Genomic DNA, 70,155 nt, shown 5'->3' with positions numbered 1-70,155 from the left:
ACCGAAGCATGGGAAGGTCATAGAGACAAACCACGATGAAGAAGCATCGATCCGGAGTGCAACGAAAGATGACCCGGAAAAGAAAGGAAGAACCATAGGCACCGCCAAATCGCTAAGGGAATTCGAGCAAATGGATTGGATACCAATTGACTTCGGAAGATTGTTCGACAAAGCAAGACCGCATCCAAATCAGCGAGGAATGGCGAAGGTGATAGCGGAAGACTTCCCGCCAGATAATCACACGGGATATACATTTGGCAAGGAATCGGCCGGTGATATTATTCGGAAACTTTTTGAAGAAAAAGAGGAAGATATTGACTTGGACGAAGTCCTGGAGATCAAAAGGACCCTGGGAGTAAACTCAGAATCATCACCCTACGCACACATAGCCCAAGTATATGTGATTGGAAGCGATCAAGGCGAAGGTAACCCATCACCCACACCTCGTGTTGATTGCATAATAGAAGGAATAAAATGTTGCAATGTTTTATGTGACGTTGGCGCCCATGTTAGTGTGATGAGTTCCAAGGTTTATGTTGAGCTTTTCAACGAAACAGCAAACCTAGATGCCACAATCATTAAATTGATCATGAGAGATGGTAGATTAATCAAACCGCTAGGAGTGCTTAGAAATCTAAATATTGCTATAGCGGGTAAAAAAATTCCTACCGACTTTTTTGTGATTAATGCTAGTGATGATGAGCATGAAGGCATAATCCTTGGAAAACCCTTTCTCAAATTAGTAAATGCTGTTCTAGATGTTGGAAAAGGGATTGTCACTTTTGATCTAGATGGGAAGAAGCGCTCATTCGAATTTCATTCAAAACCGTCTTTTGCTTCACCTCTACCCCTTGATAACGAAGAGGTAGAGAGCATTCGTTCCATTTCTTTCAGGGATCCTCTCCAACGCACTTTGGAGAATGAAGACGCTCAAGATGATCAAGACGGAGAACTAGTGGAAACAATGGAAGAGTTGAAGCCGCAACACAGGAATTTGGAGGAAGAAAAATTTGAAGATATTGGAGAGTTAGATCAAGAAGATGATGGTGCGCCCGATGTTGAGATGAAGCCACTCCCCAAGGGATTGAAATATGAATTTTTGGGAGATGGCAAGACTTTTCCGGTGATTATTAGCGACGAATTGAGCCCAGAAGAGACGGAGAAGTTGCTGAATTTATTGAAGAAGCACAAGAAGGTGATCGGCTACTCGATCAACGACTTGAAAGGTATTAGCCCCGCTTTTTGCACACATCATATACAACTCGAGGAGCAATACAAGCCAGTCGTAGAGCATCAAAGAAGGTTGAGCCATGCTATGCGTGATGTGGTGAAGAAGGAGGTTATCAAATTGTTGAATGCCGGAATAATATACCCCGTGCCACATAGTGAATGGGTAAGCCCCGTGCATTGCGTTCCGAAGAAAGGAGGACTCACGGTTGTGAAAAATGAGAAGGAGCAATTGATACCGCAAAGAACCATCACGGGATGGAGGATGTGCATCGATTATAGAAAATTGAATAAGGCAACGAGGAAAGATCATTTTCCACTACCGTTCATCGATGAGATGCTAGAAAGGTTGGCAAAGCATTCACACTTTTGTTACCTTGATGGATACTCGGGATTCTTCCAAATACCTATTCATCCAGATGATCAACGTAAGACCACATTTACTTGCCCGTATGGAACCTTTGCGTATCGGAGGATGCCTTTTGGATTGTGCAATGCGCCAGCTTCTTTTCAAAGGTGCATGATGGCTATATTTTCAGATTTCATAGAAGAGATTATGGAGGTATTCATGGATGATTTCTCGGTGCATGGTACTAGTTTTGATAATTGCTTGGGAAATTTGGAGAAAGTTCTTAAAAGATGTGGAGAGGTTGATCTTGTGCTTAATTGGGAGAAGTGTCATTTCATGGTGAAAGAAGGAATTGTTCCCGGTCATGTTATCTCCGAGAGAGGGATAGAGGTGGACAGAGCTAAAATAGAAACTGTGGAGAAGTTGCCACCACCTACGAATATCAAATCTTTGAGGAGCTTCCTCGGTCATGCCGGATTCTATAGGAGGTTCATAAAGGATTTTTCAAAAATCACCAAGCCATTGACACAACTTCTCCAAAAAGATGTGGAATACATCTTCGATAGTGATTGTCTTCACGCATTTCGAACACTCAAGCAATCCCTCATAAGTGCTCCTATCATGCAACCTCCGGATTGGAATCTACCTTTTGAAATCATGTGTGATGCAAGCGACTACGCCGTAGGAGCCGTTCTTGGACAAAGGAAAGAGGGAAAGGTAAATGCTATCTACTACGCAAGCAAGACTCTCAATGAAGCCCAATTTAATTATGCAACAATGGAGAAAGAATTGCTTGCCATGGTATTCGCCTTCGAAAAATTCAGATCATACATAGTAAATTCAAAGGTGATAGTTTATACCGACCACGCGGCAATCAAATATCTCTTGTCCAAGAAAGATGCTAAACCACGCTTGATTCGATGGATCCTATTGCTACAAGAATTCGATGTGGAGATAAGGGACAAGAAAGGGGCAGAAAATGTTGTGGCCGACCACCTATCAAGGATGAACCATGGAGATGATGGAAAAGAACCAATCGAGGATCAAATGAGAGATGATCACCTATATAGAATTCTCGACAAAGATAGTTGGATGAATGAAATAATAAGGGCAATAAAAGGGATGCCCTTGGATCACTTGGATAAGAATGTAAAGAAAAGAGTGATCGCAGAAAGAAGAAAATACTATTGGGATCCACCATACTTATATAGATATGGAGAAGATGGGGTCCTAAGAAGATGCATACCGAGGGAGGAACGTGAAGAAGTTCTAATAAAGTGTCACTCGTCGGGATATGGAGGACATTATGGGGACTTTAGAACTCAAGCTAAGGTATGTGCTAGTGGATTCTATTGGCCCGAGATGCATGAAGACGCAAAAAGATTTGTTTCGACTTGTCCGGAATGTCAAAGAACGGGGAATATCTCGCAAAGAAATGCCATGCCATTGAACTACAATTTGCAAATAGATCTATTTGATGTCTGGGGAATCGATTTCATGGGACCATTCGTGAACTCACATGGATTTGAGCATATATTGGTGATAGTGGACTATGTTTCAAAGTGGGTTGAAGCTATGCCATGTCGGAAGGCATCAACGGAGGAGTCCATAAACATGATTAAATCGGTAATCTTCCCTCGATATGGCGTCCCGAGAATCTTGATAAGCGATGGAGGAACACACTTCACGGGCAAAGACTTTGGTAAATGTTTGAAGAAATTGGAAATTGAACATAGAGTCTCCACGGGTTATCACCCCCAAACAAACGGACAAGCGGAAACTTCGAACAAGCAATTGAAGGATATCTTAAAGAAAACCGTGGTAAAAGGAGGAAAAGATTGGTCGAAGAGACTAGATGATGCACTATGAGCATATCGTACGGCACACAAAACCCCGATTGGTATGACTCCTTATCAATTTGTTTATGGAAAAACATGCCACTTGCCGGTTGACCTAGAACCCAAGGCGTATTGGGTGATGAAGGAGATGAACTTTGATGCGGAAGCCGCTGGAATTAAATGGAGAATCCAAATAAGCGAATTGGAGGAGCTAAGATTGAAAGCGTACAATAGTGCATCAATTTCAAAGAAAGGATGAATAGACGGTACGACAAATGATTACAAAACAAGGAATTCAAAGAAGGAGACAAGGTCCTACTCTACAATTCAAGATTCAAACTCTTTGGTAAAGGAAAATTACAAAACAAATGGGATGGACCATACGTCGTACACTCAGTTTCACCCACGGGAGCGGTGACAATCATGGATGCGAAAGGCGACCAATATGTGGTGAACGGACAGCGACTAAAGGTATTCTTGGAGCCCGACATCGTGCCCCTTCATTACATCGACATATACACCATGGATGTGGAACCAGAACATCAAGTCTAACGACGTTAAGCAAGGTAAGTTTGTAAATATTCTCTTTTAGATTTTATTTTCATAGTTTTATTTCTATTCTGGATGAACTTTGAGTAAAACATAGGCTTCTAATTTATTGGTGTGCACCTCGGAAAAAGTTGGAGTCCAGGGGGCTGAAAAAACCCCTGGACCGGCCGGCCCAACACCCCTAGGCCGGCCGGCCTAAGCCTTCTCGTGTGCGAATCGGTCTCGATTTTTGGTAGGTGTGAGATAAGGAAATTTCAAACCTGTGCCTTATAGATTTCGTATGCCAAAACCAAAGAGATTTTGGACTTCTTGTCCAAGTCTTTTCGGGATATAAATAGAGGCGCGGGGTAGATCTATTTTCTCATACTTTTCAATCTACACCACCACCTCGTGAGAGACATCAACAATGGCCGGTCCAGCAAGCGCAAGAGCTATGATTGAAGCAATGGAGATCAATGAGAGGGGCTTGACGCCCGACACCCCCATGACAAGGATGCCTAGCCCCATCTCGGCAACCGGTGCGCAGCCCCTCCTTGTCGAAGCAAAGAGATGTGAAGCGAAGGTCCCTCCGAAGAAATTCAATACTCAAGCAAGGATGAGCGTCGGAGGGAAGGGCCTTCAATGGTGCAACGAGAGGCTAGTTCAAGCCCAAAGGGTGGTCGTCGTCATCAGCAGCGACGAAGATGAAGGCGAGAAGCGACAAGACAAAAAGCCACCCGCGCCTAGGCGTTCCTTGTGCCTCCTCGGAGTTAAAAGAAAGAACTACATCGAGCACACCCCAGAGCCGAAGGACTATGCTGGAGACAGCAATTGGGAGAGTATCATGAGCCCCGGTTCATGGGGTGCCACCGGTCGTGACTACGATGATGATTGGCCGGGGTGGCCCGAAGAGGAGAGAAGGGAAGAAGAAGAGCCCTCCGGAGGTGATAGCGGCAAGAAGAAGAAGGATGACGACGAGCCCGAGGATGACAGCCCCAACCGCAGCGGGCATCACTCCGGGTGCTGTTTCAAGTGCCGCAATGAAATCGCGGATCTCCGCGCCACCATTGATAGTTGCCACGATCGAATCGTGGCAATGGATCGAAGGATGGACGACATCGAGAGCTTGGCTGAAAGAGATTACAACTTCCTTCTCCGCAACATAAGGAAGTTATTCGGGATGGTCAGAGATCTACAAAAGCAAGGAGGAGGAGGGCGTCCAAGATGTAATTGCTCGAGGTGCCGTTGAGAACACCGACGAGCGTCACACCCATCTTTTATATCATTGCGACGAGGACGCCGCATAATCTAAGCATGGGGGGAGGTGTGACGGCTCATATATCGATTTTGTTAGTCTTTGTTTACTCGAAAGTTCGTCGTGTGCGTGTCTTTAATTTCGCATGTGTGAGAGTCATAGTCTAGTGTTGTGTGCTTTATTTTTCGCATGTGTGAGAGTGAGTCTTAAATTAGTGTTGAGTCATGAAAACAAAATAAAAAGAGTCTTTGTTTTTATTGGATCGTGCAATTTTATTTATGCATTCAGTTTTACTTTATTTTCTTTAAAAGCAATTGTTCACGAGCGTTGTCATGAAATTTAAATCTTATTTGTGGAGCTTAGTAAATTATTCGTCCATGATAATACCCACACTTGAGCTTTGATCTAGCGCTTGGTTTTGATTATGCTTGCGAGTTAGGCATGATTTGGAGGACTTTAATTTCATAAAAATAATAAAACCCCTACAAACATAAGGTTGATCAAGTTCTTGACAAGTCGAGAGTAAAATCCTATCACCCACAAGCTATATTCATTCCACCATAAGCATTGGGTGTGCATTGAGTTGAGTTAGGATTTCTTTCTCTTGGGAGTTTTAATTTCGAGCAATGATCATGTCCGTATTTTTCATCTCTGAATTGCTAGCCACGTCAATATTCGATAATGAGAATTCCTCATTGGAACAACTCATGAGATCTACCGGATTCCAAAACCCGAACCCGAGATTATCTTGTTTATAATCGTCTTCCTTGACCACAACCCAATTATGAGGATACGTTCTGTTTCTGCGCATGATTTGTATAAAACATAATTTTGGGATAAAGAAAGGAATGAGTATTCGAAAGATGGACCGAATCCGACCCGGGAAAGCCCCAGGCCGGCCGGCCTACACCTCCTGAGCCGGCCGGCCTAGGCCTCTCTGGTCTCGGTTCGGGCTCTAAAAATTTAGGGAGACACTTTGGAGATTTTCCTATCTATGTTTTATAGAAAGTGTCCTATGAAAAGGGTCGGAACAGAGAGAGAGAAATAAGAAAGAAAAAAATGTATGAGAAGATAAGAAAAAATATATATATATAAATGAAGGGATTCTATGATTAGAGAAGTGCAAAGAGATATCAGCTTGTTGTTTGAGAACAATATCCTCAATTCCAACCATGTGTAATCCGACAACGAGGACGATGCTTGTGCCTTGAAGTCAATCTTTTTGTATGCCTTTGCACATGTCCACCATTCTAAATCTTTTTACCCTTGAACCCTTTACATTATGGAGAAACTCTCATGATCATTGGCTCGGAAGGTAAGCAATCATTAGAAGGTTTTCTTAATTTGACAATAAATGTATATACTTTGCTAAGCCTCACCTATAGCCCCACTTTATACTTGAGAGACTTCGGGAAACGAGAGTTTGCAAATAAAAATAGGATAGCCACTTATATTGAGAGACATGAAAGGACTTGTGCAAGAATTTTTTGTCTAACCTTTGTTGCAGGGTATTTTGTTTCTTAAATAAAAAAGAGAGAGAAAAAAAAACCTCCAAGGATGGCAAGAAAAGCAAGTGTTGTCGATACTCGAGTTGCCGGCTAAAGGTAATTGTCGTGGAGTAATATAGGATGAGTTTTTAAATGCCCATGATATGATTATCCTCGCTGCTCCTCTGACCTTTGTTTGAAGAAATATTGTTAGACTTGTTTGCATGAGTAAATTTTGCAGTTCGAGAACTCTTGAGCAACCCTAGGAAGGATTTGATGATTTGATTTGCTCGAGACGAGCAAAAGCTAAGCATGGGGGGAATGTTGGCGCTCCTTAAGTACCCATTTTACTATATGATTAGGAGTTGTTTTGGTAAATTCTTCGGGATGATTCATGTACTAACCCGCCACTTGGCACCCGAACTTGACCGTTTTTTATTTTGTCCTGGATTTTGGAGCATGTTGCATTTTGACAGGAAATTGGACAATTTCGGAGATGTTTTGATGCATAGTTACAACTGGGCTAAGATGAGGAATAAGAGGAAGATTCAACACGCGAAAGATGGGACCGAAAGGGGCCAGAAAAGGCCCAGGCCGGCCGGCCTAGAGTCCTTGGGCTGGCCGGCCTAGCCCTTTTCGGAGTCCAATCGATCTCGGTTTTCTTCAGCGCGAAGTATGCGTCAACCCTAATCTGTGTTTTACCAAAACCGCCGACTATATCTGCCTATAAATACCCCGAAGCCGCCGTCAAAGGGGGGATCATCGCGGAAGGATCGCGGAAGGGCAGTAGAAAAGACCGAGAGAATCCAGAGAAGAGCATCTAGAGATACATTCGAGTTAGACACAAGAGAAAGGCGACACCAGAGGCCTCATCATCCCTCGGCGCCGCTGCAAGTTGGAGGACAGCAAGGGATCCATCCCTTGCCGGAGATTTCACCACCATGATCGACTACGCTTCGCTTAGCTTCATGGGGTAAAGTCCTTGTTTGTTCATGGGGTTGTAAGGAGATCTTGAGTTGTAATTGCCGAATCCTTTATGAGATTGATCTATCACGATTCTTGTTGATGATGCTTTGATGCCTAATAGTTCGCGACTTGGCTTTGGGTTTGCTTTGCTCTTGCATGGTTTACTTAGATTACATCAACTATCGTGTTCTTGTTGATTCGTTACCGATTATCCTCGTGTAGTGACAGTATGCGGGAGGGAAATGTTTTGATCTTGGAACACACCTTTGGTAGATTAGATCCGTTCTTCGTTGCTTGGCGATTACATCTCTAGTGATCCTAGACCCTATGGACAAATGCTCTTCATATCTTGTGCACACATCTATCTTTGCTCACTAGTCTTGATTAGATTAGATTGGTTAGATTAGATCTATTTCACACTCATACACTCAATATAGATCTTTTACCAACATCATTAGTGCTTAGTTAAGCATAGTAATACACTTGTTCCGTGGATTGATAAACCTTGGGGGAATACTCTAAGGGAAAAGCTACATGATCCGTGCGCTTGCGGTACGTGAATTGGCGCTTTAAGAAGCGTCAACTTAATCCAAATCCTTTTGATTTTTTCAATCAAATTTATTCCAACTAAAATTTAGGGGAATGATGCTTGCAACTACAACTCGCTCAACAACAGTACCAAGCATCCACAAATGATTAAGTACATGAGTAGACTAGGAAATGTAGTTTGAGCCATCACTTACAAGCGACTAATACTTATTGATGTTTCTCATTCTGGTATTAATATTGTTGAACTCATTGAATCTGTTGTTTTTAAATTTTGTTTGAAGGACAAGATCTTTTCTGTCACACTTGATAATGCCTCTTCTAACACTAGTGCCTTGTCAAATCTCATTCAAAAATTTGCTGCTTACCTTGGTCCAGATCCCGAACCACTTGACAATGGTCCTGATAGAGACATTGGCAGAGCACTACGTGATTTGTTACATAGTTGGTGTGATTATCATATTATAAATCTCAATGTTAAGTCTGGTTTGAAGAGGATTAAGGTTTATCATGAGGCTTTTAGGACTGCATTATCTTTTTTTGAACTCTTCCCACCAACGTATTGCAGCCTTCCATAACTTTTGCACTGCTAAGGGGTACACCCTCATAAATCTTGTTTGGATATAGATGTGAGATGGAATTCTACTTATATCATGCTCAATCATCTCATACCATATAAGAACACCTATTCTGTCTTCATTACATCTCATTATGGTTTGGTTGATGATGAGCCTCTACTGAGTGATGTGATGGCCATTGGACTGTTGCTGAGAAAATTTTTGAGTTCCTTTAGTTATTTTACGAATCAACTATTGTTTTATCTGGTGTTTGCTATCCAACAAGTCCTTTGATTTGCATCATATTCTTAAGATAGCTGGACATTTGCATTCCAATGACACTGATCCATTGCTCATACCTATTTTTGTTCCTATGAGATTGAAGTTTCTGAAGTATTGGCAGAAAATCCCACTGTTGTATTCCTTTGCATTTATTTTGGATCCATAGCTATGATGAGAGATTTTCATAATGTTCTTTAACTTCTTTCTCAAGCTATTGGTGTTGACTACTCCTCTTACTTCACTTCGGTGAGGAATGAATTATATAAACTGTTTAACAAGTATGAAAATAAGTTTGGTGCAGCTAGACAACAAAGGCCCTCACAGCCTACAGGACTTACTGGTAAGAAAAAATAGCATGGGGTAAGATCTATGATGCTCCTGCTCCCATCGGTTTAGGTGTCTCTTCTTCACCTGTTCTTGCATCTGCACCACCTCATGCTATACCTGTTGTTTCTGAATTGTCTGCTTACTTGGACAACGACACTCTCACCTACTTTGATGATGACTTCAACATACTATCATGGTGGCATGAGCACAAACTAACATATTCCATTCTATCCATTTTAGCTAAAGATGTGATGCCTGTTCTAGTTTCAACTGTTTCTTCAAAGTCTTGCTTTAGTCTTACTGGTAGGGTGATCGAGGAGCAGCAACAGTGATTGTTGCTGACAACAGTGGAGATGTTGACCTGCATCAAGGAGTGGGAGTTGCGGGATGCAAGGGCACAACATGATGTTAAGAAGGAGAACCTTGAACTGGAGGAAATATTCGGCAACTCTCAGTTGGATCAGGAAGAAGGGCAAGCTACTGGATAAGAATAAGTGTTTCACTGTTTTGTTGCTTTCAATTTTCAATTCAACAAGTGCTATACTAACTTGCCTCATTACTGAATATGCTTCCTAGGCCTGCCCCTGCCAATCACAAGTGATCAAGTACAACTGGTGAACTGTAGGCTGCAAGCTACTAGACTTTATTATGAATTTGTGATCAACTTATCATGAGATGTCATGGTGAACATTGAACTATTTGTGATGTAATGTTGAACCGTTTAATGAGCTAGGTTGTACTCTTTTTTCTTTCCTAGGGTTTTCTCATGATGTATGAGTTTTTACCTATAAAGGTTTTTAATGAGACAACCAATGCTTGGTCACATAAATCAAGTGTTTTGAACACTAGCTCAAATTAATTCTAAGACTATGTTATGTCAATGTGTGTTGCCGAGTTGCTATTCTTCTGTTGGCTTGTGTAATTGTGATTATGTGATGGCCTAAGTTAGATTATTAGAATTCTGTATGTATTCAAAATTTTATGTCCATCTCTATGTTTTATCCTATTCGGTGTCTTGTTTGTATAATTTGGGAATGAGAAAGGTGTTTTCAACTTCACGGACTTCATACCGATTGAGACATTGAAACATGCGTGCTTTTCGAGCTGGTCCGGCATGAAATTAGTCTCGTAGGATTGTGCGTAGGCCGGGCATACAGCGGGGTGGCGGGCCCCGGCTGCCTAGCAGCAGGGCGACCGGCTCCCCTGCCCTTATATAAGGGTTGGCTGGTCCCCCCACTCATCATTTGCATCACTAAAATTCTAGAAACCAAGAAAAGAGAGGGAGGGAGGGAGGGAGGGAGGGAGAGAGGCGAAGCCCTGCCGGATTTTTGTGCCGGCGACTGTAGGTAACCAAAATTCTTCTACGCTTTACAAATAGATTATATTATAATTATTTTTGTTGACACAGTAGATTAGCAATCAGTTTAATATCATTATTGTGTGGCCAGATATGTCGAGCAAGCTTCGTTTTCAAGTTCATTATGGTGACTACTATATTTCTCATGATGCGTATGGAGTAAATCTATCAGCTTTTGAACGCGGACAGTGCGGAATAGATAAACCCTTAGAGAGGAGTTTTGGTTCCATACGCAAATGCCTTCACGAGATATTCAATGTGAATCCAAAGACCCATTTCCTAACCGTTCAGACTGTGACGAATTGGCCAACTGAAGGGGATTTCTTAGAGTTGATGCTTATAACAAATACCGAAGAATGGCGGACTTACATGCAAGCAGCTCTTGACCACGGGTGGCCTCTTGCAATGCTAATTCAGATTCATCAGAAGACAGCTCATTTCCGTGAAGGGTCAACAAGTACATCATCTCATATGAACCAAGCAGTGGAACAAGAAAATAAAGATCAGAACATGCATGTCATAGAACCTGAGCCGCAAGGTATAGCTGATCAGGTAGGAGAAAAAGAAGATCAAAACGTGCATGTCATTCAACCTGAGCCGCAAGGTTTAGCTGATGAGTGGGAGCGGATACCTGGAATAGTAGAAGTTGTAGAGAATGAAGACCATGAGGCTCGAATGATGGAAGAATGTGGGGACTCATCAGACGATGAGGACTACCCGTTGCTAGGTGAATGGCGAGACAAGGATTTTGGAAATCCAGTGATACATGATATTAGGATTAATGAGTACGAATACAGAGAGAATGAGGTTGTGCAGGGGGCAAAGTATCCTAGCATTGAAGCTGTGAAGGATGTTGTGAAGCTTTGGGCTATATCGTTGAGGAAGGAATTCAGAGTTGTGAAGTCTAGCAGCAAAGAATATGAGGTGAAGTGTGTCAATGGCGATTGTACATGGCGAGTACATGCCTACAAGGGCAAGTACAAGACACATTGGGAGTGTTCAATTGTTACACCACATACATGTAGATTAACTGTTGTTGCGCAAAATCACCGTAACATCACATCCACTTTCGTGGCCAAGAAGATGTATGTGGTGATTCTCGACAAAATTGATTATGAGCCAAAATTGATAATTAGGGACATAGACGACCGTTTTCTATACAAAATCAGCTATGCAAAGGCTTGGCGGGCAAAACAAAAGGTGTTTGAGATGAGGTTCGGCACATATGAGGCATCATATGATAACCTGCCTCACATGCTGTCAGCAATTGTGCAGAGAAATCCTGGAAGCGCGACTGATACCTACATTGTACCGAGTTTGTATGGGGGACCTGGATTTCTGCTCCGTGCTTTCTTCTGCCTTGGTGCATGTGTGAGGGCATTTATGTATTGTCTTCCTGTTCTGTGTATCGATGGCACATTCTTGACAGGGAGATATAAAGGGATAATACTGACAGCGATTGGAGTTGATTGCAACAAGCAGGTGGTTCCTATCGCCTTTGCTTTTGTTGAGAATGAAAACACAGAGAGCTGGTACTGGTTCCTTGAACGTGTGAAGATTCACGTTGTTGCTGCAAGGCCTGATGTTTGCCTCATCAGTGACAGGCATGCAGGTCTTCTAGCAACAATAAGGCAACTACATGAAGGAAGTCGAGGACAACCTCTTCTATGGCTAAATATTGTGAGTAGGTGGTGCATAAGGCATATGGGTGCAAACTTTTATGAGCGCTTCAAGAATAAGGAACTTATGAATTTGTTCAAGAGGTTGTACACTCAGAATAAGCAGCGGAAGTTCGATGCTTTGTGGCAGGTGCTAGATAATATGTGCGCCGAGCTGCTAAAGGAACAGGTCTCAACCTCCAGCCATAGACGTTCAGGTGGTGGACCTTTCACACAGTGGATCAAGGATGCACCTAAAAAGAAGTGGTCAATTCTATACGACACTGGTGGGCGTCGATATGGGATCGAGACAACCAACCACGCAGAGTGTTACAACATGGTAATGCGTCATGTTCGTGGATTTTCTCTTGTTGGCATAGTTGAGTTCATCATGTACGGATGCACAAGGTACTTCAGAGAGCGGTACCAGGCAGCTGCTGTCTTACTTAATGATCCACAAGTGGTTTTTTTAATATGGTCACTAAATACATGAAAGAAAAGATTGAAAAGGCTCACTATCACAGAGTGGTCTCCATGGGCACAAAGGATCAAAAGTTTGAGGTTTTATGCAAGGACAGGACAGGTCAGGGTGTCCGCAGACAAAGGGTAGTTCAGGATTGCTTGATAACGCCGGAAGGCAAGGTGTTTTGCAGATGCAAGAAGCCACAACTTCTTCACTTACCATGCTCCCATGTCATTGCGGCATGTTCAGAATCTGGATTGGAAGCTGGGGTTTTTGTTTCTGAATATTACAGAAAAGAAACCGCTGTGCACACTTGGGGCCATGAGATATATGGCATAGGCAGTCTGGGATCATTCACTACACCAAATATCCCTCCAATGTACATTCACAATCCAGATGCTAGGAGAGGGGTAGGTCGACGGCAGACACTTTGTATCCGTAACGGAATGGATGAGTCTGAGGCAGGAAAGAAGAAAAAACGATGCAACCTGTGTGGAGCAGACGGTCACACTTATAAGAAGTGCCCTAAAATGCATGAAGATAATGCTGGTGCCGAGGTTGGACCTTCTGGGAATCCCACCGATGGATTGCCTCCGGATTTTGGAGCCCGTCGCGTTTAGATTTCGTTATGTATGGATATATATTTGAACCAGATGTATGGATATATATTCCCACCTGTATGTGACAATTACATTTCGTTACGTACGGATATGTATTTGAACCAGATGGTAGCATGTAACAATACGAAGGTATTTGTGTAGTAAGGTTTCTTGGTTGCAATTCTAAATATGTAGGTTGCTTGAATTAGATTGCTAACTGAATGTAGTGTACTGAAAATAGAAGGATAAGATAGGTTACGAACCATAAATTCTCGGCTTGCAATACAATTTTGTAAACAATGCTACAATTATAAAGCAGAGGCCTAAGGCGTTCGTACTACTACGGTAAATAACACTGAGACCTTTGCTGTAAACTAGGTACTTTAACAATGAAAAACAGTGGCATATGCAACACGGTAATCTCGTGTTGTGACTAAACCTGACATGCCTTAGGAAATGTAAAATGCCGGGATTACATGATGGTGCTTTACTGAGTGCACTGGGGATATTTTCCCTTCCTAATAGCTTCAGGCCCTGCTTCCTTAGCACGGCGGGCCCTCTCTCGCTTCCTTTCCCTGTCAGCTTCGCGTTCCTCTGCCTTCTGACGTTCCACTTCTGCAATCCTCTTCTGAATCTCTTTCTGATCTTTCTTGCGCTTTTCCTCCATCTGTTCTTCATGCAGCATTCGTTGCCACCTTTGTGCAGCTCACCTTGCTTGACGCTCAATATGGTCCTTATCCTGCTGAGATTGCTCGGTGTCTAACCACTGCACGAAATCACATATAGGCGGTGGAGTCTTTCCCCAAATTATGTTAGAAATCATTACCAGATCCGAAAGTGGCAAACTCTGATAGTGTTTTGTAGTACCTTTGCTCGATTCTTGCCGTAATACTTGGACGGATCATACTCGTAATTCTCGCACATGAAGAACCTCATGCCAAAATCATCCCCCAAAACCCTGAATTTCATTAACTTGCACAAGGATCCGCAAAAGCACATAGGCACCTGGACTCTTTGGGGAACTGTTTCCCTCACCTTACTCCGTGGAATGTAGGTGGATCCTGAGGAGGCCATGGTGTTGAGCTCTGGCAATCACAAGTGCGCAATCAGATTGCTAATGTAATGTATCACAAACTTATTGTTAATGTACTGTATCACAAAATGATTGCTAATCTACTGTATCAACAAAAATAATTACAACATAATCTATTTGTAAAGCGTAGAAGAATTTTAGTTACCTGCAGTCGCCGGCTCGAAAATCCGGCAGGGCTTCGGCTCTCTCCCTCCCTCCCTGTAGTCGCCGGCTCGAAAATCCGGCAGGGCTTCGGCTCTCTCCCTCCCTCCCTGTCTTTTCTTGGTTTCTGGAATTTTAGTGATGCAAATGAGAAGTGGGGGACCAGCCAACCCTTATATAAGGGCGGGGGAGCCGGCCGCCCCGCTGCTGGGCGGCCTGGGGGCCGGCCGCCCCACTGCCGGGCGACCGGTCCTCCAGGGGCTTTTCTGCAAAAATTTTCGCGAAATTTTTGCTGAAAAGCCCTGCCGCCCCGTAGCGGGGCGACCAGGTCCCGGGCGGTCGGCAGCGGGGCGGCCGGGTTATATTCCTGTAAATTTCGAAAACGAAAATATATTTTTTTTTGTAAAAAACGAAAATAAAAAATAAAAAAATAAAAAAGCCGCGGCATCTATAGCGAATAGACCTGGGCATGGGCTGCCCGACCCGACTGACCCGACCCAACCCGCCCGAAAATAGCCCGACCCGACCCGACCCGAAGAGTTTGATGGGCGGGCTCGGGTCAAAATTTTTGACCCGGTATGACTGACGGGCCGGGCACGGGCTAAAAATTTTGACCCGAAACCCGAAAAACCCGAAGGAACCCGACATTTTACATAGGCCCGGCCCGACCCGACCCGAACCCGACCCGACCCGACTGGCTGTCGGGTCGGGTGCGGGCTCAATTTTACGGCCCGGCCACCGGGTCGGGTCGGGCACGGGCCGCTAGAAAAAACACCGGGCTTTTTTTGGCCCGACCCGAACCCGACCCGGCCCGGAGGATGCCCAGGTCTAATAGCGAATGGGCAAGTGCCAGGCTGACAGCCCGTCTGCCGCCACCGTTAACATTAACTAGTCGCGTCCACGAGGGGCGCGAGGTCGTCCCCATTCGTCACCCGTCCGTCTTCCCCCACATCCTCCATCCCCAGCCCGTCGAAACCCTAGCCCGAAATCCCGGCAAAAGTCTCGCTCTCGCCGCCTCCCCGGCGCCATGGGTAAGAAGCGGAGGCTGGAGACCAAATCCGCGGCAGCCGCTAAGTCTACCCCGGCCGCTGCAGCCAAATCCGCCACTGCTACTGCCGCTAGCCTATCCGAGGTCATCGGCCCCGCCATGGCGCGGAAGGAGGTGAAGCTGCCCGAGGAGGCAGGTGTCAAGGAGGAGGAGGTTGAGGAGGAAGTCGAGGAGGAGGTGGAGGTCGAGGAGGAAGTGGAGGTCGAGGAAGAGGAGGAGGAGGAGGAGGGCGAGAGTGACCCGGCCTCGATTCATTCGCTGCTGGATTCCTTCCCCAAGGACCAGCTCGTCGAGCTGCTCCGCGATGCGGCCGTCGCGCACAGCGACGTGCTAAGCGCCGTCCGGCGCGTGGCCGACGCCGACCCGGCTCAGCGGAAGATCTTCGTCCACGGGCTCGGCTGGGATGTCACCGCCGACACCCTCACCGAGGCGTTCGGCCCCTACGGCGAGATCGAGGACCTCAGGGTCGTCACCGACCGCAACACCGGCAAGTGCAAGGGGTACGGATTCATCCTCTTCCGTCACCGCTCGGGCGCCCGCGCCGCTCTCCGCGAGCCCCAGAAGAAGATTGGGAATCGCAACACTGCCTGCCAGCTCGCCTCTGTCGGCCCTGTCCCTGCTGGTGGCGCGGTCAGCAACTCTGCGCCAGCCCCGGCTCAGTTGCAGCTGCCACCGGTACCAGAGTACACGCAGCGCAAGATATTTGTCAGCAATGTTGGTGCAGACATCGATCCCCAGAAACTGCTTCAGTTCTTTGCAAGGTATGGTGAGATTGAGGAGGGTCCGCTTGGGCTTGACAAGGTCACTGGGAAACCCAAGGGATTTGCTCTTTTTGTCTACAAGACCATTGCGAGTGCCAAGAAGGCTCTTGAGGAGCCACATAAGCATTTTGAAGGAGTTGTGCTGCACTGCCAGAAGGCGATTGATGGACCAAAGCCCAACAAATTGGCAGGACCTGGAGGCTTCTACGGTGCTGGGGCTTCAAGTGGCAGCAAGGGGGTTCCTGTTTATGGAGCTACTGGTCATACTCTACCTGGAAGTGTTGGTATTGGCCAGCCAATGTCACCTTTGGCTCCCAGCTTGGCTTCACTGCCTGGAGGTATTGCTGCTGCCCCAGGGGTGGATCCTGCTCTGGGACAGGCCTTGACAGCTTTGCTTGCCACCCAGGGTGCCGGACTGAATTTGAATAGCATCCTGGGAGTTGGTGCTAATGGCTCAGGGGTGCCTCCTCAGGGGGCATCTGGTGCCCTAAGTGGTAGCAGTTTGCCGGGGATGCAAGGTGGTTATATGGGTGGCTATGGTGGTTCTGGTGGATACGGGGGTGCACCGTCAGGAGGCCCTGGAAGAAATTACATGGGTCAATAGGTAAGATATGGCAGGTGGATGTACCTTAACTGCACGGAGCTACAAATACATTATTTCTTTTTTTTGGCATAAAGAGAAGTCTTGGCATTTTTGCTTGTTTTAGAACAGACACCGTTTTGCATTTAAGTAGGTATTAGCCTCAGCACTATCATTTTTATTCATTGCTATTTAACAATAATTGTTCATTTGCATTGATTTCAAAGCTATATATATTATGTTTTTCTGGTTACCAAAATATTTATGATAAAAATTTCATACCCTTGGTAGACGTTTAGTTGCTCATGTTTAGTTTTTACAACTGCACACTGTAGGCCTGCAGCTAAGTCAGTGATCAGAGAGTATCTCAAATTTGCATCATGAGTTTTTTTTAAAAACTGTTAGTGCCTTAGACGAAGTCTATCAACAACTGTCAGTTGTCTTCCCATTTGCTGCATATGGGCTAGCTGTGCTGCTATTAGCTTGAGGTTGAGGTATTTAATCACCTATGTACAGTGTTCTTTGTAGTTCATTATCATTTACAAGCATATATTGAGGTTTGTTACAAGTCGTACTATTTTCATGCGAATCAGCTTTGCTTCCCTGCATTCAGCATGTAACCTGCATTGTAATAGATTAATTCAGTTATCGCCATACAGTATGTTTGGTAGGCAATTTTTATTTGCACTTCGCCAGCATAAATTTGAGGTTATGCCAACACTCTTGTAGTGTAATGGTAAGCTCCCCAGTTGAGGGAGGCACCAACCAGGGTTCAAATCCTGGTGGCATAAAAAAAATTCCCTCGCTGGCCACCCAAAAAATAGTGGCAGGATGCTGGCCTGTGGTACCTGTGGTTGGTTTGGGCCCTCCTACCAAGGGAGATTGCAGTGGTCTCTAACCGAGTGGGTTGTGGTTGGCCTAGGTTATGGTGCGGTCTTATAGGATGAAGCTGGTGTTCGGGGGTTTTCTTGGCCAGTTTGGCTGAGGTTTCTTCTCAGTTGTAATACCCTGGCGGTTGAGTTTTTTTTTTTTAATGAGGTTCATGACAAGTCACAGGTCCTATGTTTGCATGTGATTCAGTTTGTGCTTAGTATTGTTTAACATGCATATGAGTGTGTCTGCATTGATCCTTTAACCTATTTTGTGTTGTTTTTTTAATTGACAGTTGAGACCGCAAACCAAAATTATGTTTTATCGGAAAGGTTATCTTTGTTGCACAAATATTAGTTTTGAGAACTGTTTCACTTATTTTTATTCATGTTGCTATTTGACAGGATGGTTATAACTATTTTACTGTGGCCAGATGATTCTACATGTTCCTGCTTGGCACTTATAAACTCTCTTTTAAGCTGTTTCTGGCTACTCAATTATGCTGTGGTCAAAGTTTTCATAAGGACTTTGATTTCCTCCCCCTACCGTTTCGAAATGAAATAGTATTTCGTACAACTATTTAGATTTTCAAAAGGCCATCTTGTGGCTCGCAAGACAGTTGTAAAAGACTTAATTCATGTGGATTTAAAGCACTGCGAGTTAACGACATTACTGTTTTCGTGTTTTCTGTCTACTTTTTTTCCAAAAGGCCATCTTGTGGCTTGCAAGACAATTGTAAAAGACTTACTGTTGATTTAAAGCGCTGTGGTATTTAGCAATAATAATGTTTCCGTGTTCTTTTTATGTACTGTTTTTAAAAGGCCATATTTTGGCTTGCGAGACTTGTAAAAGATTTCAATGTCGATTTAAGTATTTTTCATTTTTTTAATGTATGTTGAACCTGTTGTTGTCATGGTCTTAAACATAATATGTACTCTGCATTTGTAAGTGCCATTTTGTTACCATCCTTATTTTGAGGTAATGCAGATCTGTTTCTAAACAAAAGGTGGGCATACTCCTTTTTTATGCATTAATACGTCCTAGTTTGTAAGTAATGTGCTTTATTGTGTATAAACTTATAAAGTTGGTTATAGAGTATTTCCGGGTTCAAGTGATTTACTCCCTTCGTTCCAATTTTCAGGTTCAAGTTGGTTTTAAAAATTATGTATCTAGACATAGTCTACATCTAGGTGCATACGAAAATCGATATACTTAGAAAAGTCAAAACGATCTATAATTTGGAACGAAGGGAGTATATTTTTTAAAAGAAGGGCTACAACATGCCAATCAAGTACTTGCTTTATCTATTTTTTGTTGCTAGGAATTTCTGTACTGATGTCTGATGATCCTGCATAAATAACAGTGCCGTGATTGTGATGCCAATGTGCAATCATGTGAAATATTACCTGTAGTCTGTTAAATCTTGGAAATAATTATCGAACATATCTTTGGTTTTGGAAGAGCCTTTTTTTATTTTTCTGTAATCATTCTGCAGCATCATCTCCCTCGTATTGCTACTACAACTTGTACACTTTCTCATAATTCATGCAAATGCATACACTTCATTCAGATGTATTGGTGTCCCTCTGGGGAATGATAGCTGATGAAAATTCATTTGTTGCTTTGCTTGTATGACGCTGCATTCTCAGTTTCATTAGCAGCCTCTGTCTTGTTAGCATTTCTTTTGAGCTTTTGGCAATGGCTACCATGTAGAGACTAAGAATCTCTAAGGGTAGTCATTTACTAGCCCCCCCCCCCCCCCGGTATAGTGGTTAAACAATGACTTTGCTTGATAGATCGTCTTCCATATGTGACCAGAAAACTGATTATGGGATTATGGGCAAATGCACAAGTGTATACAATCTGACTTTGTAGGGACCAATTGTTTCATTGTCAACAAAGGAAACATCAGCTTTGTTAATCATCTCAATTGCTTTTAGAATGCAAAGGGCTATTGCCATACTCCTTTGCATGACCACGTGAGAATGCCAGTTTGGAACTATAACAAAAAGGTGGCCTATTACTTGATTAGAATTACCGAGAGAAGTCTCTGTTGTGTTACCTGAGAACTCCTAGGAATGTTTCTAAAGCTTTCTCGTTTCTTTTCATTTCCTTTTAACCACCAGCTATTGGTTCTTATTGCTTTGATTGGGAATTTGCAACCATAGCTTCGGTATAGGTTTTGGTATTATCATGCTGTCATTTATTGCTTGTGTTCTTGTCCGGATATTACTTTCCCTAATGTGCTACCTGTCTTTTTGGAATGATTTATTTCACATTGTTATTCTGTTCGGTGCTTTTCAGTGTATTGTTAGCACAATTTATCCTTATTTTATGGCAGTATATTCTGATTGATAGGATTGATGCTGTTGAAGTAGGCTGAGTAGTTGTAGTATGCCATGGATCATCCAATATCACTTGATTATTTCTTAAGTAGCTTTGATGCTCGGATTGGTAGAATCCATGCTGTTGAAGTGGCTGAGTAGTATACGATGGATCATCCAATACCACTTGATTATTTTTTAGTTTTGATGCTTCAGTAGTTGCTGCATTGTGTTCTCATGCTTTGCATCTGAGACGGGTAAGTAAGAAGCACTCATCCTTAATGCCAAGTGGAGCATATATCGAAAGAATGCTCTTCCGTAAGCTGTTCCATTCTCAGACCAGGGGCGCGTTGCCAGCAAGGACCAAGGACGCTGTGGTGATGGTGTTTCAGCTTCAAATGGTAACAGATGCAGGTGTTGGGCATGCTGTTGCAGCTTATAGAGTAGGAGTAATTGACTCTGTATTCAGATGCTGTATGTTTATTTTTTCTATGCTGAATTATTGGGAATGTAGTACTTGCAGACTGATTCGTTTCATTAGCCACGCATTGTCATCTGGGAATTTCACGCTACATGAATCTTTGCATGATTATGCTGGGATCTTCATCCCATTTTTACATCGGACATGTGGCTTTGGCGATGTCAACAGAAGCGACAAGGTGATTGCAAAATGCTAAGTTAGTTGCCAGCTATCCATAGGATGGTTCATGCAGGGATGATCGGAACACCGATCCACGCTTCAGACTATCTCTGTCGATTTGCAGTGCTTAGTTATTTCGTGAATTCTGTATTTTGTACAATATGCAACACTTGACACGAGTGTATGTTATGTGTACAATAAGCGAGAACACTGCGCCCACTTAGGCCTGTTTAGATTCCAAAATCTAAAATACAATTTTTTTTGTAAATCGTTTGCATGGTTTACTAAATATAGTCGAAAAATAAATTGTATTACACAAATGGACTGTAAATCGCGAGACGAATTTAACGAGTCTAATTAGAATATGATTAGACACTAAATTATTACAGTAATGCTATAGTAAATATGCTCTAATGATGGATTAATTAGACTTATTAGATTAGTCTTGTAGTTTACAGACGAGATCTGTAATTTGTTTTGTGATTAGTGTATATTTAATATTTCAAATGTTGAAAATTCTCTTCCAAAAATTCAAAAATACAAAATATCTAAACATACCCTTTACAAAATAAGCGAGAACACGGGAGTAGGGGAGAGACTTTCACACCTAGAGCGTCCCTGATTCCGTTTGACACCGAAGACTCGGAGACTCCGGATCCGAATCATCCGCCAGAGTCCAGACTCCAGAGGCTGCGTGAGGGGGAAGTGAGAAGAACTCGTGAAGGGTGGAAGCCGCGGTGACGCAGCCGAGCGACGTTGGCCACATGGCTGAGGACCACCCGAAACAGGCTGCGACGGGCGCCGAGGACGCCGCTATGGGCACGGAGGCCGTCGCCGGCGAGGGGCGCAGCGCCGCCGCGGTGGCGGGCCTCCTCCGCGGGTTTCTCGCCGTGCAGCAGCGCCGCGCCGAGGCATACTCCACGCTACGAAGGTACCGCTGCTGTCGTGCTCCGGTGCGGTCCTGCCACTCCGGTTCCCAACCAAACCCTAATGATCTTACCAGAAATTTCTGGTTGTGTGCTGAGACTGTTTGGATTTTGTGGCGCTGTAGGCCAGATTGGGCTTGAACTTTTTTATGATTTTGTTTCACTCGATTAGCTGTGTAAGGTTTGCTAGGCGTTAACAAACATGGTTATATCCCGTTACTAGAACGGGATACTTGATTAGAGTGTTAGGATTTGTGATGGGATGCAAAACACCTTACAGGAGCTTTATATGAACTGTTAATTCTTGCCAGAACTGGGAAATTTCTGTCCCAATATGGCAATATGTGGCGAAATTTCTCCACCTTTTTCTGGCTTGTGATCAGCCAATCCCAGTCATGTTGCGTACATCTGCACCCCTGCCACCTCATGTAGTGATTTTTGTTGTTTGGTTCACTATGTTGTTTCTTAGCATAAACAACAATGTAAACCTTGAGGACCTCATGAATCAAGAATCCCAAATAAATTGAATACGGAAAATTCATGGTTATCAGTGGTCCGCTGTCACATCTGCAATAAGGTTATGATTTTTGTTTTATTAGGAAGTTTTAGTACTGAATCCTCTGAAGTTATCAATTGTCTGTTCAAGAAAAAAAAAGATTGTCGATTTCACATGGAGTGGTTTGTTGCTTGTTGCTTTCATTCAAAGCAGATGCCATAATAGTAGGCCTAAAATTCTTTCATAATTTGGTATATGGAGGATGATCAGATGCCATGTGAGCTTGTAAGAAATTCGAAAAAGGGAAAGGATAAATGGATTAGAATGGATCAGTTTTCTTTAATCAGCAGCAGTAGTCTCCTCAGCCATTGGGATATTAGATAAGGCTCTACATTTTTTATCTGCTGCTGATAGTACACACAAGGTATTGTCACTCTGTGCTATTATTAAAGAAGCATATGTGATTCAGCAGTACGTGCTGAATGCGGCATCGTGATTCAATTGGTACCCCTTTCCATTGAATATTTTTATGACTCCAATATGTATATACACTTTCCAACATAATATTTTTGATAACATTCAGACATATTACACGTAATTGAAAAAAGGGCTGGGTGCCCTTCTAGTAAATAGTTCGAACTATTTTATTGATATGAGTGTGCTATACAGATGAATTCCATACTAGATATTTCCCTTGGTCTGTAGTAGTTACATCAATATGTTGAACTTGTGGTTGTTGGTTTGGCCGTAAAATATGTTTGCTTTGCACCCACTAGGAAATTAGCTCCCTGGTATGTCATTATTCACAAAAGGAGAAACAATTTCCTGGAATAACAATAGCAATAGGGTTTTTTTCCCTATATACCCCCTCTTTCCTGAAAACAAGTCATTCAAGAATTCAAAATTTGTCCCAAGAAACAAGTCATTTTACCCTATTTAGTATGTGCATGTGCATGCAACAATCAATTAGTGTGGTTTTTTATCACTTGATTTCGACACACAACCTAAATGTTCCTTCATCCTCAATTCTGGTTCTGCATTAGCATATCTTGTGTAAGCCTATCATTTTGTGTTGTCATTGATTCACTGTGATAATATGTCAGGGGGTTTTCTGAATATATGGCTAATGGAGGTGAATTGGCCTATCAACAGCTGTGTGGCAATATTACAGCGGAGTTCAATGATTGTTCAAAACAAGTTAGCTCTGTTTGACTCATCTTCTTTTTATCCAATAAAATTTCTTGTGTCTTATAATTTTTTTTCCCTTCAGGTGCTTGAAATGATTTCTGTCCTCTCAATGCCAGAATTTTGTCGTAGTGATCTTGGCGATTTACTAAAGGGTGTTCAAGCACACGAGAAAGAGAAGTTGCATTTGGTAAGCTATCTTGGGCACTCGTTGTGTTGTTCTGTGGACCATGAAATAACGCTTCCTTAAAATAACTAGAGTTCATGTATTGGCTGTAGAGTGAAAACTTCTTTCATTGTAAAACTGCAATTATTTTGTTTCTACATTTCATTTATCCTAGGAAAACCATGATTGGAGGAATTATTAGCCTATATAGATCATAGTTAGGTTTTCTTATGCTTTATACAAGTCATTTTCTTTTACCAAATGCTAAAGGAAACTAAGATTTACCCTTTCACAATGCATTATAGCCGTCAAATTCAAAATGATCCCTTCTTGCAATTCCCTGTATTCAGTGTAAGTTGTTGTTCATTAAATTGTTAAAGTGGCAGGGATTGTTTGGTTTTTGCATGATAACTGTTTCAGGTTTGCTATATCTATATATTGCACCTGATAGCTGCATCAGCTTTTTAGGCCCTCACTAGTGATACCCGGAATTGTGTTGTAGTCTAGCTACTCAACTGATTAACCATTTCTAATTATTTGGGGCTTTAACTGGTTCAGCTATGGTACTGGCCTGAATTTAAATGTAAGCTAGGTTGTGCTTGCAGAGTTTAAGATGCAACTTTTTTTTCTTCTATAGCTTTTATATTGGCATTTTCTTTTCTTCAGTTGTTGATTATTTATGTCTCTTGTCTTCCTGTTTTGGTTACCTGATTTCCGAAGACAGCAAAGATTCAGGTGCTCAAGAAAGCTGGCCGGCCTTCAGAACGCCTGGTGAACCATGCGGACTGCAGGTCACGCAGCCTGACCCAGCACGTGTGTGTCCACGTCAAGGAGATCACAGAGGCCGCAGGCACGGAAGACGCCGAGGCGGATGCGGAATATGAGGCCGCCCTCAAGGAGGCCATACAGGGCGTGCAGGAGGCCGTGATCAACATAAACGAGCACATGGAGGAGGTGCGCTACGAGATCGACGCTCTTGAGGCAGAGACGGTTGGGAGCAGGTTGACGGAAGTTGAGGAAGCGTTCCCTTCTACCCTGTCTATAAAGTAGAAAGAGATGTTGCGCGTGGAGGACTGGATACTTGCAGGCAGAAGCTGGTCGCAGGTGAAATGTTTTGGACTATGTTCAGTTCAGAACGCTTGGTAATGGAATCTGAATCAGATGATCTATATGTAGGTTAACTTATGAGTTATGAATTATGATGTCCATGTTCCTTTAGAAAGAAAAGAATGAAATTTTAAGAACTGATAAGCAACGTTGCAATGCTGTTTTTGTCGATTTTTTGTAGCAGCAGTTTGCCATTTTTTTTTTTTGGCGATGCAGAGGAAGGAGATGGTCCGAATGTGTTCGGATTTTTTGAAAAGCCAAACCATCATCAGAACTCAAGAGCAGGGGTATTCTAGATTTTCAGGCCATAGCGTGGCTAGCTATGTCGCTCCTTTCTCTGAGCTCTTTTTAATTTTTTACTATTGAAACTGAGTGCCATCTCAATAATAATTAAGAAAATTTGGTGCCTGCCTACTAGACTGTTAGGTGACTTGTATCTGTTATACACTAATTTCTAATCACTACTCTCCCCCACGAGTCCGGCCACACAAGGGCACCTAAGATAATTTTAATTTAAAGCGTCGACCAACTGAACGTACAGCGACGAAAAAAAACTTGTCCTAGGCAGATACGAGTCATGAGCAAATAGTTACGGTTCGATCATCAATATACGTAGAAAGCCGTGAAAGTTGTACCTAGTACCAATATATTCATTATGACAATAGTCTTGTGCATATATATACCGTACCAAAATTGCATCCTGCAGCGTTGCACCCCCATCCCGACCCCCCACCTCCCAAAAGAAAGGTTCAAGTTGCAGTTTTAGTGATTAACAACAACTTTAGTGGTAGCTCCTAAATCAGACCAAAAAAAGCTCCTAAATCAGACCCGAAATGAAGGTTTTCATTATTTTTAGGTCTCCAAATTTGTTCCAGCTCTAGCTTCCGCTATAGCTCTCAATTCTAATTAACTTATAATTGAGGACTCCCTAGAGATTCCATATGAATGGATGATGGAGAAGGGACTTTGGAGATCTTACCAAAATAGAGGGTCTACTAGAGAGTCTGCCCAAGTTTATTTTTTTCTTAACCCTCTGACTTTGAGATAGAGACTATTTAAATGGTCTGCTAGAGTTGCTTTAACATACTCGCTGCAATTTAAGAATGCATTTAAGTTACAGTGACATAATTATCACTGTCGTCGATTGATCGAAGTAGGATAAACATTGTCCTTTGAAAGCAACCCTCCCCAACAACTAAAATAAAACATCCTTAGCGCAATGCATTTTGTTCTATCTAATGTGGAAATCCACTAACAAAAAGTGAAGCCTTAGGTTTCATTTGCCCACTAACAACCTGACATTAAACACAACATTTTATTCATATAGTCCTAAAAATTTATGGTGTGCAAATGCACATACAAATAATGCTTCAAGTTATTGCTCCCTTCCTCTAAAATTACAAGACTTATTCTGTTTTGTTTGGATGCCTTTGACCAATACTCAACCTGCGAGGGGCTAGCTGCCCCCCGAGCATTCTTATAAGAAGGAGGCCTTCTAACGCAGGCCGAGAAACCCTCCGAACCCCGGCTCTTTTTAACCTTGGGTCTGGTGCCATTTCCTGGAACCGTTACCCAGGCCGGGACCGTTACCCACTGGGCCGGGAAACCGTGACGCCAGGCCGGGCCAGGCTGACTACACAGCCCAAGCTATCAGGAGCACAGCGAGGGGTTTTTTCCCACAGACGGAGAAATTCGCCCCGGTGGGGGTTCGAACCCCCCACCTGTGGAGTGTCGCCAGTTGCTTCGCACCACTCGGGCTAACAAGCTTAGGCCCTTTGACCAATACTTACTCCACATAATACATGTTCTTTTTTTATAGAGTTGATACCATTAGGTTCTTATTCAAAATAGTTTATTTCCATTATACTCTTCTATGATCTAAATAAATATTGATAGATCACACCTTTGTAAAAAATAATATATTTGGGTGGTAATAATTAAATCACAAAATTCTAAAAGTCTTAACTCTTGATAAGGAAACGAGGACTCTTTTCGCATGCGTTGTTTGTATGGTTAATTAGTGACACATGTGATCCTTCTTGCTGCTGTCACAGTGCCACCAATGACCAATCACCATCTTCTGGCCCCCTCTTGTCACCTCTAGCAGTCAGGCCTCCTCTACAGATTTGTTCCACCACAAGTCCACAACTCAACGAATAACATAATCAGTAGCTTATCTTTTCACCTTTTTTCCTTGTTACTACGTGCACATGGTCATCTCTCACTTGGTTCATGCGCTTTCGATGTCTTGTACAAGTATGCTTTCTTTGCTTAAAGTTTTCTCCGGTGTCTTATTCAAATCCACCCACATTGTAGAAGATAGCCTACAGATTGTGGATTGTTGAAAGCTGGATTGTAAAAGCTGGAGGACTGTTTGGATCTATGGACGATCGATTGTGCGTTTAGTGGGTGTTCGGGTCACAAGCTAGCAGAAGCACATGCGAGATGGCTCGTGGGATACAGCTTTACCGGGACATGGAGTTGGACTTGGATCACGCCACAGCTCGAGAGAAGAACTAAACAGGGAACCCAAGGAAGAATAAAGAGAAAAAGAAGGCCAAGTAACCCAACAACGATGACGAAGGTAAGGTTGCCCCAAGCAAGGCGAGACCACGAAGAACCAAAGCTGCTTCCTCCCGCTTTCGGTTCATCTAGCCGTGAACGTTTTCGAGATAGCACAAGGTCTAGTGGAAATCCGTCGATACTTGAAGCCGCCGGCCCGGTTCACTAGCACGGCACTCCCGCCGCTCCAAGCCGGAGGTGCGCGGTGGCTTCCCGGCCTGATCAGGCAGGCGTTAAGCATGGCAACAAGTGGCAGCTAAACAAAGGAGCCCGCGCCCATGGCTATAAAGCGCTCGCACTAACCGCGCCCTCCTTATCCCCTCTCCCCGCTCCCACCCTTCTTCCCTTGCCCGCCTCGATTCATCCCTCTCCCTCCCCTCCCCTCCCCTCCCGATTCCCGCGGCCGGGCTCGCGGATCCACGCGCGGCGCGGCTCCCTTCCTTCCACACGATGAGCAGCCGGCGGCGGGTCGAGGCCTGCGACTCGTGGCGCCCGCCGCGGAGCCACGCCGGGGCGGGGCCGCAGCCCGTCCTCCTCCGCGCGGGGCCCCGGCTCCCGGCCTTCGCCTCGCTCTCCGTCCGCGAGGGCGGGGAGGCCGCGGCCGTCGCCAAGGCGGTGGAGGAGGCGGTCGTCGCGCGGGCCGGCGAGGGGACGGAGGAGCGGCGGGCGGCGGGGGGCGAGGAGGCCGGGGGGGAGAAGGAGCGGAGGAGGCTGCCCCCCGCGGCGCAGCTGGTGCGCCACCCGCTGGCGCTGCTCGCCCTGGTGCCCCGCGGCGCCGCGCTCTTCGCCGCGGGGGCCGCCGCGGGCGCCGCCGCCAAGACCGTCACCGCGCCGCTCGACCGCGTCAAGATACTCATGCAGGTAGGCACGCCGCTGTCCCTGGTTCCTCGCTCGTCCTCTCACTGCTGCCGTGCGGGCGTGTGGCTTGGCTAACGGGGATTTTCGCTGTTCTGTTCTCCGCTGCAGACGCACAGCGTGCGGGTGGCGGGAGAGAGCGCCAAGAAGGCGGTTGGGTTCCTCGAGGTGACAATGCGATCTATCGCTTCCCTTTCATCAATTTAATTTCACTCTGGTGCTATGTATTCAGAAATGAGAAATGCACCTTCCAAAGCACATTCCCTGCGGGAAATTTTTAAATAAACTGGGTTCTGTGCAGCTTATCTTTAACAGAACATGATGATGGCTCGGTCCCTCAGAACATTTTCCATGAATGCTACAGAGATAGTTATTAGTTGACAAAAATTGCTGCATTATAAGTAATCCTTGACTTCATGTTATAGGCACTGTGAGAAACTTTGAGATAACAGTCAACTGTTCAGGGGGAAAAAAAAACCTTAACTGCATGGATCCTTGGATGGCTCTCTGTTCTGAGTCTTGACCATGATGCTTTATGATGTGTGCATGGAAAGTAGAGATCAGCATTCATGATCAAGTAGTTACTGTGGAAGGCAAACATGGGTATTAGCCATCCTATTTGAATCAGAAATTCTAATCCTAGGTATGGGCTTGAATCATGTGTGTACTCCCTCCCTCCCCATCTCGGATGGGTAAACGTGAAATTCTATGTTATTAGCACATAATGGGAGGGGGTGAAATAACTCTCTTTTGATAGGTTCTGCTTAGATTTGAATCTTTAGATAAAAGAGTAATCTGATACATCTGCCAATTATGTAGGCTATTGCAGACATTGGAAAGGAGGAGGGTCTTAAGGGTTACTGGAAAGGCAACCTTCCACAGGTGTTTGTTATTCTCCTTCATATGACTCTGCATGGTTTATCCTGTAGTCCTGTGCTGATCCCTATTCTTCTCCATAAATCGGTCCAGGTTATTCGCATAATTCCTTACAGCGCGGTGCAACTCTTCTCATATGAAGTTTACAAGGTCATAATTATTCCTTGTTCTTATGGCCATCAATTTTTGTTTACATTATTGTGATTGTAAGTTCCATATCTTTGTTCTCTTACAATGTTACTGTTTTTGCATTCAGAAAATCTTCCGAAGAAAGGATGGAGAACTTTCTGTATTTGGGAGACTTGCTGCTGGTGCTTGTGCGGGCATGACATCTACACTTGTAATTTATTTATTTGCTTGCTAGCAGATGTCTATGCATTTCTATTTTTGTTGGATATGAGACTTTGTATATATTTGGTTTATGCTTTGGTCTTTAATTGGTTGCGGCAGATAAATTTCATCAAAATATGTGGTAGGACATTGTTAGCACATTCTGAACTTTCTACTTGTACTTGCTGATAGGTAACATACCCACTGGATGTTCTCCGGCTCAGGCTTGCAGTTCAATCTGGACACAGCACTATGTCTCAGGTAATAACTCTTGTAAGTGCTAATTTCTGTTTCTTGGAAATTGGCGTAACCTGATGACTTTGTAGGTTGCTCTTAACATGCTGAGAGAAGAAGGATTGGCCTCCTTCTACGGTGGCTTGGGTCCATCTCTTATAGGAATTGCACCTTACATTGCTGTGAACTTCTGTGTTTTTGACTTGTGAGATTCCTTCTACTGCATATCAAATACTATGATACATGAAATGTCCTCCTAAAGTCTTTACCTCACATTTTTATATGGCATTCTTTTTGGTGTACAAGAATGAAGAAATCAGTACCAGAAAAGTACAAGAACAGACCAGAAACATCGCTAGCAACTGCTCTTCTCTCAGCAACATTTGCAACTTTGATGTGTTATCCCCTGGACACTGTTAGAAGACAGATGCAGATGAAAGGGACACCATACAACACAATTTTTGATGCAATTCCAGGTAAATATGCCAGCATCGCATGAGCTAATGGATAATGCATAGCAGTCGCTTGATCGATGTGAACTATGTTATTTGCTATTTGTGCATGCTCACTTGCTACTTAATGATGCCCTTTGTAGCCTAATAAAATACTAAAATGAAAAGTCTGTTTTGGTGCCAAATGCAGGCATTGTGGAGCGTGATGGTCTAGTTGGGCTTTATAGAGGTTTTGTGCCAAATGCGTTAAAAAATCTGCCAAATAGCAGGTACCCTTTTGCTCACTTGTTTGGCAAAAACATTTGGTTTAGTTTTGACAATGCTGATAGCTGGTGATGTGTCTTGCAATGCATGTAAATACACTGCTCATAAGTTTATCATATCCATGCAGCATTAAACTGACTGCATTTGACACGGTGAAGACACTGCTAGCGACTGGACAGAAGGAGCTGGACAAATTAATACAAGAAAATGAGGAGAAAACAAGCTAGTGAAATGTGCTCAATCTTTAAGGCTTCAGTAGAAGGCACACCGTTGCTATGTTCCTCCTTTCCTGGCGTCATGCTTTAGGATTTAGGCAGCACATGTTTCTGTTTCTTTTGTCACATTGGTCCTATTTGTGTGTTTTCCTTAGCATAGATATTCATAGAGATAGAGGAGGATTGGAAGGAAACAAGGCAATGGATTGATATCTTTAGTGGGGGCACAGCTTTAGCTAGCATCAGTAGGAGAATGCACCATACAGATCTTATTTATGTTAATAGAAGATAGCGTGTCTGTCCTCATAAGTTTTCATTTGCTATCAATATACATCATATCCAGAACATGGTGCACACAGGCTCTGTAACTCGCAAGCAGTTTCTCCTTGTCAACCGAGCAGGGTGAGGTGTGGGTGTGAGTGTGACTGCTACGTGCTATGGCACTATGGCAGTCTTGGTATTGTACATCACAGATTTTGTCTTGATTTTCATTATCGATACCAATTTTAAGCATGACTATGATTCTATGAACTGTCTCTTTGTCATTGTTATATTTTAATGCCAATCTGTCATAGAGAAGTTGGCAATGAAGTGAAAGAATGGGTTACAGAGGAGGTGATCATAGCAGAATGTATGTGTTTGATACTAAAGGATGCTTAACCTCTATATTTGTAAGTGCTAAGAATAACCTCATGATCCGATAGTACTTTTTTTATTGGTCATTCTTTTTTTTATTGGTCATTCAGAATAACAAGAACAAACTGAAACTTGATCAGAAACTTGCAGGTTTGAAGTGCTACTCCAACGACTCTACTACCAGGTTCACAGATCTGAATCAAAAAACCTACTTGCAGATTGACTGATCTGAAACAAAAACAAATGGGACTTGCAGTGGAGGCAATTGCAGTTAACAAGTGCTGAAAACTGGACAGAGCTTCAGTTAACAACCACTAATGTTAAATGTTTATGCATGCTGACTTGCTCTGAACCGCGGCAGAGGCTCCAAAAGCAGGTTCTCGAATAGCAATCGAAGTTTTTCAAGAAAAGAATAGCAATCGAATAATCCTCTCGGCCGCGGCATCCATCCACGGAAGGATAGTTCAGCCAGACCAGGCGACCCCATGACTGCTGCGGCGCCATTGAGCCGGACTGCCAGCACCACGCGCATCCTGGCTCTGCTCCTCGCCGGATGGTGCCTCGCCACCGCCTTCCCGGTGGTGAGGATCGCCATCTTCTGCAACTTCCTGGCGCTCCACAAAATTTCCAAAAAGGAATGCAGGAAGCTGCTGAGGCTGCTGCGGCGGCGTTTGATTTTGGTGCCGGCTGCCATTGATAGATGCTGGAGGCCTATCTGACCCATTAGGCCATTACCCATAGTGCATTGCTGTTGTTTTTTTTATCAATGCGCATGCTTCCTGCTGAACTATTCAACTCTTTGTGTGCATCCCCCTGCGCCCGAGCTCTGTTTGATACTTTGAAGGTGAAGCTCTTGGGAGTATGTGCTTGAGTTCTTTCCTAAAATATGTGTTGCAGCTATCTACCATACAAAGCTACATCTATGTTTTTGGTTTTTCGTTATGCATAGTTCTCTTGCTTATTGAGCGCGTACGACGAAGTGAGCCTTATCTCAGCCACTAAGATTTCTTACAATAAAACCTGACCACCCGAATTTGAGTCCTTGACTTAGCACAAGGTGAGAATACCTATGAGTATGTGAGTGTCTGTTTCTGAACTGTCCTCTGAAACATAGAAAAAACCGACGAAGCTATTAAACATGAAGTTTCAACATCTGTCATAAGGCAAGCAAAAGTACGAGCACATGTGTTGAGTACAAGATCAAACCTAGGTGAAAGGTTTCAGTCCCATCACAAGGAACTTTAACCATCTGAGTCGCGCTCTGATTCATTAAATTTTATTGCATTTTTTTCCAAACACAAGAGATTGGGGCATAAATATGAAAACCCATGGGAGACTCAAATCCAAACAGACAAGTCTCACTGCAACTTTCAACAGTTGTATCATAGTAAGCTTATTCGGATTATATATCATTGATAATTTAGCCAAGGATGCTAGACCAATTGGTTGAAGCACTCCGGTGGCATCCCACAGGTCTGGGGTTCGAATCGACCCGGAAGCCGGTTGTTTTGGCCAGATCTTGAAATTGACACCATATACCTCAGACCCTATGAGCACATTCGAGATACTGGACTAGTAGATCTTAAGATTGAGAAAGTTATAATTGATGTCTTACCATTAACAGACATGTCACTACTGAAAAAAAATAACGGAGTTTTCTCGACTCGGAAGCCGGTTGCTTTGGCCAGATCTTAAAATCGACACCATGTACCTCAGACTTTATGAGCAAATTCGAGATATTGGACTGGTAGATTTTAAGATTGAAAAAGTTATAATTGATGTCTTACCATTAACGGAGGACATGTCACTACTGAAAAAATAACACACTTATTACCATAATAAATCCGGTGAAATGGGAAATGAGCATAGCATGTGCTAATTCATCGTTACTACAATGAATCTAAATATCTGAGCTACACGTTTTTTTTTATCTCTTTTGTTTTCCTTTTTTGCTTAATAGATTCGTAAAGTCAACCATATAATTGGTCCGGTATCCAATATTACACTTTGATTAACAATGCTAATGTTGTGCTAGCGATCTATACAAAAATTTTATATTTATGGTAAAAGTAGCACAACTCTAGACAAACTTATATTCTCATCCGAAGAAAATGTTAAATTTATATTTCAGATGGGAGGAAATACTATCTTTTGCTGAATTCATGTTTCCCCTTTGGCAAAAAAAAAAAGTTTATTTGGAACCGAGCTTTCGCTGACCCTATTTAGTTCCTAAAAATTTTCACGCACTACAGTAATTTTAAACGTTTGACTACTAATTAGAAATATTAAATATGGATAATTGACAAAACTCATTCCATAACCCCCAGGCAAAATCGCGAGACGAATCTAATGAATCTAATTATACAATGATTAGACAATGTCATGCTACAGTAAACAACCTCTAAGGATTAATTAGACTTAAAAGATTCGTGTCGCGATTTCCCGTCCATCTGTGTAATTAGTTTTATAATTAATCTATGTCTAATACTCTTAATTAGTATCGTAAGAGCATGGCTAGTAGTTTCGCCCAGCGAAATAGGATGCCAGGTCACTTCGAGCCTTCTAAAAAGTCGGCGTATATAATGGAGTTGGCGTAGACATTGGCTAGGAGAATAAATGCATGCATGTCCAGTGAGCCAATGGGAGAGGAGGGACCTTCTCGTTGAGTCGCATGCAATGGTGGTGAGAGTGAGCTTTGTCTCGGTTACGGTGCCTGGGGCGAGCGAGTCGCCTGCTTGTGTCTCTCTTCTGTTTGAGTTAATCCAAAAAATGCCATCAAAATTTATACTAATCCCTTCCATGCCACTAAAAATTATACTATTCCTTCATTGCCATCAAAATTTAATGTCTCATCCCTTCAATGTCATTCCGTTCAATTCTGCTGTTAGCATAACGGAAGCTGCCACAGACCCCATATGTAAATGAAGGAGAGGACTAAAGCCTTGAGCCCACATGGCACAATCCTCGTCGCGCCGCGTCGACCCCACCCCACGCCCCCGTATATGGCTCGTCGGCCCCTCCCCGCCGCCCTGCCGCTGGCCACTCCCCGCCTCCATCCCGCGCGCCGCCCTAGACGCCGCCGGCAACTCCTTCAACCGCCAGATGGATGGCGGTGGCGGATGGAGGGAGGCGCCGGCGGATGGAAGAAGGGGCGCGGGCACGGCGAGCGCGAACACGGCGAGCATGGGCACGGCTGTAGGGTCGAGATGGCGGACTAGAGGGGGGGTGAATAGTCCTTTCTAAAACTAATTGCGCCGGCTAACCGAAACTTATGCGGAATTGAAACTATTCGCTTAGCCAAGACTACACCCCTCTAACTATAACTCTAAGGCACCTCCAAAAAGATCCTACACAAAGCAAATGGAGTGCCAAGCTAGTAAGAGCTCTCTTAATAATTCTAATGCCAAGTCACACAAGCCTAAGCACTAGTACTTCACAAACCGGGGGAGCTCCTAAACAATTCTAATGAGCAAAAGCACAAAGCCAAACCTAAGCTCACTAGATGCTCAAGGACAAGGATACACAATCCAAATCCAAGTGCTCAACTTGCTTATCTACACAATCTAAGCAAGAGCAACTAATTAAGCTACACAAGCTAACTAGTTACACTAGGATCTCTACTTCTAGCTACACAAGCAAGAAGAAGATTTGCAAGCTACACAAGCTAACAAATCACTAGAGAGAAACTACACAAGCACAAGATATATATGAATGTAAATACAATGCTTGTGATTTGGAGAATGCAAACCACCGAGAAGAGTAGACAAGGTTGACACGGTGATTTTTATCCCGAGGTTCACTTGGTTGCCACCAAGCTAATCCCCGTTGAGACAAGCTCCAAGGTTGCCGCCGATCCTCTTGCTAGTGGTGACTCGCAAGTCACACTCTCCCACGTGGAGTGCTCACACCGAGCTCTAGCACATGATCCGGCCGGACCACTTGTTGCTCTTCACGTCTCGCTCAACTAGAGTTGCTCTTCGCGGCTCCCGCGGGGTGAGCACAATACCCCTCACAAACTCTTCTCCGGAGCACCGCACAATCTTCTTGCGGGCTTCAACGGAGCCTCTTGCCACCAAGCCGTCTAGGAGGTGGCAACCTCCAAGAGTAACAAGCACACCGGCTTGCAACACGATCACCTAGTGCCACTCGATGCAATCTCTCAAAGCAATCGCACTAGAATCGCTCTCTCACTCGATCGGATGAATACTATCAAGTTAGAGTGAGTAGAGGGCTCTCAAGCACTCTCACACATGGACACTAAGTCCCCAAGGTGCTAAGCCCCCTCAAATGGCCGGCCACACCCTCTATTTATAGAGGGAGGCCCCAAACTAGCCGTTACACTCAAATCCCGTGAAAACTGAGTTTTCGCGGACTGTCCGCCTCACAAAAACCGGACCGTCCGCCATTTAAAACCAACGGCTAGAACTGCAATTATTATGTGTCAGAGTCGACCGTTAGAGCCCTTCGCGGACTGTCCGCGCCCCTGGGGCGGACTGTCCGCGGTTCAAAACTTCGAACCAACCGATTTGCAAACGTCTCTGACTAAATCTGGAAGTTACCGGCGGACTGTCCGCTCCCTAGGGGCGGACTGTCCGCGGTTCAAAAAGTTAGCACACACAGAACCCGCAGAGTCTCTGTCCCAGAAATTTCAGTAGGAGGCGGACCGTCCGCCCCCAAGGACCGGACGGTCCGCAGGTCATTTCGGACACCCAAGACAGAACAACCAAGTTTCTGCGCCCGTTTCAGCTTTTAAAGGCGGACCGTCCGCCCCCATGGACCGGACGGTCCGCAGGTCATTTTGGACCACCCACAGAGCCAAAAACGGTTCTGTTCGAGCTCAACCGAGATAACGGCGGACCGTCCGCCGTTCAAGGGCGGACCGTCCGCAGGTAGGGCGGACCGTCCGCAGGTCAATTTCCAGCAGAAATGTACCTCGGTAAAACGGCCATAACTCTTAGCTCCGATGTCTAAATTAGGTGATCTTGGACTCTATGGAAAGCTAATTCAGAGGGCTACACAACCCAACTAAATACTTGATCCAAAACACAATGGATCAAAGCAGTATTCCACTCCAAGAGACCACCTAATTTCCGGAGAAAACCGAAAAACCTTTCTTGCTTCCCAAAGTTGATCAACATCAACTCCAACTCTTTTTCCTTTGCAAATGTGCCAACACCACTACGTGAACAACACCATGTGCATGTGTGTTAGCATTTCACAAATGTTTACAAAGGATTTTCACTTGATCTTACCACGCCACTCGATCCTAGCAACATCGCAATGTTAGATCGCTCAAGTGGCACTAGATGACCGATATGCAAACAAGTTTGCCCCTCTTGATAGTACGGCCATCTATCCTAAATCCGGTCATGCACTTCTCTACACAACCTTTGACCGGTGAAATGAAATGCCCTACAAGTCATACCTTTGCCTTGTGCATTCCATTTCATCTTACCAAATGTTGATGCCACACAAGCACCAAACTCCATCAAGCCTTTTGATCATCATCATGAGTCAACACTTGGCTTGATCTTTCTTAAATGATATGATCCACTCCATATCATCACATGACCTCTTTGGTCCATCGATCTTGACCTTGCTCGCTCTTCACCGTTGCCTCGGTCCATCGGCGCCAAATCTTGCCCAAGCTTCACCGACTTGCGGTCCCTCGCTTCAAAGCCTTGACTTGCCCTTCTCCATTGCAACCGGTCCATCAAGCCAAGCCTTGTCTTGATCTTCTCCACTTTGGTCACATGACTCCATGTCATGTCTCATATGCAATGAGCTCCTCGATCACACTATATGAGCATAGCATCAACCCTTAGCCATTTCTCCACCATGGCACATGTTGCTCATACTAGTGTCTTTGTGTGGACTAATTTCCTGTGTATCTCAACATAAACACTTATTAGTCCACCTAAGTTGTCACTCAATTACCAAAACCAAACAAGGGCCTTTCAACGGCGAGCGCGTCCGCGTGCGTGCGCGCGGCGGCGAGGCCGGCGTCGGGCGTCCATGGCCTCGAGCAGGGAGGCGTCCACGGGCGCATCCGCGCGCGGCGGCGAGACCGGCGTCGGGCGTCCATGTCCTCGAGCGGGGAGGCGTCCACGGCGAGCACGGGCGTCGGGCGTCCATGGCCTCGAGCGGGGAGGCGTCCACGCGCGCGGCGGCGAGGCCGGCGTCCGCGCTGCTCGCCTGCCCGACCGCGCCATGGCCGCGCGCCCGCCCAGCTGGCCTCACGCGCCCGCGCTGCGCGCCTGTCCGGCCGCTCCATGGCCGCGCGCATGCACGCCCAGCTGCCCGCGCCCGCGCCACCCGCCACCTGCGCCCACGCTGCGCCATGGCCGGCAGCGCACGTCACGTCCTCCGCGGCACCTCCACCCCTCACCACTCCCCTTGCGCACGCCGCCACTCCTCCCCGCCACGGACTGCTTTTGGACGCCGTCCGCCGCGCCATCCGCCGCGAAACACCATCTCCCTTCCCTGTTGCTCTGTTTCGGCCGCAAGCACGGCCGCCATGGCGTTCTCCACGCTCGAGCCATCTCGGTGCGATTAAATCGGCATGCAGCACCACACCACCCTCCTCTACCCTCGTCCACCTTCAATTTCTACCTCGCACGCTCGAATGGAGGCCGCCACAGAGCTCCGACAGTGCCTCTCATGGCGCCCATGGCCGACCTCCCTCTCCTCCTTACCCTGCGCCTGAACTCCCCGGGACGGATTCCCCTCGCCCTCCCCTTCGCGCCGCTCCCCTCGGATTCGAGAACGGAGGCTGGGAACGTCCGTTCCGGCGAGGGGGCGCCGTTCTGCCGAGGCAGAGACGAGCGCCGGCCGAAGCCGAGTGTCTCTGCTCCTTGCGCGCCTGCCCCTCTCCCCTTGGCCGAAGCCGAGCGCCTCTGCTCCTTGCGTGTCCGCCGGGTGCCGCGGAGGACGTGCGCGGACGTGCCTGCCGGCCATGGCGCAGCGCGGGCGAGGGTGGCGGGTTGCGCGCGTGCGGCCATGGCGCTGGGCGCCGGGCGGTGCCGAAGTGCTGCTCGAGCGGTCGCCGGGCGGAGGCGCTGCGCGCACGGCCATGGTGCTGAGCGCCGGGCGGAGGCGAGGTGCTGCGCGGGCGGCGGGCGGAGGGGCGCGGCGCGCGCGTCGGCCTGGATTGGGGATAACGGAGATGTAAGAAGTGGGGCCCACCTGTCAACGACTGAAACTTCACAGAACTGTGACGAAATGGCACTGAAGGGATTGAAGTAAAATTTTAGTGGCATTCAAGGGATGGTCTAAATTTTGATGGCATTGAAGAGATTGGCTAAAATTTTGATGGCATTTAAGGAATTAACTCCTTCTGTTTTCTCTTGGGTCCCACATGGGATTCTGCTGATGTGTTGATTTATTTCGCCTGTTGATTGGGACTTAATATATATTTGCGACCTGTTTAGTTGCGAAATTCAAAATTCAAAATTTATCACATCAAATGAGAATATTATATGCATGAAGTATTAAATTTAGACAAAATAAAAAATAAATTATATAGTTTACTTGTAAATTGCGAGACGAATCTAACGAGCCTAACTAGACTATAATTAGACACTAAATTGCTACAGTATACATACTCTAATGATAAATTAATTAGGCTCATTAGATTCGTCTCGTAGTTTACAAATGAGTTCTATAATTAATTTTGTGATTAGTCTATATTTAATATTTCAAATGTGTAAAGATGCTATTTTTATAATTTTACACGGTCAACTAAAGGAGGCCTCGCTCTAAAGGTCCAAAAAAATTTGTCCAAATTTTGCCAAACTTCACCTTTCTGTCTGACAGTCTCCATGCGCGTGCCTACACGTGTGAACATTCATTCATATCATACGACTTTCATTTCCGGAAAAGAGCTCGCGAAGCGTCGGTTGCACGTTGGAGCTTCAAACGAGGAGCGCACGCCCACCCTATCCTGGACCCACCCCACGTGCACCGGAGACTACCAGCGCGCCAACACCCCCGCAGGCCCACGTAGACTGGGTCCAGGCCCCGCCCCACCCACCCTGCCTCCCTCCCACCGCTTGAAGCCCGGAGGCGCCCCCGCATCGGCCTCTCGTCTTTTTCTTCGCCCCGCCCGAAGCCGAGGAGGAGACGGGAGGGGAGCAGCGAGATCGCGCGCGCCCGAGATCTCCAGGAAGGTTGGTGCGCCTGCCGAAATCCCCTTCTCTCTTGCATCTCCCAGATCTCGTTGCGATTTTGGTTCCTAGGGGCAATGCGGAGGAGGGAGGATCTCGCCGCCGGTCTTCCGCTGGTTTCAGATCTGTCGTAGAATTGGGGCGCAGATCTGTGATTCTGGCCTGCTGCGAGCGCGTAGAATGCTGCTCTTGATGCTGTCACGTTGGTTGTTTGGTCCTCCTTGCCGCTCGCCGTTCACGCCATTGGCCCTCGGATCTCGGGGTGGCGGTTCCGTGTGCTCTGTTGTTTCGAGCTGCATCGCTGGGTTTGATCCAATGCGCTCCCGGAGGGGAAATGGTGTTGCATTCTGATCTGCCTTGTAGATCTATCAGCATGGTATAGATTTGTGCATGTTGCTGGCTTGGCGCGTTCTGGAAGCGTGTCTCGTGTGTGATCCTTTGTGTCGGTGATCTGTTCCTGGTGTTGGCTGAGGCGATCACATTGCTCGTGATCTGTTGGTAACTTATTGGCATTCATCCTTTGTTACTTGCATAAGATCTCAATTCTGAGTGAATTGCTATTGGCCCAAATGTTAACACAGTTGGTCGAGAGCACAAGCTTTGACCTGGCGCCTATCCGTGCTTAGTTTTCCATCGGCGGATTTCGTCCTTATGGTGGTTGCACACTCGCATTGCCTCCCGTGTCATGCTGATCATTGTTGGTTGATGACTTTCACAGTTGTGGCAACATGGGGCTCACCTTCACGAAGCTCTTCAGCCGCCTCTTCTCCAAGAAGGAGATGAGGATCCTCATGGTCGGTCTCGATGCAGCTGGTAAGACCACCATCCTCTACAAGCTGAAGCTCGGAGAGATCGTCACCACCATTCCCACAATCGGTGAGAACATATCCTTTTACTCTTTTTTTGGGGGGCCTAGGTGGATCATTTATGACTTTATGTATGTAGTGGTTATGGGGAGCTCCAATTTTTTTAATGTCTGTGAAGGCCTCTTTTTTATACTTAAAATAATAATGTAAACTAGAGCTGGAATCTTATATTTGCTTCTCAATGGGTAATGACAAGGGGCGAACTGTGGATCGCGGAACTAAACGTCATTTTTTTTACTTACTGCTTGCCACATGCTTGTTGTTTTCATAGTAGCTATCATAAGCTAAACACTATTTACAACTCATTTGTCCATATGTTAATGCCAATGGCGTTAAGCTCTGTCCCACTTGTTTTATTGTTGCATGCTCTTACTTCTGGCTTACAGATGTAGTAGATGGTTGTTTGTATCATGGTCTAGTTAGATGGTGCAACTTACTAAATTTGGAAAAGAACGGATGAAGACACCTTATTCTTGTATCCATCTTCTTTGTTCTTAGTTTCTTTGGTTTGACCTGTCAGCACTGTGAAGATCAGATGTCCATGTATTTTCAGTAATACTTAACGCGAGCAAGAGTAATGAACATCATATCTCTTTTTTTTATGTGAAGGGTTCAATGTGGAGACTGTCGAATACAAGAACATTAGCTTTACTGTCTGGGATGTCGGGGGTCAGGACAAGGTACATGCTTTACTGGACAATGCCTCTCTCTCTCTCTTGAATAAAGTGACCTATCTGCACTAGTTATTGCATTGACATGCCATAAAGATTGTCAAATTCATCTGGGAATACATCCAAGTATGCTCAGGGTTTGAGATACCATTAACTCGTAACGTTTAATTGTTCAAACTACAGATCAGACCACTGTGGAGGCACTACTTTCAGAACACACAAGGTCTTATCTTTGTCGTTGATAGCAATGACAGAGATCGTGTTGTTGAGGCAAGGGATGAGCTCCACAGGATGCTGAATGAGGTAAGTAATATATAAATAGCTGCATTCATGTTTTTTGTTATCTTTTGCATTGTCGATCATGTGCAGACATCTCAACATTTGTTGGACAATGGTGGTAAAAATTTGCTGGAGTGTTCTCCTCTAGCTATGTTCAAAATGCCACCTTAATCTATTAAGTATTAATTAATTCTAGAGTAGCAATATGCAGTTATGCACGATCACTGACTTCTACACGCAAAAGTTACATAATCGATTAAAGTTGTGTGCAGCATGGGCATCCTCTCTAGAATTAAGATGGTAAATCATTACGTAGTACCACAACAAAGCATTGAAATTTCTCGACCTGAATGGTAGGAAACACCAAACATTTTGTGCTACGGAGATATTACCTATAGTTTCATGATCAATTTGCTAAGACCGAAGTTTGCAACACCTAATTGACTTAAGGGCTAGTGTACATATTGAACTCCATACATCTAACATCTGCAGCAGATATTTTGATTGTCATATTAGGTGTTGGAGCTTAGGATATAACCATGAAATTGTTTCGATATCTTTCAATCTGAAATACTTGTGTAGTTGTGTTGTGTGTATGGGAAGTATTTTTGAAGGAAACAAATACAAAGCTGAGATTTGTTCTTTTAGAATAAAGTATTGCCTAGGCAACCAGTAGGGGAAAATAGTTATTCTTATATGGCTTATGAGTTTGTCGGTATGCTCATTTGAGACACTCATTCCATGGCTTGAATATCCTTCTAGGTTCTTGTATTTCGCAATTACACTTGGACTATGCTGCATGCATCTAACAATCTATTTGAATAATTACTTTAAGAAAAAGAGTTATTATTTTGTTGGGATAAGCTTTGAGTGTTCATCCACATGGCATTTGCAGGATGAGTTGAGGGATGCTGTCTTGCTCGTTTTTGCTAACAAGCAAGATCTGCCAAATGCAATGAATGCTGCTGAGATAACAGATAAGCTTGGTCTCCATTCCCTGCGCCAACGCCACTGGTAAGATATTGTTTAATAGATAAGTAGTGATATTTTTGGTGATGGTCCTCTACACACTAATTGATCAGTGGCTTTGCCTAACCTGCTGAACTTTATTGTTACCTGTAGGTATATCCAGAGCACCTGTGCTACCACAGGAGAAGGTTTGTACGAGGGTCTGGACTGGCTCTCCAACAACATTGCAAACAAGGTACCTATTTCTTTTCCTGGTGCCATTACCACACTTGTTTGTGAATGCATTGTAGTTTAATCTGCACTCACGATCATGAAATAGATCAGACCATTTTTGTGAAGGACGTGTGGTGTACTGATATCCTTATTCCTAATGAATGCAGGCCTGATTGGACAATTCTGCGGGTTTGTGGAGTACATGGCGATTGCATCTTCCGCAGAAACAGACCCATGGGTCATTTTGACCTTGAGACTTCATTATTATTTCGTTGGAATGTTTGTCATTGTATTTCTTTGCTAGGCGTTTCAGAGAGCTGGTTTGCTGTTGCATCGCGTGATTATACTCTCTAAAAACCTGTTCGGATATCAAGACACTGTAATTGGTCATTGGCACTAGGTCGTTTACTGAGTAATGCAGTTTATTTCAATGTATTTGTTATTGTGCAGTATTGACGTACCTGTACACGTTGAATTTGCCTACAAGTGTACCACTTCCTACTCTGGTCCGTGGGTGCCATACTGCCATACATCCCAATTAAACTGGAGTGGAGGGATGTCATCAGTCACAACGTCTATCAGGTGTTTGAGATTACTCATTCGCTTCAGATTCTTGATGTTTGAGATTACTGATTCGCTTCAGATTCTTGACCAAAATAGCTATCTTCACATATTTACGAAGAAACTGGATTGGTTCCGGTGAAATTCATGTGTTCTGAAGCCGTGAGAAGGGATATGAAATTCTAAATGCATTCAGAAATCCATTGCAGCGCAGCCACATTATTCAGCACAGTGCTAGGGACTCTCTAGGCTTGCAGCTCGAGCCGCCGCAGGCGCGCCACCTCCCTGCCGATGACGCCGCACCGCACCATGCTGCCCACCGTCCGCCACAGCAGCCGGAGGTCGCCCCACGGCTCGCCGGGCACCATCCGCTTGTACAGGTAGCTCTCGAACGTCCGCCGCTGCACGTACTCGTCGGCGCACATCTCCACCAGCGCCTCGCGCCCGGCGTTCCCGCCGTAGAACACGCGCTGCAGCAGGTCCAGGAACCGGAACATGAGCAGGAACTCGTCGTCCCACCGCCGGAGGTACCCGCGCCTCAGCCCGGCCTCCGTCACGGCGCCCGTGCGCGCCCACTCCTCCGCCATGGCCTGCCCGCACAGCCGCCCCGACTTGGCGGCGAAGTAGATGCCCTCGCCGGAGCACCGCGTGACGTACCCCGCCGCGTCGCCGACCAGGGCCACGCGGCCCACGACGCGGCGCGGGCGCGGGTGCTCCGGGATCGGGTGCGCCTCCACCTTGACCACGCGGCCGCCGGCGACCTTGGGCCCGGCGCGCGCGCGGATGCCCGCCTGGAGGCGCTTGATCTCCGGCTTGGCGGCGACGGTGCCGGTCCCGACGGCGACGTGGTCGCACTTGGGGAACACCCAGCCGTAGAAGTCCGGGGACACGTCCCCGCCCACGTACATCTCCGCGAGGTCGTCGTAGTACGCCATGGCGGCGTCGGGGAGCCGGATGCGCTCCTGGAACGCGATGGCCGTCGAGTAGCCCCCGGCGCCCACCTCGCGCGCCACGCGGCTGTTGGCGCCGTCCGCGCCCACGACGGCGTCCACCTCCAGCACGCCCCGGCCCTGCCCCTCCGCCGCGGAGGAGGAGATGTAGTGGACGCGGTAGGGGTCGGCGGGCCCCGCGGGGAGCGAGAGCGAGGTGACGAGGCCCGGGACGAGCTCCGCCCCGGCGTCGACCGCGCGGCGGCGGAGGAAGGAGTCGAGCACCTCGCGGCGGAGCATGGGGATGTGCGCCCCGGGGGGCAGCGCGCGGGAGAAGTCGGCGGCGAGGTTGGACGGGGAGACCACGCGCATCCGGGTCACGCGGCGGTCCACGAGGTCCCGCGGGATGGCGAACTCGTCCAGCATGCAGAGCGGGATGGCGCCGCCGCAGGGCTTGGCGCCCGCGGGGCTGCGCTCGAGGAGGAACGTCCGGGCGCCCGACGAGGCCAGCGCCTCCGCCGCCGAGGCGCCCGCGGGGCCGCCGCCCACCACGGCCACGCGCAGCGGGCGTCCCGGCGCGGACGAGGAGGCGGCGGAGCAGGAGATGGCGATGCGCGCTGGGGAGTGGTAGCTGGCGGCGGCCATGGTTGCCGTGGTTTGGGCGAACCGGGGAGCTCACGGATCGGCTGGAGATCTCCTTCACTTGGAGTTGAGCACTAGTTTATTAGTTTAGAGCTTGGTATTGGAGTGGCGTGGCATGGCGCTCCAGTGACACTGTCGGGACAGGGGACGAGCTGGCCGCGGACAGGTGCGAAGGATTCGGATTTATTAGAATGGCATGTTGTTAACTTTGGCGTACCTGCGCAAGTTGGTATATAAATTTTAAATAACTACCAGCCTTTACAGGGTAATTACGAAGGTAGGTCTTCACAATACTCTGTCTGTGCCACTTTGTTGGCTGATCGTTAAGATGCTAGCCGATCTGAAGAATATCTAAGTGCCATTGCTACTGCAAGTAACCATGCATTACGAAGCATAAGCGTCATTCAAGCCCATTTGTTATGTGTCACCGTTCATGCGGAGTAGGTATAGCAGAAATGAACGATTGCACCCCTGAGAAGGCCTCCAACCATCTCGCATTTGGTATGTTCAGAAACAAGCAAAACTTAACAGCAGAAGGCTTCAGGTAAAACAAAAACTCAAATGCTGCGCTACAAGTTTAAGCAACAAAAAGTCGACAAACTTTTGCAATCGAAATAGATATACAAAATGAGTGCTGTGTTACTCATACCACAGGTTAGGGCACTCCAATGGACAACAGATGCACAGACTTAAGACTCTTCCTCTTTGAGGCATTTTCAGCAGCACAGATCGCCTCCAAGTGATGGATCGCAAGGCACTGTCCACAAATATGTTTTCAGTGTCAAACAGCATGGTGGAATCGATAACTGTATGTCACGTAAGCACAATGGCTAATGGAACCTCCAGCTCCCAATCTCTTTTTTCTTTTTCTTTTTGATAATAGCTCCCAATCTCATTGAAGTGGCCCAGCTTCTTCCTTGCCACATCTGTATCTGTAGGCAGCATCACTTTTAAACATAATAAAGGCAATAGCTGTCTCATGGCGTCTGGATCAAGTAAAGAACATCACCTCAAATCATGAGCTCATGATGGTTGTGAATTGGTTCCAGTGTTGTCTTCCATGGGCATTCCCCTGTTAAGAAGTATTTTGTCACGACTTATCTGGAGGGAGGGAGGGAGGGAGGGAGTGCACATACAATTCTTTTGCTTCAAGTTTAAGCTGATCAATCTGGTTCTGCAGGTCAACACAAGCAGCCTGAATAGCTATGTTTTTTTGACACAGCTCCTGCCATTCCATTGTCAGCGCATGGAGCTGACCTCCAGTGTGTAGCTGATAAAAAAATAGATTGTGAGCTGAATGAAGTATGATCATGATTCAAGTCCCAAATAAGGAGAGCAATGGATTATTACCTGGTGGAACTTCCTCTCACGATTGACAGTCTCTATCTTTTCGTTGTATTCTACAGCTGTCTTTTGCATCCTGCATATAAGACAGTAGATCAATGTATTAAAACCCTGTACACTATATTCCACCTATTTACAGTCATAGTGACTGGCAATGTTTGCAACCTAAAATATGGAGTGCTTCGCTGGATTTCTAAGCTGGCACTACCCATGACAAAAACCAAACAAAGTTTCATATGAAATAAAAAAAATAGAGGCACAACACTTTCAAAGAACTCATGGACATAGGATAACTTACCTAGACACAACTGATTCCATTTGTCGGTTCTGCAGCTTCCAAACCTCAACACCATATTTCAGCATAAGCTCAAGATTCTCTATCCTGCAATACGAGCTCTGTTTCAAAACAGATAAAAGTTTGTTTGGCAATAGAGTAAATGAGTAATCATTATTCCCTCTGTCCACTTTTATAAGACTAAGGTTTCGGGATTTGAGCTTATTACTTAGAATACTTTTAGTAAAACTAACAGTATATAGGTTTAACAACCCAAACAAGGTACAATTAGATACTTAGGTTTATAACCTTATGGATATTACTTTTTAGCTATCACTTATCGACTTAGATTTATAACCTTATGGCAATTATTGTTTAGCTATATATTTAAAGAAGTGAATGATTAAAATTCAATTCTAGAGACCATGCCAAATCAAAATGTGCGTTATAGGAACCATCGAAGAGAATACTAAATACCAATATACCATGCTAGGGATAAAGTTCATTAGCTCAGTATGCTGTGGTTACCTGTTAGCACCTGTGTTTATGCATTTGTTTTGTGGGAAGAAAAAAACAACGGTAATATTCTGACTACAGCACATCAAAACTCAAGAGTGATTATGGCAGCTTATCAGTGTGTGCTTTAGAGTTCAGAAGAACTTCTCACATAACGCTACACAATACTCAATACAACAGTCATGTTCATAACTTAAATGTTACAGAAAAGCTTTTCTTAGTTCCTCAGACACATATGGCTGTAAACGGGATACATTACCCTTGATGCCCCAAAAGTAATAATGAGCCTTACCTTGTAATTTGATGCTGCAACTGGCTCTGCGCATTCCGTAGAGCCTGCCTCCAGGCAGCAACATCATTCCTTTTGTTCATTGGAGGCGGCTCCAAACCATAGCGAGACATATCTAACATGAAAGGAGGCTTGCCAGCCCTAACTCGCTCATACTCTTTAGCAAGCATAGGATGATTCTGAAACAGAAGTGATAGCATATTTTATGCTAACAGCATCATTCATGGAATTTTAAATATCCAAAACTTGCAAATATCTTAGTACACATCACCGTTTGATATGGCGTAATAATAAAAAAAATTAAGTACAGTACAGATATCTATGGAAGTAGAATAAATTGAAAAAAAAGATAGTAGCTTTCACAAGGTCCAATTTTAATAGCAGTGCTCATTAAACAGTACAAAATATTTTCTGTAGAAACTTAAAGACGAACTAGGAAAATTTCCAGGTCATGTTCTTTAATTTTAATAATAAAATGCGAATCCTTTTCTGGGCCACAAGTAGACATCCAACAAGAAAACCTTGATCTGTACAAGATTTCCACCTTTAGTAATAAAGGCAGACTACCCAAACATGATAACCCAGCTTAAAATGCACTATTACAGAAATGAACCACAAAATGTGTTATATGTTATACACATTACATACACAAATTAAATAGTTTTAAAGCTAAAACCTAAAAGTGTTATCAACTAAAACGTCTATTTCGTATGGAACAGTTCTAACGTTTCTAAAATGCAAAGATACATTTATCCAGCAAGTTAGCTAACTTTTTTGACCTCTACAACTACAAACCCTAGCTCCCGCTCATTTCCTCCTTAGAACCCTAAACACAGATCGCACCTGCCAGCAGCCAAAAAAACTTCAAGCCGATGCTAAGTCCCTAACGTAAAATCACTGCCCGTCCCGTCGCAAAACAAAGGTATCGAATCGAGCTACTTGGCTGCTTGAGACATCAAACAAAAATTGAAGGAGCTTCGAAGTTTGTACCTCAAATCCGACGGTGGGGACTGGGGGCAGGTCCCGGAGGAAGTCGGCGGGCTTGCGCTGCCCGCGCCGCATCTCCTCCTCGACGAGGCGGTCGACCTCCCGCTTCACCGCCGGGTCGCCGTAGTCGCCGTCGATGTAGGGCAGCGCGTCGACGGCCTCCGCGTCCGGCGGCGCGCGCCACGGCGCCAGCGCGGGGTCGGACGGCGGCGGGGCCTCCAGCATGAGCACCTCCCTCGTGGACGACGAGGCCATCGCGGCGGCCGCTGAGGCGCGGGCGAAACAGAGAGAGTGCGGGAAGGTGTCGCGCCGGCGCGGAGGAGGAAGAGGAAGGAGCGGCGGAGGCGGAAGCGGGCTGGAGTTGGAACTATGGAAGAAGCGCGGCTGCGCGCGCGGGCCGTGGGCCGTTTAGAGTTTTCTGGGCTGCAGCCCGGTTCCAGGCTTCCAGCCGACCAGCCGTGATGGACTGTTGGACTGTACGAGCCCAACCTGTGGAGGAGAGGACCCTCGAGTTTTTGCTTGAATTTTTTTTAGTGATGGAGATGCGCACCTTAAGGCAGTGATCGGGAGATGACTATAACCCACTTGTGGGGGGAATGCAGGCGTTTTTTTCTTTTTTATATTTTTAAAAAATCAAAATTTCAAAAATATATGTCTATTTTGAAAAATTTCAAAAATACCCCCCGGTCGCCTCCCATAGGGCGACAGACCCTAAGTGTAATTTTTTTTCTTTAAATTTGCAACGAAGTCCCTAGAAAAAAAGGGGCCTGTCGCCCCCCCCAGGGGCGACAGGGGCCTGTCGCCCGTTGGGGGGGCGACAGGGTCCCCTCCCCCCTATATAAGCCCTGGCCGCCATTCGCAGCCATTCCCGTTGTCATTTGAGGCTAAAAATTTAGGAAAAAAGAGAGGGGTGAGAAGAAGAAAAGCGGCGAAGCTCTGCCGAATTGCGTACTTGTGATCTACCGGTAACTTCCGTATGAATCCATTGATATTGTATAACAATTTAATTTAATTAGCGGATTAGCTGAGGCGCGGGCGAAACAGAGAGAGTGCGGAAAGGTGTCGCGCCGGCACGGAGGAGGAAGAGGAAGGAGCGGCGGAGGCGGAAGCGGGCTGGAGTTGGAACTATGGAAGAAGCGCGGCTGCGCGCGCGGGCCGTGGGCCGTTTAGAGTTTTCTGGGCTGCAGCCCGGTTCCAGGCTTCCAGCCGACCAGCCGTGATGGACTGTTGGACTGTACGAGCCCAACCTATGGAGGAGAGGACCCTCGAGTTTTTGCTTGAATTTTTTTTAGTGATGGAGATGTGCACCTTAAGGCAGTGATCGGGAGATGACTATAACCCGCTTGGGGGGGGGGAATGCAGGCGTTTTTTTCTTTTTTATATTTTTAAAAAATCAAAATTTCAAAAATATATGTCTATTTTGAAAAATTTCAAAAATACCCCCCGGTCGCCTCCCATAGGGCGACAGACCCTAAGTGTAATTTTTTTTCTTTAAATTTGCAACGAAGTCCCTAGAAAAAAAGGGGCATGTCGCCCCCCCCCCCCCAACGGGCGACAGGGCCTGTCGCCCACCCCAAGGGCGACAGGAGCCTGTCGCCCATTGGGGGGGCGACAGGGTCCCCTCCCCCCTATATAAGCCCTGGCCGCCATTCGCAGCCATTCCCGTTGTCATTTGAGGCTAAAAATTTAGGAAAAAAGAGAGGGGTGAGGAGAAGAAAAGCGGCGAAGCTCTGCCGAATTGCGTACTTGTGATCTACCGGTAACTTCCGTATGAATCCATTGATATTGTATAACAATTTAATTTAATTAGCGGATTAGCTGAATTAGATTTGGTGCTTTAGAACACTCGTTTAGTATCACAATTTCAGTACTATTACAGACTTGTTTTTAAATTAATTATGAATTAGAATAGAATTATGAAAGTACCTTATTGATATTGCAATATAAGGCAATGACTGCATCCAATTGTGGAGGATTTTCATGGACTGAAGAAAAATTTAGTATAATACTTGATATCATGATCCATCTTGTTATCAGTAAGAAGTTGGATCCGTTAGCGGATGATACGATAGAGATGGTGTTGTCCAAAGTAGTAGAGTTTAAAGATTTCACATTATTTCGAGGTATTACGACGCAAGATGTAAAGGGACACCTGCTAAAACATCGGAAGATATACATGAGAGTATGTGAACTTGCGAATCATCCTAATATCATTGGATTCTTACAAAGTTCTTGTAAGATATAGATGCGGCCAGAGGTGCATAAGATGCACATTAAGGTAACTCTCATTCAGTTGTAATCCCGTCCGTCATTTCGAATCCATATTTATGGAACAGTAACATTGTTTTTTAATTATATGCTAGGATTACCCCGAGGACACGGAGTTGATTAACAAAACGATACCAAATTTCCGTAAATTGTTATGTATCTTTTGTGGACTTATGCCGCAAACTAGACGAAGGAGGTGGATAAGATCTTCAGGTGATAGTACTTGGCCTGCGCAAGAACAGATGCCCGGAGGTTCGTCGAGTCATGCTTCATGTGACATCCCGAAAACTCACCAAAATAAATCATGCGCTAGATTTGTTTTTGTTGTTGAGCTCGACTCAAACCCTAACCCTAACTTCCCGGAAACCCTCCTGCTCCGATCTCCCGATCCCCGGAGATCTGACCCGACACCCGAATTCAATCCACGTCTCATCTCTTTCCCATCCAACGCGATGCGTCGCGACCGGACGCCGCGAATCCCGCCCCCCCCCCCCCTCCTTTTTCCTCTCCGTCCGCGTGCCCCATCTCCCGTGGCCCGCACCCGCGTGGCCGACCGCGGCCGCAGTCGCCGCTGGCGCACACCGCCCCCCCTCTCCTTCCTTTATCCTTTCCCTCTCTCTCCCATTTTCTTTTTCTCTATTTCTTTTTCCTTTTTCTCATTTCTTTTTCCCCTTTTTCTTTTTTCTTTTCTCTCCCTTCCCTCCTTCCTCTCCTTCTTCCCCGACGCGCCTGCCCCGCGCCATCCCTCTCGCCCTTCCTCCCAGCTCCGGCCGCCTGCCCCGCGCGCGCGCCTCACCTCCCTCCCGCACCCGCACCACGCCGCCCAGGCCCCGGCCTCACCCAGCTCGCTCACCTCGCCCTGTGCGCGCGCCTGCCCGTGCGCACGCGCACGCGCGCACGCGCACGCGCGCACGCACGCGGCGCCCGGCGCCCGGGCCAACCACGCCACGCCGCGGCCGCCAGCCAGAGCCAGCCCGGTGCCCCGCACGCCGCGACACCGGTCGTGCCAAGCCGCCGCCCACGCGCACGCCCGCACGCGCCTGCTCACACCGTGCGCGGCGCGCATCCACGCGGCCGCCATCACCGCCGCGCCGCTCGCCGGGCCGCGTCCCGCCCTCGCCGCTTGCGCCGATGCCCTGCGCCCCACGTGCCACCCGCCGCTGTGCAGCCGCAGCAGCCGCCGCCGCACCTGGCCCACGCGCCCAGCGCACTCGACCCGGACGCTCGGCCACGCGACGCCCGCCGCTGCCCTGTCCGGCCGCACAGTGCGGCACTGCTCGCCGCCTCGCCGCCTGCGCCACGCCCTGTGCTCGCCACTGCCGCTCGAGTCCCGTCGCCCTACACCGCCACGCCGCCCTCGGCGCGGGAGCCGCCCACGACGGCCGCTAGCGGCCGGGACGCCATTAATGGCCGCCCGCGGACCTCGCTGAGCCGGCCACCCACCTCCACCGCGCCACCGCCTTAGCGCCGCTATAAAAGAGAGCCTGAGCCCCCGGCCATCCCCGCAACCACCTCCGCCGCCTCCAGCCGCTCCTCCCTAGCGCTAGCGCCGCCGCCGCACGCCACCAGAGCCGCCGCCGCCCGCTCCCGTCGCCCCGCTCCCTCACCGCGCCCCGAGCCGAGGTGAGCTGGGGAATCGAACCCCACGCCCCCCTAGCTCCTTTTTCCCCCACCCCCGGCCGCCGCCGTGGTCCAGGGCGGCCAAATCGGCCGCCGCCGGCGAGCCGACGCGCCCCCCTGTTTCCCAGCGTGGGAGGGAGGAAGGGGATGGCGATTTTGCCAAAAACCCCTCCCCCTTTCCTTTATTTCTTAAAGAAACCTTTCATCATTTTTTTGCCCTTTTTGCAGAAATACCCCCACCATTAGTATACTTGCAAGCAGACCCTTTCCACCTATAGACATAATTCTGAATATACCCCTATACCTTCAAGGATAGTCCAGGTGTTTTCAAAAATTACAACCAAGTCCCTGCCTCCTCCGGGTTAATTACAAATAGGCCCCTGACCCCTTAACCGACCCACAAATCTTTATAAAACCTATCATTTCATGTACCAAATAACCCCGAATCAAGCCAAAACTTTACCCTGCCTAATGTAACCCAGTCTTGATCATGTCACTCCGAAACCACTCAAAATTATCACTCTATACTCTATATTTCATGTGTCCCCGTTTCGAGCTCAACGATAGAACTTTGAATTGATTGGATGCTTGTTTGTGTGCGCTGTAGACCACGGAGTGAACGAAGGAGAGCTTGTCAACGAGCAGTACTGTGAGCAGGAGAACGAGGACCAGTTCCGCGACCCCGAGCCCGAAGGACAGGACTTCCCCGAAGGCTACGAAGACGGCAAGTTCAATCCCATCCTTGTTGCATGTTTCTGTCCTAGTTTTTATAAACACAACCCAATGGCCTGTTTTATAAAGTTGCATATGTTTTACTTGCATGAAAACACGGTTGGATAGCCACCCCTTGATTTGTGATGACCATTCCTTGACCACCTAGATTAATGTCTGATTTTGTTTGGACGTTAATCGATATTAGAACGCTCAGGACTTTACTCATAATATGCTTTATTTTATAAAGAAAATGTGTGCGTATGGGAGGGGATAAAATGTGGATTTTCGAAAGATGAGTATGGGCGAGATGGACGGCATTTCTGTGTGGATTGCCGATTGGTGTGCTTATGCCTGTGTGGCAGGGCAATGAAGGGAGATATCCATCTTGTCGCATCTAAGGACCGAGTTGGTGTGTCATCTCACCTAACTCCACTATCGTGCAAACCACTCGACCGTTGAATGGGCAACGGCGTAGCATAAATCCCACTAGTTGGTGTGGTAGCCATCAGGAGAGCTGAGAGCAACGGGTGACTAAGGAAAAGGGGTAAGCCTAGAGTGACTTATGCCCGGTTATACCTGAGTGAACGGTCAATGACCCCTTGGTGCATCCCGTGATGGCTAGTCAGGCTTAGCTATGGTGGGTAATGGCTATGTTGGGATCTACACCGACACGACGGTGTTCGAGTTGTGGTATCCTACTTGTGGGCAAAATTGCACACCTCTGCAGAGTTAAGAATCTATTCGAATAGTCCGTGCCCACGGTATTGGGCGAGTTACGGTGTGGTCACATAACTAGTGTTTCTTTGGGATGGGCTGGTGTGAGTTGTTTTGGAATTGTGTCCGGCAGATGCGCCGTGTGCTACGACGGACGGGGAGTCCGGTAGCAGGTTAAAAATTGGAAACTCCGTGTTACTTCTGACATTGGTTTTTCATAAAGGTTTTCTTAAAACAAACCCATGCATAAAATATAGTTTTTCTGCAAAATTAAACCGTAACCTTATCCTTGATTTACCTTTGCATATTAATCTGTCATAACCCCCACCGTGGGTGTGGTTGGACTTGCTGAGTACGTTTGTATTCACCCCACTCTTACTTTTTACAGAAGAAGATCCCGACTTCGTGCCAGACGACGCCGAGTAGGGTTACCGTTCTACACCCAACCTTGCCTGTGGTACCGGCCCTGTCGAGATGCCTCCGCTGTCGCAGTACTCTGAGCCCGTAGTAGACCCCATGTGGTTTGCAGTCTGGTGTTATGTTGTAGCTTGGTTAATAATTATTATCATCTGTATCGAGTGCCCGCCAAGGTTTGTAAGGTTTTGAACCATCTGATGTAATAAATGTGGCATCAGCCTCCTGGGACTGATGTTTTGTATCACATTTAAGTCTTCTCTTATGAGGGGACGCTTCAGGTGGTATCAGAGCCGTAGGTTGGCCGTAGGACGTGACCCTAGGAGCGAAACCCGTTTTTATACCCTTTACCTTAGGACTTTTCTATCCTTAATCCTTTCCTCACACAAGCACTTACCCTTGGTTCTTGCCCTGTTCCAGATGGCTGACAATGGATGGATCGGCGGAATCTGTTTCGCAGAGCCCGGCCTTCCAAAGTTGTTAATACTCAGCCTGGAACGCATTGGAGTTGTGGATCCGCCAGAGTTTCTCTATCGGGAGTACGACTCCAAGGGTACTCTTCGGTGTGACCTGATGATCTTCATAGCAAGAAGCACCCGCTATCCTGATGTGGACCCTTGGTTCATCTCCACCACTGGATTCCGTTTCCCGGATACCTATCGGAAAGCCGCCCGTAAAGCCCTGCGACGGCTCCGAGTGATCTACAAGCATCACCTTCAGCGGACTCCTATGGGGTTCTTCCCGCCAACTGAAGGAAGAGGACGCACCTGGATCGCCCGAATGAGAGGACTCGGAAGGGAAGAGGAAGATCTGGAAGACACTGTATCCCACCTGTCCATCTACCTCACCGGCCTGGATGAGCTCTATCGTGAGCAAGCAGCACAACTGAAACAGCAGGTCCACAGAGCAAAAAAAGCAACCCAGGAGATGGAGGAACAACGGTCGAGGACTTTCCACGCCGAGTATTCCCTGGCTGCTCTCCAAGTCCAAATGGATGAAAAAGAGGCAGAATTGGAGGAGCAGCGGACAAGGGCCGCACGTGCCGAGAACTCGCTAGCCACTCTCCAAGCTCAGATGCGGAGGTACGAAGCTCGCTGGGGAATAGGTGGATGGATAGAGGAAGACGAAGAAGAGGAGGAACCCATGGAAACCCATTGGGACGTTGGCACTCAGACTGAAGAAGAAGAACCCGAAGAAACCCACTGGGATAAAGGAACTCAGACCGAGGATGATGTGATGGATCAGCACCTCCCACTGAAGAAGCGCTCCTTTAGAATTGAGGAAGAATCCCCATGATAGGAGTAGTCTCTAAGCTAGAACCCTTGCTCTAATAATCATGTACCCATGAAGTTGTACCCCATCGTGTTGCCATAAATAAAAACCATCTACCCCTTTGTGTACCACAAATATTCGCGCAAGATATTCACTCTATCTTTATTTTCAGATGGCTGAGGAAGGATGGACCCAGGGCGACTGCCAAGCTGCACCTGGCTTCCCCAGCCTGTTGATCAACGCCCTGGAAAGCCTTGGCGTTACGGAACGCCCAAGGTACTACAGCAGAGAGTACGAGCATCATGGCACTCTCCGCTGCAGGGTGATCCTTGTCATCGCCAGAAGTGAGTGCCACCCCAACATCCAGTCGTGGCGAGTGACCGCTACGGGATTCAGGCACCAAGACACCTATCCCTTGGCTGTCCGAAAGGCACTTCGGTACCTATGCCGGATTTTCGAAGAACACCTAGCACCCACGCCAATGAGATTCTTTCCACCGGCCATCAGGACCCCTGTTTGGGAAGCCCGCATGAGAAGCCTGGAACGGCGCCGCCATGAAGTAGACCCTTTGTACCAAGTGGCTAACTATCTGGCCGCTTTGGACCAACTCTTCGATGAGCAGGCCCACCTGCTGAGGGAGCAGACCAATCGTGCCGAGCAAGCTGAACTCGCGGTGAGGCTCCAACAGGTCCGAGCAGCCCAAGCCGAGGCAAGAGCCGCAGCCGCGATCAGCAGTGAAGCAGTGGCACAGGAGAGCCTCAGACAGGCCCGAGACCGGCGCATGCAAGAATGGACCAGGAGTGGGACCCCAGTTCCGGCCATCGGAGAAGACCATGTTCTACTTGGGACACCCGTCATAGGATGGGGAACGCTCTTTGGAAGCCCTCGAGCTCCACCCGAGAACCCCGAAGGGTCTACTGCTGTCAGAGAAAGAGAAGTTGCTGCTCGACCCCAAGAGAACGGGAACCCGGAGGACGACGAGCCGTTTGTTTCCCCGGAAGCTCGTATCACCCCTGAAGATGACTCGCCCCGCGAGTAGAGTGTCCAACTCTACCCTGTTGTTGTACCCTTCTAGCCCTTTCGGTTTAAGTTGTACCCTTAGTTTGAACCTGTACCCGGACGTGTAGTACGCGTTCTAGTCATGTTCCCGTGTTGTATCCTACCTCGCTTCAGTAAAAGTTGCTTGTTTGCCTTGTTGTGTGCTTGCTTGTGTGTGTGTCTTTCGGCAGAAGGTTAATTCTACCTTTTTCAAAATTACGAATTAAATAACTTAAACATCACCTAATCTCAATCTCACAAAAACCCTACCAAATCTGCAGATGGTTTCCCGAAGCGTCACGAGGGCCTCCCGTGTCAGGGACCCTGCAGCTGCTGACGCAGGAGTGCGCCTTAACGGGCAAAATCACCCTCAGGAAGAACAAGAAGTGAGTCAGGGCAGAGGAGAAAATCAGGATGCACAGCTACCACCACCACCACCCTTCGTGGACCTGGCACAAGTGATCCATAACCAGACTCTCATACTGGAGACACTGGCCAATGCTCTAATGAACAGGCAGCCACGAGAGCAGACCTTCAACGACAAGCTAACAGCTTTTCTGAGGGCCAAGCCACCCACTTTTGCCGGATCCAGCAACCCCTTGGACGCAGATGACTGGCTCCGCGTGATCCAGAGGAAGCTCGAGCCATTTGGGTGCCAAGATCGGGATAAAGTCCTTCTGGCAGCACATCAACTCACCGGGACTGCCTTAGCCTGGTGGGAAAATTACTGCGCTGCTGCCAGAGATGCCTCCACCATCACCTGGAATGAATTCGTGAGAGAGTTCCGCCGCTATCACATCCCCTCAGCTACCATGAAGCGCAAGGCAGATGAATTCCGCGCACTTCAGCAGGGGAATATGACGGTAGAGGAGTATACACACCAGTTTATGGAATTGGCCCGCTATGCACCAGAAGAAGTGAACGACGACGAGAAGAAGCAGGATATGTTCAAGAAAGGACTAAATCCAGAACTCAGGACCCTGCTCACCCCTCAAATCTACCCTGACTTCAACACTCTGATGAACAAGGCAATCCTCACTGAGAAGGCCAAGAGTGATGAAAGAAAGGATAACAAGCGCAAGTTCCTGGAGAGTAAGGCCCGCCAGCAGGATCGTTCCCAGAAGGCCCGAAGCTTCAGTTACAATGCACCAAGGACCCAAGCCCCAATGCAGTACAGAACCCAGTCCCAAGCGACAGGACCACGGGCCCCTAACACACAGCTCAGAAGCCAGAACACCATGAGGGCCCCACAGAGTAATGCGAGCCAAGTCACCAACAACAACAGCAATGTCAGGGCCTGTTTCAACTGCCGAGAGACGGGGCATTTCATCGCCGACTGCCCTTATGCCAAGAACAGGCCAGCTACTTCAGCCTTCTCCAACACAGTAAACGGACCCAAGCCAGTGCTGACCGGTGCCAACCGAGTGCCCCTCCGTGGCAACAGCAACAACAACAACAACCAGCAGAGGCAACCCCAGCAGTCTTTTGGACGAGCCCGCGTCAACCACATCGACGCACAGGAAGCTCAAGGAGCCCAGGGCGTTGTACTCGGTGAGTACCTAGTTAGCTCAACTCTTGCAACAGTACTGTTCGATTCTGGGGCATCACACTCATTCATATCCTCAAGTTTTGTGGAGAAACATAAAATACCTACAGTACTACTAAAAACACCCCTATTAACCCGGACGCCCGGAGGAGACATCAGGTGTCAACTGGGTTGTCTACGGGTAAGGATCAATTTAAGTGGGGTAGAGTTTTTAGCAGACTTAGTAGTACTTAAGTCAGAAGGGATAGATGTGATCCTCGGAATGGACTGGCTGAGCAAACACAATGGCCTCATAGGTTGTACGGACAAGGTAGTCCACCTAACAAATCCAGAGGGAGTCCGAGTGACCTGTCACACCCGGGAAAGTGGAGCAAACCCGATGGTGTTTAGCATGGAAGCCAAGTCCTTAGAAGAAGTCACAGTAGTGAGTGAGTACCCTGATGTCTTTCCTGAAGAACTTCCCGGTATGCCACCAGATAGGGACATAGAATTTGTCATTGATCTTGTTCCTGGAACCGCCCCCATAGCCAAGAGACCCTATAGGATGGCAGCCTCTGAGTTGGCAGAATTAAAGAAACAACTAGAAGAGTTACAACGGATTGGTTTCATCAGGCCAAGTTCGTCACCTTGGGGAGCCCCGGTTCTATTTGTTAAAAAGAAGGACGGAAGTATGAGGTTATGTGTAGACTACCGGGCACTAAACGAAGTCACTATCAAAAACAAGTACCCCCTACCCAGAATCGATGACCTTTTTGACCAGTTAAAAGGAGCCAGGTACTTCTCCAAGATTGACCTGAGGTCCGGTTATTTCCAGCTCAAGATCAGGGAGAGCGACATCCCGAAAACAGCTTTTGTCACCCGGTATGGTCAGTTTGAGTTTACGGTGATGTCTTTTGGACTGACAAATGCACCTGCCTATTTCATGAACCTCATGAACAAAGTGTTTATGGACGAGTTAGATAAGTTTGTCGTAGTCTTCATTGACGACATACTTATTTACTCGAAGAGTATTCAGGAGCACGAACAACACCTGAGGGTAGTTCTGGAAAAATTGAGAGTGCATAGGCTATACGCCAAATTTAGCAAGTGTGAGTTCTGGCTGGAGAAAGTAGCTTTCCTTGGTCACATTCTGACCGCAGAAGGAGTAGCAGTGGATCCCGAGAAGGTCGAAGCAGTCTCCAACTGGCAGCAACCAACCAATGTCAGTGAGATCAGGAGTTTTCTCGGATTAGCTGGGTATTATCGGAGATTCATCGAGGGGTTTTCTAAGATAGCCCGGCCCATGACAGAGCTGCTCAAGAAAGAAAAGAAGTTCATCTGGACGGAGTCGTGTGAAAGAAGTTTCCAGGAGTTGAAGCAAAGATTGACGACAGCCCCCGTGCTAACCCTGCCGGATATTCATCGGGACTTCGTCATCTATTGTGATGCGTCCCGACAAGGATTGGGTTGTGTACTGATGCAAGATGGGAAAGTCGTTGCATATGCTTCCCGTCAGCTCAGGACTCATGAGCAAAATTACCCAACCCATGATTTGGAACTTGCAGCCGTAGTGCACGCACTTAAGATTTGGAGGCATTATCTGATTGGAAATAAGTGCGAAATTTTTACCGATCATAAAAGTCTGAAGTATATCTTCACCCAACCAGACCTAAACCTGAGGCAGAGAAGATGGCTAGAACTAGTCAAGGATTATAATTTGGAAATTCACTACCACCCGGGAAAGGCAAACGTAGTGGCTGATGCCTTGAGTCGGAAATCCTATGGGCCCAAGAATGACCATTTACAAGAAGAAATGGCACGATTAAATGTGCACATTGTCCCTCGAGGCTCCAGCCAAGTGCTGAACGTCCAATCCACTCTGGAGGAAAGAATCAGGAAAGCCCAAAGAACGGACAAAGGACTGATGGAAATTCGGAGGCAAACCGGAGAAAATAAGGCCCCAGACTTTCGAGTTGATAATAAGGGAACGTTGTGGTATAAAGACAGAATTTGTGTGCCCCAGAAAGGAGATTTCAGGCAGATGATCATAGATGAAGCCCATAACTCGGCCTACTCAATTCACCCGGGATCCACCAAAATGTATATGGACTTAAAACAGAAGTATTGGTGGAATGGGATGAAGGCAGATATTGCACGGTTCGTCGCCCAATGCGATACTTGCCAGAGAATCAAAGCGGAACACCAGAAGCCGGCAGGATTGTTGCAACCCCTACCCATTCCAGTTTGGAAATGGGATGAAATAGGGATGGATTTTGTGGTAGGACTGCCCCGAACCCAGAAAGGACACGATTCCATATGGGTAATAGTGGACCGACTCACTAAAGCGGCTCACTTCATACCCGTACGGACCAACTACGGCGGAGAGAAGCTAGCCAAGCTCTATGTGGAAAATATAGTAAAGTTGCATGGTGTGCCTAGTCAAATCGTCTCAGATAGAGGGGCCCAGTTCACCTCTAGATTTTGGAAAAGTTTGCATAAAGCTATGGGCACCAAGCTAGACTTTAGCTCCGCTTATCACCCGCAGACAGATGGCCAGACAGAAAGGGTGAATCAGATTATGGAAGATATGCTGAGGGCGTGTGTCCTCACTTATGGCAAAGATTGGGAGCAGAGTCTACCCTATGCTGAGTTCTCGTACAACAACGGGTACCAAGCAAGCTTGGGCATGTCACCTTTTGAAGCTCTCTACGGAAGAAAATGCAGAACCCCTCTGATGTGGTCAGAAGTTGGAGAACGTGCCCTAGTCGGCCCCGCACTCATAAAGGAAGCAGAAGAAAGAGTTGCCGAGATTAGAGAAAAGCTGAAAGCAGCCCAGTCTCGACAAAAGAGCTACGCCGACAAGAAGAGACGCGAGATAAGCTTCAACCCAGGAGATTTTGTGTATCTCAAGGTATCACCCATTCGAGGAACCCGAAGGTTTCAGGTACAAGGAAAATTGGCCCCTCGGTACATTGGACCATACCGAGTTCTGAAGAAGGTTGGAGCAGTAGCATACCGATTGGAGCTACCAGAAGAAATGTCAGATATACATCCAGTATTTCACGTCTCGCAGCTAAGAAGGTGTTTGAGGGTACCCGAGGCAGAGCATGTGCCAGTGGAAATGATAGATCTACAGCCGGATCTACGATATCAAGAAGTACCGGTCAAGATTCTCGACACGGTCACCAGAAGGACCAGAAACTCTGAAGTACGGATATGCAGAGTCCAGTGGAGCAGACACGGAGTAGAAGAAGCGACGTGGGAACGAGAAGACGCTTTGAAGAAGGAGTTTCCCCACCTGTTTAGGAACCAGCTGAATCTCGAGGACGAGATTCATTTTAAGTGGGGTAGGTTTGTGACATCCCGAAAACTCACCAAAATAAATCATGCGCTAGATTTGTTTTTGTTGTTGAGCTCGACTCAAACCCTAACCCTAACTTCCCGGAAACCCTCCTGCTCCGATCTCCCGATCCCCGGAGATCTGACCCGACACCCGAATTCAATCCACGTCTCATCTCTTTCCCATCCAACGCGATGCGTCGCGACCGGACGCCGCGAATCCCGCCCCCCCCTCCTTTTTCCTCTCCGTCCGCGTGCCCCATCTCCCGTGGCCCGCACCCGCGTGGCCGACCGCGGCCGCAGTCGCCGCTGGCGCGCACCGCCCCCCCTCTCCTTCCTTTATCCTTTCCCTCTCTCTCCCATTTTCTTTTTCTCTATTTCTTTTTCCTTTTTCTCATTTCTTTTTCCCCTTTTTCTTTTTTCTTTTCTCTCCCTTCCCTCCTTCCTCTCCTTCTTCCCCGACGCGCCTGCCCCGCGCCATCCCTCTCGCCCTTCCTCCCAGCTCCGGCCGCCTGCCCCGCGCGCGCGCCTCACCTCCCTCCCGCACCCGCACCACGCCGCCCAGGCCCCGGCCTCACCCAGCTCGCTCACCTCGCCCCTGTGCGCGCGCCTGCCCGTGCGCACACGCACGCGCGCACGCGCACGCGCGCACGCGCGCACGCACGCGGCGCCCGGCGCCCGGGCCAACCACGCCACGCCGCGGCCGCCAGCCAGAGCCAGCCCGGTGCCCCGCACGCCGCGACACCGGTCGTGCCAAGCCGCCGCCCACGCGCACGCCCGCACGCGCCTGCTCACACCGTGCGCGGCGCGCATCCACGCGGCCGCCATCACCGCCGCGCCGCTCGCCGGGCCGCGTCCCGCCCTCGCCGCTTGCGCCGATGCCCTGCGCCCCACGTGCCACCCGCCGCTGTGCAGCCGCAGCAGCCGCCGCCGCACCTGGCCCACGCGCCCAGCGCACTCGACCCGGACGCTCGGCCACGCGACGCCCGCCGCTGCCCTGTCCGGCCGCACAGTGCGGCACTGCTCGCCGCCTCGCCGCCTGCGCCACGCCCTGTGCTCGCCACTGCCGCTCGAGTCCCGTCGCCCTACACCGCCACGCCGCCCTCGGCGCGGGAGCCGCCCACGACGGCCGCTAGCGGCCGGGACGCCATTAATGGCCGCCCGCGGACCTCGCTGAGCCGGCCACCCACCTCCACCGCGCCACCGCCTTAGCGCCGCTATAAAAGAGAGCCTGAGCCCCCGGCCATCCCCGCAACCACCTCCGCCGCCTCCAGCCGCTCCTCCCTAGCGCTAGCGCCGCCGCCGCACGCCACCAGAGCCGCCGCCGCCCGCTCCCGTCGCCCCGCTCCCTCACCGCGCCCCGAGCCGAGGTGAGCTGGGGAATCGAACCCCACGCCCCCCTAGCTCCTTTTTCCCCCACCCCCGGCCGCCGCCGTGGTCCAGGGCGGCCAAATCGGCCGCCGCCGGCGAGCCGACGCGCCCCCCTGTTTCCCAGCGTGGGAGGGAGGAAGGGGATGGCGATTTTGCCAAAAACCCCTCCCCCTTTCCTTTATTTCTTAAAGAAACCTTTCATCATTTTTTTGCCCTTTTTGCAGAAATACCCCCACCATTAGTATACTTGCAAGCAGACCCTTTCCACCTATAGACATAATTCTGAATATACCCCTATACCTTCAAGGATAGTCCAGGTGTTTTCAAAAATTACAACCAAGTCCCTGCCTCCTCCGGGTTAATTACAAATAGGCCCCTGACCCCTTAACCGACCCACAAATCTTTATAAAACCTATCATTTCATGTACCAAATAACCCCGAATCAAGCCAAAACTTTACCCTGCCTAATGTAACCCAGTCTTGATCATGTCACTCCGAAACCACTCAAAATTATCACTCTATACTCTATATTTCATGTGTCCCCGTTTCGAGCTCAACGATAGAACTTTGAATTGATTGGATGCTTGTTTGTGTGCGCTGTAGACCACGGAGTGAACGAAGGAGAGCTTGTCAACGAGCAGTACTGTGAGCAGGAGAACGAGGACCAGTTCCGCGACCCCGAGCCCGAAGGACAGGACTTCCCCGAAGGCTACGAAGACGGCAAGTTCAATCCCATCCTTGTTGCATGTTTCTGTCCTAGTTTTTATAAACACAACCCAATGGCCTGTTTTATAAAGTTGCATATGTTTTACTTGCATGAAAACACGGTTGGATAGCCACCCCTTGATTTGTGATGACCATTCCTTGACCACCTAGATTAATGTCTGATTTTGTTTGGACGTTAATCGATATTAGAACGCTCAGGACTTTACTCATAATATGCTTTATTTTATAAAGAAAATGTGTGCGTATGGGAGGGGATAAAATGTGGATTTTCGAAAGATGAGTATGGGCGAGATGGACGGCATTTCTGTGTGGATTGCCGATTGGTGTGCTTATGCCTGTGTGGCAGGGCAATGAAGGGAGATATCCATCTTGTCGCATCTAAGGACCGAGTTGGTGTGTCATCTCACCTAACTCCACTATCGTGCAAACCACTCGACCGTTGAATGGGCAACGGCGTAGCATAAATCCCACTAGTTGGTGTGGTAGCCATCAGGAGAGCTGAGAGCAACGGGTGACTAAGGAAAAGGGGTAAGCCTAGAGTGACTTATGCCCGGTTATACCTGAGTGAACGGTCAATGACCCCTTGGTGCATCCCGTGATGGCTAGTCAGGCTTAGCTATGGTGGGTAATGGCTATGTTGGGATCTACACCGACACGACGGTGTTCGAGTTGTGGTATCCTACTTGTGGGCAAAATTGCACACCTCTGCAGAGTTAAGAATCTATTCGAATAGTCCGTGCCCACGGTATTGGGCGAGTTACGGTGTGGTCACATAACTAGTGTTTCTTTGGGATGGGCTGGTGTGAGTTGTTTTGGAATTGTGTCCGGCAGATGCGCCGTGTGCTACGACGGACGGGGAGTCCGGTAGCAGGTTAAAAATTGGAAACTCCGTGTTACTTCTGACATTGGTTTTTCATAAAGGTTTTCTTAAAACAAACCCATGCATAAAATATAGTTTTTCTGCAAAATTAAACCGTAACCTTATCCTTGATTTACCTTTGCATATTAATCTGTCATAACCCCCACCGTGGGTGTGGTTGGACTTGCTGAGTACGTTTGTATTCACCCCACTCTTACTTTTTACAGAAGAAGATCCCGACTTCGTGCCAGACGACGCCGAGTAGGGTTACCGTTCTACACCCAACCTTGCCTGTGGTACCGGCCCTGTCGAGATGCCTCCGCTGTCGCAGTACTCTGAGCCCGTAGTAGACCCCATGTGGTTTGCAGTCTGGTGTTATGTTGTAGCTTGGTTAATAATTATTATCATCTGTATCGAGTGCCCGCCAAGGTTTGTAAGGTTTTGAACCATCTGATGTAATAAATGTGGCATCAGCCTCCTGGGACTGATGTTTTGTATCACATTTAAGTCTTCTCTTATGAGGGGACGCTTCACTTCAGCACCTCAACCACCAACTTGTGTTAACTGGGATGACGACATGGATGACTTCATGCCCCCCCAAACCATGGCATCCAACACATGATGTTCCTCCCCCTTTACATGAACCTAGAATCAGAAAAGAGACAAAGGGAAAGAAAAGAGGTTCATCAAGTCATGTTGCATCACTTGCAGCACAAACTTGTGTTAACTGGAATGACGACATGGATGACTTCATGCCCCCCAAACCATGGCCTCCAACACATGATGTTCCTCCCCCTGTACATGAACGTAGATCCAGAAAAGAGAAAGAGAAATGCAAGAGGTTCGTCGAGCCATACTACACCACCTGCAGCACCACCATCTGTCAACTGGGATGACGACCTAGATGATTTCATGTCATGATCTATAACATATGATGTTCATCGGTTTAAGATGTATTCGCATTTAGTATTGTTAATGTTGTATTATGCTTGTATGTATGTCTCGTACCTAACTTTGCATTCACTGGACATGTACATAATGTCGAGTTTGAATCGTATTTAGTCGTAATGGAGCATCGAAGTATAAACATACCATCTATTGTATGTAATGGAAAATACGAGAGTGATCAGAGACGAATGTTGAAGTGTATAAATAAGCGGTCCACAACTATCTCATTACAAATAAACATCAGAGATACAAACATCAGATATAACTAACCACCCCTAGGGCGTCGGTCCCTCTTAGCCCTCTGCTGGGCACGGACATGGCCCTGGGAGCTTTTCATGTCACTAGAATACTAAATAAGAACTAAGAAATGCATTATATAATGTGAACCATCAAATTTTACATCATAATACAATGATAATGAAACACACATCACACATGCAGTGGCATGGCAGAACCCATTGCAAACTACGGTAAATAGATTCCGGAAAACCTAACATGACTTATGTAATTAAAAAAAACAAAACAAACACAACGATGCAGCATGTCACTAGCACTAGGATAGTCCTAGTAGCCGTACCCCCACGTAGCAAACTGCGTTGAGCCTTCTCCGCAGTATCCACCCATTGCAGGTGGTGCAGGCAGTGGTGCCGGAGGCGCAGGGCCCTTCTTCTTGTGACAAGGGCAGTTGCAGTAAGGAAAAGTGTATGGTTTATCCTGTGAGCCGGCAGCATTGCTGGTATCATCAACTTCGTCGTCTTTGTTACCCTCGCTCACTTCCTCATAATGGTTCACCTTGCATTCCAGATCAAAGATTTTTATCTGGAGGTACTCGATGAACTCCTGAACAGAATCAATTGGTGCAGGATCGACCCACCTAGTAAAACCACAGTTTTCTGGAGCATTGGAAGACCGCAAAACAAATTTCATGTAAGTTGTCTCATTGAAGAAAAAGAAATGAAACAACCGAGTATTACCCATGCGTGTGGACATTTAAAGAAACGCCGACCGCCATCCATCCCGTCGGTGCACATCTGCACTAAGCAGTCCTCACCATGTCTGCATTTTGGCCACGGTTCTCTACGGTTATCGTATTGTCGAAGAGGAGCAGAAGGTTTTGCCATCTACTGTAATCAAACTCTCCTGTACCACCCTATCTCTACGGATACCATGACCAGTTCTATCCTTGCATAGAACCTCAAATCTATGCTCCATTGTACCTATCGATATAACGCGGTGCAGTTTGGCCTTTTCAATCTTCTCTTGCATATATTGTGTCACTCTTTTGCAAAACTGAATTTGGGGGTTGCTGATGTTTATGCTTGCAGCCGTGTAACGCTCTCTGAAATACTTCATGCACCCATACATGATGAACTCAACAATTCCCACAAGAGGAAAGGCACGACAAGAACGCATAACCATATTGAAACACTCTGCATGGTTCGTTGTCTGAATACAATACCGTATTCTGTTGGTATCATAAAGGAATGACCATTTCTCCTTAGGTGCACCTCAAATCCAGTGTAAAAATGGTTTCTCAATTGAATCCCTAGCCTCTGCAGCCTGACTCGTGCCTGCTCCTGATGCCCTTACCTTCACTAGCTCTGCAGTCAACTGATCAAGCATCTGCCATAATGCATTGAATTTTCTCTGTTGATTTTGGGTGCACAACCTCTTAAACAGGTTCTTAAGATCCTTTTTCTTGAAGTGGTTATAGAAGTTTGCACCCATATGCCTAATACACCACCTGTTTTGGACATCGGGCCACAATGGAGGCGTTGTCGCAGTTCCACGTTGCAATTTCAATATTGATTGCAGCAGACCTGCATGCCTATCACTAATAAGGCACACATCTGGACATGCAGCAACAACATGAACCTTCACTCGTTCAAGGAACCAATACCAAGTGTCTAAGTTCTCATTCTCAACAAATGCAAATGCGAGCGGAACTATTTGATTGTTGCAATCTACCCCGATTGCGGTGAGTATCTGACCTTTATACCTTCCAGTCAGAAATGTGCCATCAATACAGATCACCGGAAGACAACACTGAAATGCTCTAACACAAGCACCTATGCAAAAGAAGGCTCGTTGCATAATTCTTTGCCCCCTAGTCGCGGCTGGTACGAGGTATGTGTCATAAAAGCTTCCAGGATTTCTAGCAGCAACCTGGGATAACATACGAGGTAGATTATTATATGATGCCTCGTATGTGCCGAACCGCGTCTCGAACACCGTTTGTTTAGCCCGCCATGCATTCAAATAACTAATGGTGTACTGGTAAGTCTGCTCAATGTGTCGAACAACCATTTTTGGCTCATAATTTAGGTTGTACATAATAAACCCATACATTTGCTTTGCAACAAAGTCGCATGATATATTGCGATGCGAGGGAAGAACTTCTGACAGCAAACAAGTGTGCTCTGTCACAATAGAACATTTCCAGTTCGACTTTCATTTTCCCTTGAATGCATATACTCGCCATGGACATCCATCATTCACACACTTCACCTCATATTCTTTACTGCCAGACTTTACGACTCTGAATTCTTGTTTCAATGATATTGCCCATAGTCTCACATCATCTTTTACGGCTTCAATGTTTGGATATGTTGCACCTTACACTACCTCATTGCCTCTGTACTCCCACTCCTGATTTCGTGCGTCTTCTGCTACATGACTGCCAAAACCATGCTCCTTCCACTCTTTTGGTAATGAGTACTGCTCGTCATCAGATGAGCCCTCATATTCTTCCATCTCTATTGCGGTTTGGTCTTCTGCCTTCATCTCATCCACAATGCTATGTATCCTCTCTCCCTCATCAGCAAGGCCCTGTGATCCCATGTTTTGGTTCTCTGTCTCTTCTGACTCATCTTGCTCAACATAATTGGTCTCTCTTCGAATACTCGGAGTTCCTTGATCTACACAATGTTGGATTTCATTTTGTGTCTTCTCCCGGATTTGAACAAGAATGGCCAGAGGCCACCCACACTCTAGAGCTGCTTGCATGTACTTCTGCCAGTCATCAGTGCTGTGTATCATCATTAATTCCAATAAATCGCATTCTACCTCCCAATTAACAAGAGACTGGACGGTGATCACATGTGTCAACGGATTAACATGGAACCCACGCTGCAGCCACTTACATATGGAACCAAAACTCCTTTCTAGAGGTTTATCTATGGCGCTAGATGTGCACTTAAAGTCAGAAAGTCTACTCCATTTGGCCCATACAAAAACATTGTAGTCACCATAAAATACTTGAAACTGCATCTTACTCGACATATCTGTATATCACATAATACTTATCGAGTTATACTCTTTACTTCACTACCTTATTCAATAATCCGTAAAAACTAAGTATGAAATTCAACTACAATGTATAAATATTTATAACTACGTGATGACACTCAAATTCTATACTGCATATGCCAAATTCTATTCAAAATCATAATTAATTTATAAACACGTCTCTAATAGTACTGCAATTGTAATAATAAATGTGTAGTACTAATTTGTAAACTAATTTACTACTACGTAACTACAAACTAAAGTATCATTAAACTCCTACTTAAATGGTTCTACTACAGCACTAATTAAATTAAATTACTCACCCCTACTTAAATACGTACTACTTAAATGGAAAAATATATAAACTAAATGTACTAACCTGCAGATCACAAGTGCTGAATCCGGCAGGGCTTCGCCGCTTCCCTTCTCCTCACCCTCCCTTTTTTCTGAATTTTTGGTGGAATTTTCGGGCTCAAATGAGGAGGGATGGGGGGTTGGATGCTTATATAAGGGGGTACCCTGGTCGCCCGAGGGGGGGGCGACAGGCCCCCCTGCCGCGCCCGTGGGCGGGGCCCAGTGGTCGCCCGAGGGGGGCGACAGGCCCCCTTTTTTTCCAGGGATCTCGTTGCAAATTTAAAGAAAAAAAATTACACTTAGGATCTGTCGCCCTATGGGAGGGCGACTGAGGGGTATTTTTGAAATTTTTCAAAACGGATATATATTTTTGAAATTTTGATTTTTTAAATATATAAAAAAGAAAAAAGCGCGGAATGCAGCCTAACTTTGTTTGGATGCAGCCCATCAGTCTGAGGGTCCGTTTAGATCACTTTGGATTTTGAATTTTGGGATTTTTAGAAGGAAATCTTCAATATTTAAAGTATTAAATGTAGACTAATCACAAAACTAATTATAAATCTCGTTTGTAAACTACGAGACGAATCTAATGAATCTAATTAATCCATCATTAGTATATGTTACTGTAGATTTACTGTAGCAATTTAGTGTCTAACCACACCCTAATTAGGCTCCTAATTAGGCTCATTAGATTCGTCTCGTGATTTACAGTCCATTTGTGTAATGCGATTTATTTTTCAACTATATTTAATACACCATACAGACGATTTACAAAAAAATTACATTTTGAGTTTTTGGATCTAAACAGAGCCCGACTCTAGCAATACAAAAAGAGTATTCAAGCCTGGCTAGCTGGATTTTATTCTGTTGCAGAAAAGATCCCTTACCCTTACTCTAAAAAGGCACTCAACCCACATGGAATTAGTAAGGTGGATGGAAAAGCCTAAGCTATCCAAGCACTATGGAGCACTAAGAGCGTCCGCAATGGTAATAGCTAGTATTAGCTATTTAGTTTGCTGATGTGGAAGTGAGAGAAAAAAATATTTTATATTATTGGACTCATATGCTCATCTCGCATGTTCTTGAAATAGATCAGCTATTTATTCATCGCTGTGACTACTCTTATTCCTACTTTTTAATTGACACATCAGATCTACCTAGCTAAATAGCTAATTATTATGAACGCTCAAAGCAACTCTTACTTCCCTAAAGACGAAACATAAATGAGATCTCTTTCCACACTATGCTGGCTGCACGAGCCATCGCGGTCTCGGCTCACCTTCCCTTTTTGCGTTAGACCTGTTAATTTAGAGTAAATTTCTTATATGCCACTGAGAAATGTAACTCATCCCCTATGTGCCATTGAAAATTAGAACATCCCTTCAATGCCATTGTTTTAAATTTTTCATCCCCTCTATGCCATTGCCGTCAAAAAACACTAACGGATGGACATTTTTTCATCCCTTATGTACCATCGTTTTAATTTTTTCATCCCCTATATGCCATTACCGTCACTGAGTTTTTGACGGCAATGGCATAGAGGGGATGGAAAATTTAAAACAATAGCATTGAAGGGATGTTCTAATTTTCAATGACACATAAGGGATGAGTTACATTTCTCAGTGGCATAGAGGGAATTTACTCGTTAATTTATCAGGGTTCGTCTAGTCAAAATAAAATTCGGTATTTTTTCCCCTTCGATCTAAAACCAGCCCGACTCGACCACTAGGTCTAAACCGGGTCGGACTGCTGTTGTGATTTGAAGGGAATTGTCAAGCTGACATGGACTGAGGGGTGGAA

At 46.7% G+C, this 70,155-nt stretch overlaps 6 protein-coding genes across 7 annotated transcripts; 4 read left to right on the top strand and 2 right to left on the bottom strand.

Annotated features, from left to right (window-relative positions):
* The first annotated feature begins 15,572 nt into the window (after window positions 1–15,572).
* On the top strand, window positions 15,573–20,821 carry LOC120671888 (RNA-binding protein P-like). The gene is made up of 2 exons (XM_039952148.1): window positions 15,573–17,086; window positions 18,337–20,821. The coding sequence occupies exon 1, from the start codon at window positions 15,701–15,703 to the stop codon at window positions 17,084–17,086; it is 1,386 nt and encodes a 461-aa protein (XP_039808082.1). The 5' UTR covers window positions 15,573–15,700; the 3' UTR covers window positions 18,337–20,821.
* Window positions 20,822–21,491: 670 nt separating this feature from the next.
* On the top strand, window positions 21,492–24,891 carry LOC120674182. The gene is made up of 4 exons (XM_039955324.1): window positions 21,492–21,827; window positions 23,422–23,515; window positions 23,589–23,693; window positions 24,390–24,891. Exons 1-4 carry the CDS (start codon window positions 21,661–21,663, stop codon window positions 24,717–24,719), a joined length of 696 nt encoding a protein of 231 aa, XP_039811258.1. The 5' UTR covers window positions 21,492–21,660; the 3' UTR covers window positions 24,720–24,891.
* A 2,755-nt stretch (window positions 24,892–27,646) lies between these two features.
* On the top strand, window positions 27,647–31,095 carry LOC120674133 (probable envelope ADP,ATP carrier protein, chloroplastic). The gene is made up of 10 exons (XM_039955256.1): window positions 27,647–28,199; window positions 28,305–28,361; window positions 29,013–29,075; window positions 29,163–29,219; window positions 29,326–29,409; window positions 29,592–29,660; window positions 29,726–29,838; window positions 29,940–30,109; window positions 30,276–30,354; window positions 30,477–31,095. The coding sequence occupies exons 1-10, from the start codon at window positions 27,789–27,791 to the stop codon at window positions 30,574–30,576; spliced, it is 1,203 nt and encodes a 400-aa protein (XP_039811190.1). The 5' UTR covers window positions 27,647–27,788; the 3' UTR covers window positions 30,577–31,095.
* An 8,119-nt stretch (window positions 31,096–39,214) lies between these two features.
* On the top strand, window positions 39,215–42,829 carry LOC120672973 (ADP-ribosylation factor 2-like). Its single transcript, XM_039953619.1, has 7 exons — window positions 39,215–39,368; window positions 40,084–40,241; window positions 40,841–40,911; window positions 41,086–41,205; window positions 42,077–42,195; window positions 42,304–42,385; window positions 42,531–42,829. The coding sequence occupies exons 2-7, from the start codon at window positions 40,094–40,096 to the stop codon at window positions 42,534–42,536; spliced, it is 546 nt and encodes a 181-aa protein (XP_039809553.1). The 5' UTR covers window positions 39,215–39,368; window positions 40,084–40,093; the 3' UTR covers window positions 42,537–42,829.
* A 181-nt stretch (window positions 42,830–43,010) lies between these two features.
* LOC120672971 (geranylgeranyl diphosphate reductase, chloroplastic-like) lies at window positions 43,011–44,849 on the bottom strand. Its single transcript, XM_039953616.1, has one exon. The coding sequence runs from the start codon at window positions 44,496–44,498 to the stop codon at window positions 43,170–43,172; it is 1,329 nt and encodes a 442-aa protein (XP_039809550.1). The 5' UTR covers window positions 44,499–44,849; the 3' UTR covers window positions 43,011–43,169.
* Window positions 44,850–44,973: 124 nt separating this feature from the next.
* Window positions 44,974–48,239, bottom strand: LOC120672972 (pre-mRNA-splicing factor SPF27 homolog). 2 transcript variants are annotated; one of them, XM_039953617.1, is made up of 7 exons: window positions 47,909–48,239; window positions 46,922–47,097; window positions 46,138–46,221; window positions 45,846–45,915; window positions 45,632–45,765; window positions 45,505–45,567; window positions 44,974–45,427 (listed from the first exon to the last, which is right to left on the bottom strand). In XM_039953617.1, the coding sequence occupies exons 1-6, from the start codon at window positions 48,158–48,160 to the stop codon at window positions 45,519–45,521; spliced, it is 765 nt and encodes a 254-aa protein (XP_039809551.1). In that variant the 5' UTR covers window positions 48,161–48,239; the 3' UTR covers window positions 44,974–45,427; window positions 45,505–45,518. The 2 variants fall into 2 exon arrangements, with proteins under 2 accessions (XP_039809551.1, XP_039809552.1); XM_039953618.1 differs by having other exon boundaries at window positions 45,020–45,421.
* Window positions 48,240–70,155: the final 21,916 nt, after the last annotated feature.

This window comes from Panicum virgatum, chromosome 5N (genome assembly GCF_016808335.1).
Source record: "Panicum virgatum strain AP13 chromosome 5N, P.virgatum_v5, whole genome shotgun sequence".
Lineage (NCBI taxonomy): Eukaryota > Viridiplantae > Streptophyta > Magnoliopsida > Poales > Poaceae > Panicum > Panicum virgatum.
The sequence above is the reverse complement of the archived record's forward strand: the minus strand, read 5'-3'. Positions and strand labels throughout refer to the sequence as shown.

Bases quoted from the DNA above. Each gene is read 5' to 3' on its own strand.
- LOC120671888 (XM_039952148.1), top strand. From the start codon at position 15,701: ATGGGTAAGAAGCGGAGGCTGGAGACCAAATCCGCGGCAGCCGCTAAG.
- LOC120674182 (XM_039955324.1), top strand. From the start codon at position 21,661: ATGGCTGAGGACCACCCGAAACAGGCTGCGACGGGCGCCGAGGACGCC. The intron at 23,516-23,588 runs GTTAGCTCTGTT...TTTTCCCTTCAG, and splicing joins TCAATGATTGTTCAAAACAA to GTGCTTGAAATGATTTCTGT. The intron at 23,694-24,389 runs GTAAGCTATCTT...TGATTTCCGAAG, and splicing joins AGAAAGAGAAGTTGCATTTG to ACAGCAAAGATTCAGGTGCT.
- LOC120674133 (XM_039955256.1), top strand. From the start codon at position 27,789: ATGAGCAGCCGGCGGCGGGTCGAGGCCTGCGACTCGTGGCGCCCGCCG. The intron at 28,200-28,304 runs GTAGGCACGCCG...TCTCCGCTGCAG, and splicing joins GCGTCAAGATACTCATGCAG to ACGCACAGCGTGCGGGTGGC. The intron at 29,839-29,939 runs GTGAGATTCCTT...TTGGTGTACAAG, and splicing joins AACTTCTGTGTTTTTGACTT to AATGAAGAAATCAGTACCAG.
- LOC120672973 (XM_039953619.1), top strand. From the start codon at position 40,094: ATGGGGCTCACCTTCACGAAGCTCTTCAGCCGCCTCTTCTCCAAGAAG. The intron at 40,912-41,085 runs GTACATGCTTTA...TTCAAACTACAG, and splicing joins ATGTCGGGGGTCAGGACAAG to ATCAGACCACTGTGGAGGCA. The intron at 42,196-42,303 runs GTAAGATATTGT...TGTTACCTGTAG, and splicing joins TCCCTGCGCCAACGCCACTG to GTATATCCAGAGCACCTGTG.
- LOC120672971 (XM_039953616.1), bottom strand. From the start codon at position 44,498: ATGGCCGCCGCCAGCTACCACTCCCCAGCGCGCATCGCCATCTCCTGC.
- LOC120672972 (XM_039953617.1), bottom strand. From the start codon at position 48,160: ATGGCCTCGTCGTCCACGAGGGAGGTGCTCATGCTGGAGGCCCCGCCG. The intron at 45,766-45,845 runs GTAATAATCCAT...TTTTTTTATCAG, and splicing joins GTGAGAGGAAGTTCCACCAG to CTACACACTGGAGGTCAGCT. The intron at 45,568-45,631 runs GTATGTGCACTC...ACTTCTTAACAG, and splicing joins AAACTTGAAGCAAAAGAATT to GGGAATGCCCATGGAAGACA.